The sequence below is a fragment of the Hyperolius riggenbachi genome, chromosome 7 (assembly GCF_040937935.1).
Source record: "Hyperolius riggenbachi isolate aHypRig1 chromosome 7, aHypRig1.pri, whole genome shotgun sequence".
Taxonomy (NCBI): Eukaryota; Metazoa; Chordata; class Amphibia; order Anura; family Hyperoliidae; genus Hyperolius; species Hyperolius riggenbachi.
This window is the reverse complement of record NC_090652.1, coordinates 81,624,704-81,696,792: the sequence shown is the minus strand read 5'-3', so window position 1 is coordinate 81,696,792 and position 72,089 is coordinate 81,624,704. Positions and strand designations below refer to the sequence as shown.

At 40.2% G+C, this 72,089-nt stretch overlaps 1 protein-coding gene across 1 annotated transcript; it reads right to left on the bottom strand.

Annotated features, from left to right (window-relative positions):
* Nucleotides 1-24,967: 24,967 nt before the first annotated feature.
* Nucleotides 24,968-71,336, bottom strand: LOC137526077 (uncharacterized). Its single transcript, XM_068247292.1, has 24 exons — nucleotides 71,273-71,336; nucleotides 70,564-70,676; nucleotides 68,716-68,886; nucleotides 66,951-67,198; nucleotides 63,018-63,121; nucleotides 60,932-61,050; nucleotides 60,688-60,843; nucleotides 56,436-56,644; nucleotides 54,688-54,794; nucleotides 54,493-54,605; nucleotides 50,374-50,544; nucleotides 48,182-48,429; nucleotides 47,101-47,204; nucleotides 46,896-47,014; nucleotides 45,224-45,382; nucleotides 44,377-44,585; nucleotides 40,850-40,956; nucleotides 37,073-37,185; nucleotides 35,990-36,160; nucleotides 35,256-35,503; nucleotides 34,825-34,928; nucleotides 34,045-34,163; nucleotides 33,793-33,951; nucleotides 24,968-25,078 (listed from the first exon to the last, which is right to left on the bottom strand). The coding sequence occupies exons 1-24, from the start codon at nucleotides 71,334-71,336 to the stop codon at nucleotides 24,968-24,970; spliced, it is 3,546 nt and encodes a 1,181-aa protein (XP_068103393.1).
* Nucleotides 71,337-72,089: the final 753 nt, after the last annotated feature.

Below are 72,089 nucleotides of genomic sequence, written 5' to 3'. Positions count from 1 at the left end.
GTAGGGAAGTGGTTTAAACCATTAGAATTTAATTTGCTGTTGCCAATGTTTTCAAAAGCACTTACCAAAGTAAGGTTTTTATTGAATGAATATAAATCTGTTATTGTCACATGGCTGAAAAACTCTCCAAAGTTGATTTGGCGCCATATCTGGTAGTTCTCAGCATTGCAAGCAACTGCATAGAAGGGAAAAAAACGTATACCAATTCAAATTTCAAAAGATGAAACATCAAAGACAACAGTCACTCTTTATTTAGATTGGCTCAAAGTGCAGAATGATATTTCATCTAAATCCTACCTCCATAACAAGGGGAGTGTTCCATCAAAAATGGTTTAATAAAGGACTGGTATATCATTTTCTGGTTTTCTGGCTTCATGGATGAAAACTGAAGGCTAAATCCTTTTACTCTGTTTTACAAGAGACAAAACATACTTGAGAAATAGCTTTTATGCAGAATGCTGGTTTGTTTCTACATGATTTTTTAATGTGGTTTTATGTTTTTCATGCAGGTCAGAGTAATAAAAAAAATAGGGTTAATTGAATTTGACATTTTTGTGTCCTTGGGGGTGTTTTTTCATGTACTATAGATCACAAAACCTCTATTGTAATTGAAACCTATAATGTAGTTGCTAATTGTTCAATCTAGCTGGCTGAAGAATGCGTTATTTTTTAACTTCTGAGTAGAATTTTAAAGAACACTTGAACTGAGAGATATATGGTTGCTTCACTGTTTATTACCATTTAAACAAATACCAGTTGTCTGGCAGTTCTGCACATTATCATGGCATCAGCAGTGCCTGAATCGCACACCTGAAACAAGCATGTAGCTAATCCAGTCAGACTTCAGTCAGAAACACCTGTTCCACATACTTCTTCAGGGTCTATGGCTAAAAGCATTGGTCAGGCAATGTGCATTGTTTAAAAGGAAATAAAAAGATCCTCTATAGCCCTCTCAGTTTAGGGGTACTTTAAAAAGGAACTGTCGCGAAAATTTTAAAATGTAAAACATTTACAAATAAGAAGTACATTTCTCCCAGAGTAAAATGAGCCATAAATTTATTTTCTCCTATGTTGCTGTCACTTACACTAAGTAGTAGAAATCTGACATTACCAACAGATTTTGGACTAACCCAATTTCTCATAGGGGGGTTCTCAAGGTTATTTTTATTTTTAAAAGCACTTAGTGAATGGCAGTTGCTCCGTCCAACTGCCAAAATAGTGTGCAGTGACAGGGAGGCTGGCCAGCATCTTTGTATTACCGTATTTTTTGGACCATAAGATGCACCTGACCATAAGATGCATCTAGTCGAGGACAAAAACTAGGGGAAAAAATATTTTCAATCTAGTGTGTCCATGGTGCAGGGGCATCTTCTAAGGAGCACATTTTCAATACATTCATGGTCAATCAAATTAAAATCAACAATAAACATTAAAAACCATAATAACCACATAACCAGATAAAGTAGTTATGGCTGCCTTTTTTTTACTTATCCTTAACTGTGGATCGGGGAATCTGGTGCAGGCAGTGGAGGTTAGCAGAAGTGTATGCAAAAGACATGTATACATTTATACACTATTAATATCAGTATAACAATAAATTACCGGTAGTGTAGCAGCTAAAGATATAGCCAAACATGTAAACTGGTCCTGGGTGCCTCTTTCCCTGCTTGTTGAGAAAACTCTGTCCCTTCATCACTCCCCTGAGTCTCATGCTCTGCCCAGAACCAGAAAACCATCCATGGAATGCACAACCAACCAAAGGAAGAGTGTTGCTATTGGTTGGCTACTAATGTTTGCTGAATTCCTACTAGATCCGATTCAGGTAGCCAACGCTGTACTGTCCTGGTCCAGTCCTAGCTGGCAAATGCGACCAAGGATCCCTGTTCCTGCCACTGCTCCACCCTCGATACTGCATTGTTCCCATGGCCGCACAGTCCTAGTCTGATTACCACCGCACATCGATGTCCCTACCTCTGCACAGTCCTGCTCCGATAGCCTCTAATCATAGATGTCCCCAGTGCCACTCAGCCCTGATGCAATCCAGCTGTCCCCGCCGCTCAACCATGGTTTTCAGGTCGCTATCGTTGTTCCAGCTGCTGCTCAACCTCCTCGATCATATCAACAGAACCTGCTGCATGAAGTTGTCCGGCTTCTGTGTTCTGTGGCAACAGTGACACTGTGGAGGACACTGTGAGGTAAAGTGGCGGCGGGAACAGCGATGCTTGGTGGCGACCTGAACAACGTGGTTGAGCGGCGGGGATAGTGTGTGCATTTTCCAGCTGGATTGCTTCAGGGTTGAGCGGCGGTGGGGACATCTATGATTAGCGGCTATTGGACCAGGACTGTGTGGCGGCGGGGACATGATGTGTGGCGGTACAGTAGAAAGTGAGTTCCGCACAATGTCAGTAGAATCAATTCGGCTTTATTGTATCAAACACATGAAAAAGCTAAAATCCATCGCCACATGCTGAACACCGTGATTGGAAAAGGGCTACACAACAGCGGGGAGTGCAAGTGATTGGGGTGCAGTGCCATGGTGGGGGAGGAACTTACACATTAGCAGCACCTGCTGCTTCAATAGATGCAACTGGGAAGGGACACAAGGCTAAGCCTTCGCCAGCACTATACATTTGCCATTGTGAGAAGGACACATTCGGACCATAAGACGCACTGACTTTTTCACCCCACTTTTGGGGGAGAAAAAGTGTGTCTTATGGTCCGAAAAGTACGGTAACCTTTTTCAGGGAATATCTTTATAAAGAATAAAGGCCATGCTGAGAATCCCCCATGAAGAGATGGACTAGCCCAAAACCTGTCGGTAAGGTCAGATGTCTACTACTTACTGTAAGTGACAGCAACATAGGAGAAAAGTAATGTATTTTACTCTGGGAGAAATGTACTTCGTATTTGTATATGTTTTGAATTTTAAGATTTTTGCGATAGTTCCTCCTTAAATTAGCATTATATGTTATGGTAAATTGTGTTAAAATCCCCAACCTTGTTTATACATTTTTCAGTTTGATATAACACACTACATATACTGCTTTTAATATCTTAAGTCTTTCATAGCTTTCTTGTCTTCACCCATGTGCAATACCTGGACCTTTTGCCTTCCTCAGCTTTGATGACACCGTTTTAATTACTTCCAGGAGACATAACATGTTCTTGTTAAATGAGAATTTTTGTAGATACACTACTATGCTACGTGCTACTGCTGTGCATCTTAGAATATCTGTGGATCTGTGGGAACTTCTCTTGCCTACCATAACTTGAAAACACACACACACACACACACACACACACACACACACACACACACACACACACAGGTACACACACACACACACACACACACACACACACACACACACACACACACACACACACACACACACACACACACACACACACACACACACACACACACACACACACAGATTTATGAGAGCTGCACCTGCAGAACTGACTGGGTAACCTTTGCACTTTTTAAGACTCCAGCAAAGATAAGGTTACAAAGATACTGCATACTAACTCATCAAGTCTACAGATTCTCCATTGTTAAAGCTAGAGACTTGTTCACTCAACCTGTTCCTCTGCTCATTAAAGGAATACTATCGATCTATGCATTTATTTTTAAATGCTGTATGTTGTAGCACACATTAGGACAAGTACTAGAAGCAATTTGATTCCTCACACAGCTGTTCCTCTCAGTTGTAAAATCCTCCATCAATTTTAGATACAAAACGCATCTAATACTGACGGCTCCCAGAGGGCTAGACCATGTCTCTGCACAGGGGAGTTGCTATCAACTCCTCAGTTTATAGTTAAATTATCACCTTGCTGATAGAATCTTATTGATATGGTGGTAAGGGGTTAAAGATTCTAGCAATGTGTGTTTATTATCTTTGCTTCTCTTGACTGATAAAGATACTAATAATGCTAATTGTAAACAGTGGTCTGCCCCTCTCAGCAGCTTGTAAAGTGGATGCAGCCTGGAGTGAATCATCACAAGCAGGCAGCCAGGCAACCAGTCTGAGTGTAAACACAGACTAGTGTTATAGCTAGTTATATTCCAGCAATATTACAGCTCATTTAGTTACCTGTTACCACCTCAGATCAGCCTATTTCTCCTCATGTCTCCTGCATGCTGTGAGTGACACAGTGATATATATTTGTGAGCTGTGTGAGAAATGAATTTTTAAGCAGGGATAGAGACCTGGGTGAATAAATAAAGTGCCCCTAGCACTAGTGGTAATGTGTACACTAATATAGAGAATTAAAAAAAAAGTTGTTTCAATCGATAGTATTCCTTTAAGTGGTGGTTTGAGAGGAATAGAAAAAAACTTGACTTGTTTATTTTTTCTTACATTTCCAATTACAAAAATACAAAATATATTTTAATGCTAAACACACAATATAAATAAATGAACATTATGTGTTAATGTATCACTAAAATCTCTTTAGATGGTAGAGCCTACAGTAACTGGCTACAGCGTGTTTCTTACATTGCTTGATAGGATGAGCAGGAGATATTGGTTGGTAAAAGTAGGATTAATGTTTGGTTGAAATTTTGAAGTAAAGAAACAAAATAGCTCTGGAACAAGATTGTCCACTGTTCTGTGTCGTAAGTAGGAAAGCTGGGTCTGAGTTTATCCATCTGTACAGTTAACACTGTATCCTTCACTGTTCTCAGTTGCTCATCTGATAATCCATCCTAACAAAACAAAAAACAAAATAATTAAAAAACAATGTCAGTTTTACTGCTTATTGTAAATGCAAAACCTAAAGCTATATAAAATCACTCCTAGGCAAAACACAGATTGGCTGTTTGGGAGAGATTAGCTAAAATGTAAAAATAAATACACCTTCTACCTACTGTGTAAGAACAAAAGAACAGGCAGACAGAATGACTGATACAAGAAAAACCAAGCTCCAGCTTGGATCATCTTTTTTCCTCTGTAACTAAGCATGGGATTATTTAAAAACAACTGAGAGTCAAAGCAGGGGCGCCGCGAGGCATAAAGCGAACCAAGCGGTCGCTTGGGGCCTCAAGATCGTAGGGGCCTCGGCGGCTCAGTGACGTCGTGACGTCACTGTTTCCCTGCAGCCCCGCGGGGCTGGCAGAGCAGAGCAGGGCAGGGCTACGGGAAGATGGCCGCCGCCGAAGCCCTGCTCTGGAGACTATTTATATGCCTCCAGTACAGGGCTTCGGGTGGCCATCTTCCCGTAGCCCTGATTCAATCAGCGCGGGAGATTGGAGGAGGGAGGGAGCTCTGTGGGAACTGCGCGCCTGAGGAGCCGGCCGGGAGACGGGGAGAGGAGACGGGGAGAGAAGACTTCTGCCAGTGCCACTGCCAGGTGAGTAAATTCTTTTCTTTTTGCAGCTCTGAAAATGTGGCCCTAATTGTGTTTGATTTCTGCTGAACTGTTCCCTAATTGTGTTTGATTTCTGCTGAGAATGTGCCCTAATTGTGTTTGATATCTGCTCTCTGCTGAACTGTTCCCTAATTGTGTTTGATTTCTGCTGAACTGTTCCCTAATTGCGTTCGATTTCTGCTGAACTGTGCCCTAATTGTGTTTGATTTCTGCTGAAAATGTGCCCTAATTGTGTTTGATTTCTCCTGAACTGTTCCCTAATTGTGTTTGATTTCTGCTGAACTGTTCCCTAATTGCGTTCGATTTCTGCTGAACTGTGCCCTAATTGTGCTTGATTTCTGCTGAAAATGTGGCCCTAATTGTGTTTGATTTCTCCAGAACTGTTCCCTAATTGTGTTTGATTTCTGCTGAACTGTTCCCTAATTGCGTTCGATTTCTGCTGAACTGTGCCCTAATTGTGCTTGATTTCTGCTGAAAATGTGCCCTAATTGTGTTTGATTTCTGCTGAACTGTTCCCTAATTGTGTTTGATTTCTGCTGAAAATGTGCCCTAATTGCGTTTGATTTCTGCTGAAAATGTGCCCAAATTGCGTTTGATTTCTGCTGAAAATGTGCCCTAATTGCGTTTGATTTCTGCTGAAAATGTGCCCAAATTGCGTTTGATTTCTGCTGAAATGTGCCCAAATTGCGTTTGATTTCTGCTGAAAATGTGCCCAAATTGCGTTTGATTTCTGCTGAAATGTGCCCAAATTGCATTTGATTTCTGCTGAAAATGTGCCCTAATTGTGTTTGATTTCTGCTGAAATGTGCCCAAATTGTGTTTGACTTCTGCTGAAATGTGGCCCTAATTGCGTATGATTTCTGCTGAAATGTGGCCCAAATTCTGTTTGTTTTCTGTTGAAATGTTGCACAAATTGCGTTTTTTTTTCTGGTGTCTGGGGTAACTGTTGCTGCATTTATTATTTAATGGTCATAGTTGGCTATATTTGCTGTGCTACGGTTAAGCTCCGCCCATACAATGTCATGGCCAAATCCATCTGCGCGCGCCACAATCACCCCCACATCCATTTTCCCCGGAAACAGCTCCGCCCCAATCCGCCCCCAGCTCCACCCACATGTCATGGCCACGCCCACTTATGCGGGATAGCCACACCCATTTTTCGCTGCGGTTCAGGGCCACTTCCTACAGTCCGCTTGGGGCCACAACAACCTTAGCTACACCCCTGAGTCAAAGTAGTCAACTGCATTGCAGGAAAGGAAAACCACAACCACCTACAGATTTTAAAAACACATAATTTATTGTTTAAAAAGTGATGCCTATATTTTTTTAAATGATTTTGCATTACATTTTACTATGTAAACTGAAAAGGGTTTTATTGTAGAATTTATCGGTATTCGTAGGAGTTTAAGGTTCTTCATAGTTCTTAAAATATGACACAAAATAAAGTATGAAAACAGTCCTCCAGATCTCTGAATCATTACCCAATAATGTATTTGTCCAAACCCTTATTTAATACACTGTTTAAAGAATGAATGGTAGCTTTTACAAATTTTACTGTTAATTCTGAAGCATGTAGGTAATGAGGATGATAAATGGAGGCAGTTTTTACCTGGAACTGGACTTAAAAATACTTTTGGTAAATAAAGCAAAATAAATAAATAAATTAATAAAATAATACATTTCTTTTTATCAACCCCCAGTCCTCTGATACAGTCTTCAGATGTGTTCTGAAGCATTCCCGTCTTAAAGAGTTTGAAGAACTTGCAACCTAAGCTGAAATGGTAGGCCACATCACATGGGCAGTTCAAAAGGCAGTTGCCTGCCTAAATGCTGTTACATTTTCAATACTGGTCTTCTCCACCAGCAAGTAAAGTATCTGCAGTATTTTAGCTATTGAATGAGCAAAAAAATAACTCCACTGAAAGGAATGTTAGGGCTTTGTCATTGTTACTGTAGCTGTTCCTTATTTCAGGCTGGAATCCTCTACATCACGTTTCCTACACTGACCATCATAAAGTTGTGGCCGAAATTGTTGGCACCCCAGAATTTTTTCCAGAAAATCAAGTATTTTTCACAGAGAAGTATTGTAGTAACACATGCTTTGCTATACACATGTTTATTCCATTTGTGTGTATTCGTACAAAATAAAAAAGCAAATTGGACACATTTATTGGCACCCTTTGTTGACAAATAAGATTGTTTCAAGCATGTGATGCTGCATTAAACTCATCTAGGGCAAGTAACAGGTGTAGTAATGGCTCGAATCTCCGATTTTTGGTTTGCGAATCTCGAACGCGAACTTCTGCAAAGGTTCGGGTTCATGTGAACATGCGAACCGCTAATAGACTTCAATGGGGAGGCAAACTTTGAAAACTAGAAACATTTATGATGGCCACAAGTGATGGAAAAGGTGTTTCAAGGGATCCAACACCTGGAGAGGGGCATGGCGGAGCGGGATACATGCCAAAAGTCCTGGGGAAAAATACGGATTTGACACACAGCAGCGTTTTAAGGGCAGAAATCACATTGCATACTAAATTGGAGGCCTAAAGGGCTTTAAAATATCTTGCGTGTGTATACATCAATCAGGTAGTGTAATTAGTGTACTGCTTCACACTGACAGACCAAACTCACTGTGTAACGCACCGCAAAAATCTGTTTGTGTAGTGACGGCCATGCCGGACTGGTGCGCACCATGGAGAGAGTGCAGGTGATAGCAGTTTTCAAGCCCATATGGTCGCCGGGCTGAGGTAGCTCAATGACAGATAAACAGTGACTGCCCAGCTGATTGAATTTGGTCTGTCCACAATGAAGCAACGACCTTATTATCTTGCCTTTTCCTCCCCCTCCGGAGACACTCATATAGCCGGCGGTCATTGCTTTATTGTGATACGCGAGCCCCTTCCCTGAGGCAAGGTAATGATCACGAAGGGGAATTGACACATGTACATGCCTTTTGTTTTGTTGTTGCAGCCGTAGTGCAGCCAGAAAAATTAGGCAGGCATGAACACGCACCAGAAAACACTATTATTGCGGCCGATGCTAGCAGCGGCCTTAAAAATTCAGGAGTTCGTCTGGAGTCCTGGACCCTGTTGGTGGTGGCAGAGAAGGCATTCAAGCGGCCTGCAGGCAGAGATGCTTTGTAGGGACCGACTTAGTCTTGGGTCAGGCAGTCACACGGCGTGCAGGCAGAGATGCTGTGTGTCGGGACTGACTTAGTCTTCTGGCAGGCCTGACCGTGCTTTGCAAACCACGGGACCCTTGACCCAACTCTGTGTGCCAGAGATGACACCACTTGTCTTTCAACATCATGGTATAGTTTGGGTATCACCTTTTTTGAGAAATAAAGGCGGCCTGGTATCTTCCACTGCGGTGTGTGACTTTGCTTTTGTGTGCTGCTTTTCCTCAGGTGGTCATCCCATTGCAGTTTGTGCTTTGTCATCATGTGCCTTCCTAAGGAAGTTGTCTTGGTCTTTCCACGGCTCAATTTTTGGTGGCAGAGAGTACAGATGGCATTGCTCTCATCTGAGGCAGAAGCACAAAAAAATGTCCACCCCGCTGAGCCCTGGGATGAGGGCACTTTGGTGGTGGCAGCTGACTGACTGTTAAGTGGGGTGCCAGAATCAGAGCAGGAGGAGGAAGATATGTCATGGTTCCATGCGGAAGCTGAGGAAGATGAGGTGTTCTGTGTTAAATAGTCAACTACGTCCTGACAATCTTAGGGGTTGATGGCACGTGCCTTCTAAACATTGTACTTTGGTCCAGGGCTGCAAGAAATCATAACAGCAAGACCTCAAACAGACCTGCCGGGTGGCCTGCCTCTGGCTCTGCCTCTGCCTCTTTTGCCCATATTGGGGGGAATGAAGTGAAAGGTATGCACTGACTTGACTAATATAATGTGCAGTCATGTAGGTGCACTGAACAGGTATGCAGTGACTGGTATCAATACAATGTGCAGCTGTCACACACACAGGTACCGTGAACAGGTATGCAATGACTGCTATTACAAATGTGCAGCTGTCAAACACACAGGTGCCGTGAACAGGTACAGTGACTGGTATATAACACTGCGTGCTGCTGTCACGCAGGTGTAGTAAACATGAACAGGTATGCAGTGATTGGTATTACAAATGTGCAGCTGTCACACACACAGGTATCGTGAACAGGTGCAGTGACTGGTATATAACACTGCATGCTTCTGTCACGCAGGTGCAGTACACATGAACAGGTATGCAGTGATTGGTATTACAAATATACAGCTGTCACACATACAGGTACCATGAACAGGTGCAGTGACTGGTATATAACACTGCATGCTTCTGTCACGCAGGTGCAGTAAACATGAACAGGTATGCAGTGATTGGTATTAGAAATGTGCAGCTGTCACACACACACAGGTACCGTGAACAGGTGCAGTGACTGGTATAAAACACTGTGTGCTTCTGTCACGCAGGTGCAGTAAACATGAACAGGTATGCAGTGATTGGTATTACAAATGTGCAGCTGTCACACACGTGCAGTGAACAGGTAGGCACTGAATGTGCTGGGCCTGGCAGTGGCACAGTAGGAATCACCAAGGGCCAGCTGCAACTGACTGACAGGGCTGTATATGCAAGTGTCAGTGGGCCACACAAAAAAATAGATCACAAGAACAACATTAGCTCTCAAAAGAGCTGTTGAGGGGTGCTTTTTAGCAATACGTATCAGCAAGGAGCAAGCTAACAAGCCTGACAAGAACCTAACTCAGCTTTCCCTATGTCTCTGCAGCAAGCTCTCCCTTCTCTAATTACTGTAGCCACACGACGAGTGAGGGAAATGGCCGATGCTGCCTGCCTTTTATAAGGGGGGGGGAGCCTCCAGGAGGAAGTGTAGCCTGACTGGCTACCCTGTGTCTGCTGATCGTGATGTAGAGGGTCAAAGTTGAGCCTAATGATGTAGTATGGGGGGCGGGTCGAACTTGCATATAGTTCGCGGTTCACCCCGAACGTGAACCACCAATGTTCGAGCGAATCTGTTCGCATTTTTGAACCGTTCGGGCCATCTCTAAACAGGTGTAGGCAATTTAAAAATCACACCTGAAAGCAGATAAAAAGGAAGAAGTTCGCTGAGTCTTTGCATTGTGTGTCTGTGTGTGCCACACTAAGCAGGGGTGTGCAACCAAATATTAAGGGTGCCAATAATTTTGTCCAGACCATTTTTGGAGTTGTGTGTGACATTATGTCCAATTTGCTTTTTTTCCACCCTTTTTTGTTTTGTTCCAATACACACAAAGGGAATACAGATATGTTACTGCAAAACTTTTCTGTGAAAAATACTTGATTTCCTGGAAACATTTCTAGGGTGCCAACAATTTCGGCCATGACTGTACGCTACAGAGGAAGGACATGAAAGAAGAGCTCTAGTTTAGTAAGGTCACTAAATTATAAACTACCAAGCAAACTACTTGGTTAATGAAAAAAACAAAGTTTCTCTGCTGCATTTAACCTCCAGTGGTATGCCCTGGCCTACACAGTGTCGGGCATACCGCCCCGCTTTGGAAAGTTACAGGAAAAAGGGTTGTGACAATTAATTGGATCACTTTTTGCACAGAAATCCTGCAGAAACTGAATGCCAGGGATGTTAAACTAGCATTGTCTCATTTGTTTTAAGGATTTTGCCGACTTTACTGCATCAAAAGTCAAAAACAATTGTCTAGCTTCAATTTACGGCTAATTTAAGTTTTCTGCCAGTGGCCGATGGGACCAGCCACATCAGCTACGTCAAACCACATCAGATTCTGCATGAGTGTATAAATAGAGATGTGGGCTGGCAGCAAGAAGTGAGTTGAGTAAAAGATCTGGCTCTTTAAGCAAGCTGACAAGATGGCAATCAACATCACAAAATCTTGCATTCAACTGAACAGAGTCAAGACCAGGGTAACTTCTAGACTTTTGCTGCCTGAGGCAAACTTGTGAGGATGCCCCCCCCCCTCCCATTTGATATGATCGCACAGCACCCGACAATTTACTCTGCTTCATTTAATGTTCTCACATGACATGCTGCAGCTCAATAAAATAACACACTGGTTAGCTGTCTGCGAGTGTGTGACAAATAAACTGCTCACCCTCAGCCAATTGGCCATTCTCCATTCCTCCTCAGTCAGGACAGCAGTGCCACCTCCTCCCTTCAGCTGTGCAAGTCAAATGAAAAACTGCTTCTCTCCTGCCTCTCCCCTCCCCATTCACTGCCAGACTCCTCACAGAGCACAACAAGCTGCTTTTCCCCAAAGATTACCTCTTCACCTCGCTCTACTCTTGCTTCTCCTCCTACTCTGTCTGCATGCTGCTAGTGTAAACACAGTACAAACATGCTGCCCCTGTAATTTATGCGCCTGATGCAAATGTTTCACCTTGCTTCATGAGAGAACTGGCCCTAGTCCAGACTGAAAAAAACAAAGGACCAGGAACATGGTTTTTTTGCCAACTTGTTTATCCAGTCAGGCCAGACTACAGATATTGAAGATGGAATCAATCAGTGGGATGGCATGAATTAAATGCTTGTAGAAAGAAGGAAAAATAACTGGTCTCACATGAGTTAATTTGTTACAATCTGGCCTTTCTATTCCATCCATGTCATTATAACTGTGGCTTTAATCTGGTTGCTAATTTAAAAATGTACTGCTAGGCTAATTAGTTTACCCACATAAACAAGACACTTGTATTATTTGTGCAAGTAGATTAAAAGTCCCTTTGAGGGAGTATTATTTGTGCAAGTAGATTAAAAGCCCCTTTGAGGGACAGTAACAAATGAGGTTGGTTCAAACATCTCTATAAAGAACAGTAGAGAATATATATTTAAAATATTAAAATACCTTTGCTATTGTTTGCTCAATAATTGCCAAATATTCAGTGATGTTACTTGGTTCCATCAAGCTGGCAACATGTTTCAGCAATGTGATATTCGAAAGTATTTCTGACTTCGTTATAAGCAGCGGTACATCGCTGGGTGTTATGATTTCCAATATAAGACCCTGTTTGGAGATAAATATTGTTAAACAAAATTAAAAAAAAATCTAATGGCTAAAAAATGTTTTGTTTATTAAAATGTTTTTTTTTAATATTGTATTATTAAATGTATACACTGCTTACTATTATCTTCTTTTACAGCAACAATACATAGAAGGGTTTATTTACTAAAGCTGGAGAATGCCTCTGGTGAATAAGGAAGAAGTTTTCTGATATTACATAGGACAAAGCTGTAGCCCTTGCCTGGGTTATATTCCATTGTATTAGGGCTGCCGAAATGCTGTAGAATTAGCATATGTGTGTCATGGCATTCAAGTGTGTGCACTTATGAAAATCAATTTATTGATATTTGAGTAATCCTCCATGGTACCTCTCGGCCCCAGACCTCAACTCCCTCCTCACACATGATCCTGATTACTTGCCTGATATTCCTTCTTTCATGGTCCCTCGCTTTCTAAAGCTTATTATGAGTAAAGCAGAATTAATCATTTTTCCACCATCTCCATCCACTTCTCTGCCTGATATCACAATAAATGTAAATAACATTCCTATAACTTCATTTGCCAAAGCACGGTGCTTAGGGGTATTATTTGAGCTCTCTCTCTCCTGCAATTATACCTTACATTCACTCCGTAAACAGTTCCTGTCATCTCCAGTTTAAATACGTATCTTGCATCTGACCTTTTCTCACTCAGGACACTACTAAAATGTTAGTACATGTTCTCCTCATGTCCCCTTTGCTGCTCCTCTCTATCAAGCTCTTCATTGACTGTCGGTTAACCAGAGGATCCATTTCAACCCCTAACCTACAAAGCTTTCCACATATTTTTTCTCTGTATATTTTCTCACTAGTTTCCAAATACCACCCCAACCGCAATCTCAGATCTGCATACAGCCTTCTCCTGTCCTACTCTATAATCAACTCATTGCATTAACATTCTGGAATCTCTTTCCAAAAGATACTTGTAACTCTCCACCTTTTAAATCTTTAAGCACTCCCTCAGAGCTCAAATTTTCTAATAAGCATGCATTTTAAAGGGGCACTATGGCAAAAAAAATTGTAAAATTTAAAATATGTGCAAACATAGACAAATAAGACATATGTTTTTTTCCACAGTCAAATGAGACATAAATTATTTTTTTCCTATGTTACTGTCACTTACAGTAGATAGTAAAAATCTGACAAAAGCGACAGGTTTTGGACTAGTCCATCTCTTCATGGGTAATTCTCAGGGATTTATTTATTTTCAAAAGCATTTAGTAAATGGCAGTCGCTCTGTCCAACTGCCAAAAACTGTGTAGTGAGCAGGGAAGCTGGCCAGCATCATTGTTTAAATCCTTTTTAGGGAATATCTTTATAAAGAATAAAAGCCTTGCTGAGAATCCCCTATAAAGAGATGGACTAGTCCAAAACCTGTCTCTTCTGTCAGATTTATACTACCTACTGTAAGTGACAGCAACATAAAAAAGTAATGTATGGCTCATTTTACTTTGGAAAAAGCATACTTCTTATTTGTCTATGTTTGCACATATTTTACATTTTACAATTTTTCGCCATAGTGCCCCTTTAACTCAGACCATTCGTCTTTGACCTCGGTTTATGTTGTACTCCTTACTAAATATAACCTAAAACACACTGCCTCTAGGTATACATATTGTTTACTACCCACCTCCCCATTTCCTCCTTATTCCTTTAGATTTAAATCTTACAAGGGCAGGGCTCTATCACCATTTTATGTCTTGGAATTTCGTTTATCATGTTACATTTGTCACTGTAATAACTATGTCTACCAATTCTGCTTTATGTACTACTGCCCATATTTCATGTATACCATTGTCTGTATTATTATGTGCCCCGTATTTGTTTCTTACTCTACAATGCCACAGAATATGTTGGCATTTTATAAATCAAAAATAATAATCCATTTAGATGCTATGGCTAAGGTAGGTATCTTTTGTCACCTAAAGGCAACCACTTAAAAAAAAAATCTATTTAAAGCGGATCCGAGATGAAAAACTAACTATAACAAGTAACTTGTCTATATATCTTATCTAAAGTTTAGATAGTTTACACAACAAATCTAGCTGCAAAAAGCTTTAATAGAAAATGATTATTTCTTCCTGTGATACAATGACAGCAGCCATGTTGTTTGTAAACATTACACAGAGGCAGGCTTATCTGCATCTTGAGCAAAAAAACCTAATCCCCTCTCCTCCTCCCCTCTGCCTCTGAAATCTCTGGCTAGTAATATCTCCCCTCTCCTCCTGCCCAGACTGAGCTGCCATGAGCCCTTGCTACTGTCTGAAAGTGCCTTGGCTCTCTGAAAACCTGTGGGCGTGGCTTGTAGGAAAGGAACCCAATTATGCAATGAGTAAAAGTTCATCTCGGGTCCACTTTAACCACTTCAGCCTACAGGGTTGAGATTTTTTTTACATCTGAGCAACTTTCACCTCCCATTCATTTGCCAATAACTGTATCACTATTCATCACAATGAATTGATCTATATCTTGTTTTTTCCGTCACCAATTAGGCTTTCTGTGGGTGATACATTTTGCTGAGAATTAATTTATTCTAAATCCATTTTAACAGGAATATTAAGAAAGAAATGGAAAAAAATCATTATTGCTCAACTTTTGGCAATTATAGTTTGAAATTAATACATGCTACCATAATTAAAACCTATGTACTTTATTTACCAATTTGTCCCGCTTATTACACCATTTTAATTATGTCCCTATCACAATGTATGGCGCCGATATTTAATTTGGAAAGAAAGGTGCATTTTTTCAATTTGCGTCCATCACTATTTAGAAGCCCATAAGTTAATAAATCATATTGATATACTCCTTTGACATGAATATTTAAAAAGTTCAGACCCTTAGGTAACTATTTATGTCTTTTTTTATTATTGTAATTTTTTATTTTATTTTTTTATTAAAACTTGTATGTGGGTATTTTTTGGTGTGGGAGGTAAACAGGGGATTTTAAATGTTTAAAAATGTATTTATTCAATACAAAGTGTTTTTTAGTGTAGTTTGCTATTTGGCCACAGTCAAAAAGTCCTGGGAGCGATCGATCTCACTCCCAGGAAGAAGTATGAAGACGGGGAACTTTTTGATCTCAGAAAAGCCGCAGCGTCTAAAGACACGCTGTCGGCTTTTCTCCAGGGGGGTCAGATCAGTGAAAGATATTTATAATCCCTTTCATTGATCGCTGGGCTAACGGGCACAGCGGGAGCGCACACGGGCGGGGGGATTCGGGCGCGGGAGCACGCACGACCCGCGGGAGTGTGCACAGCCTAACTGGACGAAAAATTTCGTCCAGTTAGGGTGAAGTGGTTAAGGTTTGCTGGCTCACCCTAAGTCTTACTAAATCAATAGTTTAGTGTTTGCATACTCACATTCATACATGGGGCTTGATTCACTAAACCGCGATAACTCAAATATCACACCTTATCAAAGATTTCACACCTTATCAAAGTTAGCATGCCTTATCAGAGTAGCACAGCGAGCGCTACGTACTTATGCCTGATAATTGGCAATGGCACTTGTCCTGCCCTGAGCCCCTGTGTGTTCGTAGCACTCACGATGCTACTCTGATTTCTCATAGAAGTGAATAGAAATCGATCACAAAACCGTTCGGAAAATTGATCAGAAAACAATCAATCAGAAAAATCAGACATTAAATCTGCTAAAAAATCTCATTGTGTATTCCCGGCATTAGGGTTAGAAAAAGTGGGCAGAGCCAACACCAGCCGAATACTTATACGGGCGATGTCAGACCATCATTTAGTAGTTTATAAGTGTTACAAATAAAGATCATAGGACTTGTATTCCCGGCATTAGGGTTAGAAAAATTGGGCAGAGCCAACACCAGCCGAATACTTATACGGGCAATGTCAGACCATCATTTAGTAGTTTATAAGTGTTACAAATAAAGATCATAGGAATGTAATAACATCCAGAGGGAATTTTTCCATTCTGTGACGCACAGATAACCTGAATGTATGGTGTAACTTACCAGGTCCAGATCAGCATTTAGGCTTAGCAAATCAGATACAGTGAAACGAGTGTAAAATAGTCCAAAGTTTTTACTAATCCATTCTTTAGTGTTGACGTCTGAGGTGCACGCAGAGCCTAAAAAATTAAACAAATGTTTGGCACAGTTTTATACTCCATAGGCAAATTATTACATAGTATTGAAGACACTGGCCAGCAGTGGAGTGTTCATGAGCATAGGTGAATCCTTTGGAGCATCTAGAGGCTTCCCTCTACTGACATAAGTATGAAACTTTTTTTCAGGCTTCAAGTTTACTTTAAAGGATACCCAAGGTGACATGTGACATGATGAGATAGACATGGGTATGTACAGTGCCTAGCACACAAGTAACTATGCTGTGTTCCTTTTTTATTTCTCTGCCTGAAAGAGTTGAATATCAGGTATGTAAGTGGCTAACTCAGTCCTGACTTAGACAGGCAGTGACTACAGTGTGACCCTCAATGGTAAGAAATTCCAACCATAAAACACTTTCCTAGCAAAAAATGGCTTCTGAGAGCAGGAAAGAGATAAAAAGGGTAAATAGTTCATTGATTGTAGCTCAAGCATACTTCAATTAATGTGTCATTGAGCAAAAACAATAAAACAGTTAAAACTTAAAAAATAGATTTAAACATACAATAAAACTGTGGAATATCTTAAAAAGTCATTTTTAGGAGAAGGAAGATAGATACAATTGTTTATTTCATTAGTTTATTTTTGCCTCGGGTGTCCTTTAATGAAGAATCATTATGGGAGAACTGTATAGGCAACTGAATTTTGTTGCAAATAGTTAAAGGCTTAAATATTAAGTAAGATGGTATACTAAGAGTTTTACATGTTCAAATTAAAAAGATTAAAAACAGCACAATATGCCACATCAACCATTATGTTTGAATTACACAAGATAACATGAGTAAAACAGGATGGAGAAAGCTGGTATATGGAGAGTCAAAACAACAACATTTCTAAAGTTGTTGCCTCTCATATAACTCCAGTGCTGTGTTGCATTTAAAAAGGATCTGTAAGAAAAATACCTTCTCCCCCAAGGAGGGGGGGGGGTACTTACCTCAGGAGGAGGAAGACTCTGGATCTAAATGAGGCTTCCCCTATCTTCCCAAGCCTCAGGGATCCAGCATTGGCTCCCCCCAAAACCACAGCCGACGGTGGCGTAGTAGCGCCTGCAATATTAATCTGCCCTGGCTCCCACGCAGGCGCAATAGTGGTTTTCCTATCTTGCTCAGGCGGAAATTGCCAGGTCCACAGTTCTGTGCAGGTGCAAGTTGCCTGACCTGATCGGGCTTAGCTATTTCTGCCAGAAAGCTGCTACGGGACCGGCGCTAGGTCGCGGTAGGTAAATATTTACCGCTCCAACTGTCTTGTGTGCTGATCACCCCTCACAGTTGCTAGGCAACATGAATAACAACATAGGAAATCCCATCATGCTTTGCACAGCATTAGGGAAAAAAAGCCCGGGCAGTTTTCTTTAATGGGGCGGAGCTTAAGCTTTTGTGCAGCTAAAAATAAGGCTTATGTAACAAAAACAAAGGTCTGATGCTGTGAAACTGTTAAAGAGACACCAAGCCTTTTCAGTGCTGCTGAGTAGATTTTTAGTCTGGAGGTTCACTTTAAGCATGCATTTCACTTGCTAGAACTGAAGTCAGTTGCAGACAGTAGAGGCCTGGCAGAGCATCGCCAGGGATGAAACCCAGCATCTGGTGATGTCTATGCATTCCAGACTTAAGGCTGTAATTGACTGCAAAGGACTTTCAACCAAGTATTAAAAAGTGAAAGTTTGATTTATGATTATTATTCTGTCCCATTACTTTTGGTCCCTAACAAGTTGGAGGCAAATATGCAAACTGTTGTAATTCCTACACAGTTCACCTGATTTTGATGTAAATACCCTCACATTAAAGCTGGCAGTATGCAGTTGAAGCACATCATGTTCATTTTATTTCAAATCCATTGTGGTTGTGTATAGAGCCAAAAATGTTAGAATTCTGTCAATGTCCCAATATTTATGGACCTGACTGCAAATACATTTAACATCAAAAGGAGATGCATAGTGTTGAAAACATAAATACATGTCATTCAGATGCCTTAATTACAACAGAACATCCAAAGCGGGTCTTGAAGGGCTGTTTTTGCTAATTTATGACAGATAGACAAGATAGTTACAATACTCGTCTGCTATCTCAAAATATGGTGTTCTTATTTTTTTGAGAGCATGAGAAAACATTCCCAGAGTGAAAACTTAGAAGACAAGTTGGATTAGGGCCATAAAGCTCTACACGGGTTCTCTGAGATCTGTTTTATGTTATGGTTTATAGTGCTGCGTGAACAACATTTTCAAGTTTGGTCTCACACCGAATCATCCCAATCTTGCTTAGCAAGATTTTTGCAAAATCAACAGTCAAGTTTGCAATGTGGCCATTGCAGTAAAAAAATGAGAATTGTCCATGTAAATGACTATAAATTATACCGTATTGGCATTAGCACAAACTTCTGATAGATTTTGGCCCTTAATATCAATTGAAAGGCATGTTTTTTTGATTAATAGATACAGTCTGTTGCGCTAGTGCTTCCATCAGCTGAATTATAAAATTATTTCTGAAAACATATTTTTTGCTTCACTTGTGAATAAGCTTTAATTTTACATCTTTACCTGAAGATTCTTTTTGATGAGTAAGATATGACTTAGAGTAGCTATACACTGATTCTCTTCCCATGTTGGTCAATTTGTAGAAGATACTGCTTAAATATTCCATTCTGGTGGTCACCCAAAAGAAAAATATGAAGATATGCATAAGTAACAGTAATATGTTTTCCAACAAAACTAAATAAAAATATGTAACTAATGTTTTATCTCTCTTGTCACTCACATAATTTCATACTCTTGACAGGATACATCCTGGGGTAGATCAAAAATCACGGACTTATTTGGGGCTGCTGAGATGGTACTGACAACAAGGGTGAAAGCTTGTAGCCATGCTGAGGTATTGAGACAAATGTTGTCTTTGTTTAATAGAATAAATATGTTGGTAATAATACTTTCCTGAGTCTGTACAGTAAGGTTAGCCATAACTGGTTGATCCAGACATGTTGATGTGTTCCTTGTATCTGTGGTCTACAAAAGATATTAAATAGGAAATTAATAAGACCATGTGAACCTAGAGCTGCACTCACCTAGCTCCATATCTAAGACCAAGAGGAGTTTAGGAAACTACCAGTGTTGACCCAACTCTAAAAATTGTACCTACCCAGATTAGTATGGTTTTCCTATAGTTTAAATAATTTCACTAACATGGCACAAGTAGGCAGAGCATATTTTTTACTTCATGTGTAGTGTTGAAACGTATAACATTCACGTGTGCAGCTATGACAGTATAGAATGTGCATTCATGGACAGATAGGCCTGGACACAGGTACATACTGATTGTACTCTGCGTAATTTGGACACAAGCTCTGGGTGATAATCATAGCATCAGTATACTGTGAGTTCCCATATTATATCATCGGCTTTAAAATGTTATTTTTACCCAAGTTGTCTTTGCTTTACCCATTGATTGGCTATTGCCAAGTTTATCTCACTGGTGTGCATCATGCTACACCGGCACCCGAACAAGCATGTGAGCAAGTGCCATATGATGCAAAATGGCTGTGGTGCACCTACCATCTTCCCCTCTGCATCCACCTCCTTCGAACTGTCACATCCTGGGTCCACAAAACGTTATGTGCATATGCCATAATTTTACTAAATAAAGCAGCTATTTGGATGGTGCCAGTATCTTGTCTTTTCTACAATGTTATATAATGAAGAGCAATGGAAGATGTTACAAAGACTACCCAGAAGAAGAATCACATCTGATACTGGAAGAAATTGGCTGGGACCAAGTGTTCCAGGGCTGGACAGAGCAGGTGTCTGCATGGTTGTAAGAATGAAGGTAGATAAGGGAGACAGATCCCTATCTTCCTATCTAAGCTTATTTTCATCCCTTTCATTTTTATAGTGCTTTCCCTTCGCTAGCACTTATTTAATGTGCCATTTTTCCTTTTGCACCTAATCATGTGTTAAAAAAAAACCAACCCTTTATCTAAAAATCCATTTGCCCTTAAGCTACATTCACAGTGGGACATTGAGGAGCTGCGTTATAAAGTCTTATAACGCAGCTTACCGCACTGCAATGCTTATCCTATGGGACGTTCACGGTGCAATGTTAGCATCGCATTGTAATGTGTAGCATTATGGTAACGCACTGCTGGCAGTGCATTACCTCTAAATGCACACGTTACCAGGTACAGGAAAACATACTTTTCATTGCCTGTATGCTTTACTGTACCTACTGTATGCAACGGTAATGCAGTATTAATGTGCGTTACCACCTTTTCTTGCATTGCCATGTAATGCTGCGTTGTGACTTTAACATTGCATTACAACACAGCATTACAGCTGTGAATAAGCCCTTAATGAATAATTAAGTATCCTAAGATAAAGCATATTCTTCATTTTGCACACTTGATCTAGTTCAATGAAGATGTTTTCCTTAAGAGGAATATATGCTTTTATTTTTATTTATTGTGTTTATCTCTGTATATCGTAATGTTCAAAGTATTTTTTTTACTAAAATACACTGCTAGGAGGCCATGGAAAGCATGTCTTGCACTTGCTGTACCTCTTTGGAAAAAATATAATGGTCAAACTGCAATAAAATAGACTTTATTAGAACTATGTTACGGATTGTGTATGTGTAGATTGAAAGGCAATTCTACGCCTTTCACTGTACTGACAAAGATAAAGGTCTCCTCCACCAAACCCAGGCATTGATGTTTTCCAAGACGAACCTACTTTCTTTTGATCTCCCTTTCTGAGGCGACTACATTTAATCTATGTTTACTCACCTGGGGCTTCTTCCAGTCCCTGGCAGCCATCTAAATCCCTTGTGTGCAGGTGCAGTACATGCCAGATGATGTGAATGTGCAGGCGCAGAAGGGCTGATGACAGGTGACCGATCATTATGGGCGGGCAGCAGGACACAGAGGAGGACAAGGGCAGTGGCAAGTACCTGAAATGGCTGCTAGGGGCTGGAAGAACCCCAGGTGAGTAATCAAACATTAAATGTAGTCACCTTGGAAGTCCTTTAATTACATTTTGAGGAATTTTCTATTATTACCTGATGGAAACCCTGTGTTTTAGAAGTAAATGGCAAGTTTAAATAGTTTGACTCTGTTGTCTGTCCTTGTTTCCTGTCTACAATACTGCTTGGGTTTTTGAGAATTCTTGTAGTCTTTAAAACAAAAAGTGAGGAAAAGCAATAAAAACTTTATGCCGTTTCTAAGAGGTCCCCACTCAAAAGATTCAAAATATACTTACTTGACATATAGTGCTCTGAACCCTGAGAAGATATTCCAACAAAGATTCACAATTGCTCAGCTGAGTCATCTGACTGACAAGAGATGTAACTAAAGATATGTTTTGGAAATAGTCAGCCACGAAAGTGAAGTCTACAATTTCAGATACTGTAAGCAGGCTTGGATTGGCCACCTACATGGTAAATTGAGAGAAAACTTAAGAAATGGACCACACACAACATTTAAAAAAAATTAATCATTATTTTGTAATGTTATTCTCATATTGTCTTCAGTACAATTACTAACCTTCTCAAAATCAATGTTAAAGTTCATAAGATCTAAGAAAGTGGATTGTTGTAGGAATAAACCCACATTGACTTCGATCCATGTTCTGATATCAATGGCTCTACAGGCCACCCCTACAGATGAAAAAACTTGTTATATTATTTTCTCACACTAATTAAAAACATGACCTAAATTTAATAAGAACATTTGGTTGACCTGTAATAGAAAAAAAGGTCACTAACAAAACTAATTTACATACCAGTTGCCTTTGATTGAACATCTAAGTACTTCTTTATAAAAATGTCATAGATGGCTCCTCTAGTCTCATATGTTAGCGTGTCATAGATTATGCTGAATGCTTTCAGTCTGAAAAAAGAAAACCGAGAACCATTGTGAAGTCAAGTAGAGTACAGGGTCCCATCTGTATACTTAAATGAGTTATCAGGGAAAATGTAATAAAATAAATGCTACTTACCAGGGGCTTCCTCCAGTCCCACGCTCCCAGCATGTCCCTTGCTGCAGCTCTCCCCGCAGCCATTCACCACAGCTCCGTCCCGGTCCGCAACGATGACGACAGGCCGACCTCCAGGTGAATGGCTGTGGGGAGAGCTGCGGCGAGGGGCATGCTGGGAGCTTGGGGCTGGAGGAAGCCCCCGGTAAGTAGCACTTATTTTATTAAATTTTCCCCTGATAACTCCTTTAAGAGACCACTATTGCGAAAATCGTAAACATTTAAAATATCGTAAACACACACAAAGTACTTTTCTTCCAGAGTAAAATAAGTTATGAATAACTTTTCTCCTATGTTGCTGTCACTTACAGAAGGTAGTAGAAATCTTACAGAAATGACAGGTTTTGGACTAGCCCAGCTCATTATGGGGAATTCTCAGAGTTTTTTTTATTTTCAAAAGTGCTTAGTGAATGACAATTGCTCTGCCCAACTGCCAAAAAAGTGTGCAAACAGGTGGGGGGAGTGGTCTGCATCTTTATATAAATCCTTTTCCGGGATTGTCTCTAGAAATAATAAAGGTCATGCGGAGCATCCCCCATGAAGAGATGGACTAGTCCAAAACCTGTCAGTTCTGTCAGATTTCTACTGCTTACTGTAAGTGACAGCAAAATAAGAGAAAAGTAATTTATGGCTCATTTTACTCTGCAAGAAACATACTTCTTATTTGTATGTGTTTACATGTATTTTAAATTTTACAATTTTTGCGATAGTGGTCCTTTAAAGCACAAGTTTACAGAACATTATTTTACATTAATTATGCATATTTTTGTTTTGCGAAGCACAGTTCGCAAAACAAAAAAGCAAACACCTATTTATAGACCCTCTTTTCCTCCTTAATAACCTTCAGCTGTTTTCTTACTCCACCCAAGCCATCCTGAAGCCATATTTCTCTTGTAGAGGCTGAAAGCTTTGATAGGAACTTAGTCAGAAGACAGAAGACTCTAGAATGAGACAAGATAGCTATACCATTGTTCCCATTCAACACCCCTGCAACAACTAGCAGTTGGGGGTCAGGTGCCAGAATATAAAACAGAATTCAAAACACAATAACATTTTGAGGGCAACATTTGGCTTATATATGAGAATATTCCATAATTTTATTTTAAAAATGTGCCTGAACAGGTGGTCTAAGATAAAATGCATGATATACTTACATCTCCCTGTAAGAGGAGCAGTCGATGTTAGTTGGCAGTAGCTCTAGTATGAAAGGGGTAATGACTGGCAGAAGAAGAATCAAGTCAGTCTGGAACAACATCTTCCAGTTTTCAACTGTGTACTCAGAAAAGCTGTTATTCAGTTTAACAAGAGTGGTCTCCAAGAAAATCTGTTCTATGTTGGTTATTTGGAATTCTGAAAGATTGGCCTAAATTAAAATAAATAAATAAATAACTACATGAAAATACAATAAATGGGTGGCTTAAAAAATTAGCCAATTAAAAATAAAACCACAGTTTTAATTTGGGATTTTTTTTTACAAAAGTAAAGAGAATCTTCCAAGGTATCTGAACATGTATTTATTTAACCACTTGAGGACCCACCCTTTACCCCCCCTTAAGGACCAGCGCTGTTTTAGCTGATCTGTGCTGGGTGGGCTCTGCAGCCCCCAGCACAGATCAGCGTGCAGGCAGAGAGATCAGATTGCCCCCCTTTTTTCCCCCCTATGGGGATGATGTGCTGGGGGGGTCTGATCTCTCCTGCCTGCTGTGGGTGGCGGGGGGGGGGCACCTCAAAGCCCCCCTCCGTGGCGAAATTCCCCCCCCCCTCTCCTACCTGCTGCCCCCGGGAGATCTGGGCTGCACAGGACGCTATCCGTCCTGTGCAGCCTGTGACAGGACGTCCCCTGTCACATGGCGGCGATCCCCGGCCACTGATTGGCCGGGGATCGCCGATCTGCCTTACGGCGCTGCTGCGCAGCAGCGCCGTACAAATGTAAACAAAGCGGATTATTTCCGCTTGTGTTTACATCTAGCCTGCGAGCCGCCATCGGCGGCCCGCAGGCTATTCACGGAGCCCCCCGCCGTGATTTGACAAGAAGCAGCCGCTCGCGCGAGCGGCTGCTTCTTGATTAATTAAGCTGCAGCTGGCGACGCAGTACTGCGTCGCTGGTCCTGCAGCTGCCACTTTGCCGACGCACGTTATGAGTGTGCGGTCGGCAAGTGGTTAAAGTACACCTGAAGTGTACTTTAAATAAATATGGCAGCTGCCATATTTATTTCCTTTTAAACAAAACCAGTTGCCTGTTATCCTACTGATCTTTGGCTGCAGAAGTATCTGGACCACACACCTGAAACAAACATCCAGCAAATATAGTCAAACTTCAATCCAGGGCCTACAGCAAAAAGTATTAGAGGCATAGAATACGCAAACAAAAAAGTTTTGAGGGTAGCTCCGATATATTTATCTCAGGAACCAGCAGGACTGAGAGGCTGCAATTTTCCAATGTGTCTGATCACATCTTTGGAGTGATCAGACACAAAACACCCAGGATCAGACACTACTTCTAGCATAGCAGCCTAATAGAGAGCAGAGGAATAGCAGAAATAGCAGAAAATAGCAAAGGGTGAAAACCAGCCTGTTTCACACTGAAAACTGTGGCAATTGCATTCTGGATTCTAATTTAGAGAACAAGAATTGCAAATGGAATCATGGCTTTATGGTGATTGTTCAGCAATTTTCAATGTGAAACAGGGCCCTAAGCAATCTAGATAAACTTGGGTATCTATATAAGAAAAAAAGGGGCATGTCTTCAACCAGGGGAATAAAAACACATCTAGCTCTGGGTGCCAGTAGTAAAAACGATTAATCCCATGCTGCACAAGGCATTTTTTCTACACCTCAATGACAGGGTAAGATAAATATTTTCTCTCTTTTGCTTAACTCTTCTTCTCCTTCTCCTAATACACTATTTTTTCCTTTGTTTTGTAAAACATTTCCTCTTCTTACAGTTCCTCTTTAAAAAGAAATAAAAATGTCAGCCCCCATATCCCCGTCACTCCAGGTGTGCTTTAACCTCCCTGCCGTTCTAATTATTTGCTGCGCACGGCAGGGAGGGTGTTTTTTTTTTAGCATGTAGCTAGCCTAGCGCTAGCTACATGCTTCCCCCCTCCCTGCGGCGTCCCCCCGTATGTGCCGATCGCCGCCGGCGCATATGCCCATCCGGAAATCCCGTTCTGAACGGGATTTCCATGAGGGCTTCCCCCGTCTCCATGGCGACGGGCGCGATGACGTCACCGACGTTGTGACGTCAGAGGGAGTCCCGATCCACCCCTCAGCGCTGCCTGGCACTGATTGGCCAGGCAGCGCACGGGACTCGGGGGGGCACCCTCTGATGCGGCGGGTAGCAGCAGATCGGCGCGGAGGCGATCGTAAGTGACACGCAGCTAGCAAAGTGCTAGCTGCGTGTATAAAAAAAAATTATGCAAATCGGCCCAGCAGGGCATGAGGAATCCTCCTTGGCAGGTTACCCCGAGCTGAGCTCGGGATAACTGGCAAGGAGGTTAATGCTACAATGGATTCATGCTATATCACATAACTGTAAAGCAATACAATAATGTAAATGATCAGTAAGGCAGGGAACACACTTGTCTTTCAGTTTTCTGCCGCGCGTTTTCCTGCATACTTTTTCTGCACACCAAGTGTGTCTCTATGCAGGAAAATGTGCGCGTTTTTTCATAGCAGCTGATGTAATTGATACAAAAAACTGACAAAATGTGCAGAGTCATGATGCAGAATGTCAGTTTTTTTTCTGCGCGCAAACAAAATATTAAGTGTGTACTAGCCCATTGATTAACATGAGTTCTCAGTTTTTCTGTGCAGAAAACGCGCACGAAAACAGACAAGTGTGTTCCCTGCCTAACTGTATTATGTCTACACACTGTATACACCAGCTTATATAAGAAATTTAGCCCAAATTGGCCATATACACCCATAACTAGAGATGTCGCGAACGGTTCGCCTGCGAACGGCTCCAGGCGAACTTTGGGGGTTCGCGTTCGCCTACATCAGGCGAACTTTTGCGAAAGTTCGATTCGCCCCATAATGCTCTATTGAGCAAAACTTTGACCCTCCATATCACTGTCAGCAGACATGTTATTGCTAAACACACTGCTGGAGGACCTGCCCACCCTCCCTCCTCCAAGCTAGGTCCTTATACCTTTTGACTCAGTTGTCTGCCTACACTAATTAGTTATGGGACAGTTGCTACACACTCTGCTAGGGAGATTTTAATTAGCCTCTTGTGGGCTCCCTCCTCCTTTCCTCCCCCCTACCGGAGGGAGAAGGGTCTCTTCTGCCAGGGAATTATACTATTTTAAAAACCAGTATACATCATACCATAGCTGGGAATTGAACCCAGATCTCACTGTGTGGTGGGCAAGTCACCCTAACCACTGTACCACTACGGTAGTAAGTGAAGCTGGCCTAAAATTTACCATTTATGCTCAATGCAATAGAAACATTAGGTTGCTTAAAGGAGAACTGTAGTGAGAGGTATATGGAGGCTGCCATATTGATTTCCTTTTAAGCTATACCAGTTGCCTGGCAGCCCTGCTGATCTATTTGGCTGCAGTAATGTGAATCACACCAGAAACAAGCATGCAGCTAATCTTGTCAGATCTTACAAAAATGTCAAACACCAGATCTGCTGCATGCTTGTTCAGGGTCTAGGGCTAAAAGTATTGGAGGCAGAGGATATGCAGGATAGCCAGGTAACTGGTATTGCTTAAAAGGAAATCAATATGGTAGCCTCCATATACCTTTCACTACAGTTCTCCTTTAAAGGGAACCTTAACTGAGAGTGATATGGATGTTTCCTGTAAACAATACCAGTTGCCTGGCAGTCCAGCTGGTCTTTGTGACTGCAATAGTGGCTGAATCACACCCTGAAACAAGCATACTGCTAATCCAGTCTGACTTCAGTCAGAGCACCTGATCTGCATGCTTGTTCAGGGGCTGTGGCTAAAAGTATTAGAGACACAGGATCAGCAGGGGATTCAGGCAACTGGTATTATTTTAAAAGGAAAAATCCATATCCTTCTCCGTTTAGGTTCCCTTTAAGGATTTGTAGCATAAAAGCCAACTCACATTGGCTGGGATTTGAACCTGGGTCTCACTGTGTGGTGGGCAAGCACACTAACCACTGTACCAACTGAAGTTGGCCTAAAATTTACCTTTTATGCTCTAATACTTTTAGCCACAGCCCCTGAACAAGCATGCAGATCAGGTGCTCTGACTGAAGTCAGACTGGATTAGCTGCATGCTTGTTTCAGGGTGTGATTCAGCCACTATTGCAGTCACAAAGATCAGCTGGACTGCCAGGCAACTGGTATCGTTTACAGGAAACATCCATATCACTCTCATTTAAGGTTCCCTTTAAAGGAGAACTGTAGTGAAAGATATATGGAGGCTACCATATTGATTTCCTTTTAAGCAATACCAGTTACCTGGCTATCCTGCATATCCTCTGCCTCCAATACTTTTAGCCCTAGACCCTGAACAAGCATGCAGCAGATCTGGTGTTTGACATTTTTGTAAGATCTGACAAGATTAGCTGCATGCTTGTTTCTGGTGTGATTCACACTACTGCAGCCAAATAGATCAGCAGGGCTGCCAGGCAACTGGTATAGCTTAAAAGGAAATCAATATGGCAGCCTCCATATACCTCTCACTACAGTTCTCCTTTAAACAACCTAATGTTTCTATTGCATTGAGCATAAATGGTAAATTTCAGGCCAGCTTCACTTACTACTGTAGTGGTACAGTGGTTAGGGTGACTTGCCCACCACACAGTGAGATCTGGGTTTGATTCACAGCTATGGTATGATGTATACTGGTTTTTAAAATAGTATAATTCCTTGGCAGAAGAGACCCTCCTCCCTCCAGTAGGAGGGAGGAGGGAATAGGTAGAAAGGGAGGAGGGAGCCCACAAGAGGCTAATTAAAATCTCCCTAGCAGAGTGTGTAGCAGCTGTCCCATAACTAATTAGTGTAGGCAGACAACTGAGTCAAATGGTATAAGGACCTAGCTTGGGGGAGGGAGGGAGGGTGGGTCCTCCAGCAGCAGTGATGTGTATTTCACTCAATCAGGTGTGCCTCCAGGTATTAGAGCTGTTGAAACATTTTTTCTAGCTGGTAGAATTTTTTCAAATTTTCAAAGTTCGCCTCCCCATTGAAGTCTATTGTGGTTCGCGAACTTTTTCGCGAACCGAACCTTTCGCAGAGGTTCGCGAACAGGGTTCACGAACCGAAAATCGGAGGTTCGCGACATCTCTACCCATAACATCTCAGTCAAATCAATCATTCTTTATTACACGATCAAAGTTGCAGATATACACCTTTTTCCGGATCAGATCACAGACAAGATTAAAATCTATTTCTGCGCAGAAAATAGTACATTAAAACCGAGGAACCATCCCGCATACCCCATAGGTCATTACTCTAGGCTTGTGTGCATGGAGTCTGTCAAAAAGACTCTGGTGCTCCATGCACGCAAGCCCAGTCTGCCCACCTGTCACACAGCACCTCACACCATACACACAGCAGCTGCCTCCCCCTAATGGGGATAAGTCCTTAGTGTTAGAAAGGTTACAGAAATCAAGCATTAGTAGGTTAGAGGGGACGCAATCCAATATGCTTAAAGACTGTGAAATGAAGCAATGTCATTCAGACATCATTCTCCCATTAGATCACTATATACTCGCATCCGCATGCAGGACAACCCAACTGTGCAAAGCTCATACTCCGCCTGGTTTTGGCCTGGAGTGGCTAATGTACGTGACATCCGCGTCCGCATACTGGACACCCTAGAGTTTTGTAACAAAATCACTTCGCCTGCACTTAGCAAGAGGCGGCTAGCGAACGCTAGCTAGCTGTTTCAGCGTGGGCAGTGGGGATGCTGGATACACGTGGTGCGGCGGCTGGCCCCTCCTACTGATGCATTTCACGTCACATGACGCTTCTTCAGGGCTTTGCACAGTTGGGTTGTCCTGCATGCGGATGCGAATATCCAGGACTCACCCTCACCATACACAGTTTATGGATGTGATTAAGACTGATATAGACCCCATTGGAGGGATGTAGGAGCTGGACACTTGCTGCTGTAGTGTATCCGATTGCAAGCACTCGGAGGGGAGAAGATACGCCAAGCTGGACTGGGATGTCCCACACTGCGGGGTTACTGCAAGTATATCCTCATTGATGCATGCAAACCGTGATATAATGGGAGAATGATGTCTGAATGACATTGCTTCATTTCACAGTCTTTAAGCATATTGGATTGCGTCCCCTCTAACCTACTAATGCTTGATTGCTGTAACCTTTCTAACACTAAGGACTTATCCCTATTAGGGGGAGGCAGCTGCTGTGTGTATGGTGTGAGGTGCTGTGTGACAGGTGGGCAGACTGGGCTTGAGTGCATGGAGCACCAGAGTCTTTTTGACAGACTCTATGCACACAAGCCTAGAGTAATGACCTATGGGGTATGCGGGATGGTTCCTCGGTTTTAATGTACTATTTTCCGGTGCAGAAATAGATTTCAATCTTGTCTGTGATTTGATCCGGAAAAAAGGTGTATATCTGCAACTTTGATCGTGTAATAAAGAATTATTGATTTGACTGAGATGTTATGGGTGTATATGGCCAATTTGGGCTAAATTTCTTATATACAGTAACTACTGGCCACACCTATTCCGCATATATATATATATATATATATATAGAGAGAGAGAGAGAGAGAGAGAGAGAGAGAGAGAGAGGTATAAGTAAATGCACGATTTAGCTGCAGCCACATGGCAAACCCCAAATGTTGCATACACCAGCTTACACTGGGTTTGATGGGTCAGCTACTTTACAGGTATGAAAAGTTGTAAACCATGTCAGCAACAGTAAGAATTTTTATATTAAAATTGCTTTAGTTTAGCAATTCCAGCTAAGTTTTTTTTTTTTTTTTTTTTTAGCAAAAATGGTTTTTACTTCTGTCCACCGCACCAAGGATTAGTGAGTAAACAGGAAGTGTAGTTTTGCCTGAGGCTATGACTAAACCTGAGGCAAAACGCAACCTGACAGCTGTTGCATGTGGTCCGCAGCAAGAGGGCTTAACACACCAATGTTGCCACCTCTGGTCCCTGTGCTTCATGCCACACTCCAAATCCCCGAGACTTTCTGCCTCACTGAGGAACTTCTTCGTGAGAAACAAGAAGTCTACCGAGGGTGGAGCACACCATGAAGTGCAGCAGAGGTGATGACATAGGTAAATGAACCCCTATTGCTGCACATCATATATCATCAGTCAGGTTCGGTTTTGGCTGAAACTGCATTTCATGTTTACCTGCTCATCCTTACAACACAGTATTTTTAAATTAAAATAATAATTGTTGTCATCATCATTGTTGTTATCATAATTATCTTACTTTAAAATGATTGAAAACGTTGTAAGAATACACAAGAATTAGGCAGTCTCATGTGAACTCAGAAGAGTTACTTTGGCCGGATTACACTTACCTGCAGTCCACACAGTTAGTGTAACGATTGTGGAATCGTCTCCGTGGTCAGCGCACCAGACGTGCGCTGACACGGCGGATTTCCTCCACAAGGGTATATTGCGGACACCCAGGCTAGGTGCTATGCACCTGCAGAGGGCAATTCCCACCGGCAGATGGCGCTGTGGAGTGCAGGCGAACACAGCCGCTGCACAGCCACAGATGCCAAATGGGAATTGTACAGATCCGGGACAAGGTACAATCAGGCAGGGCTGGATAGCCCACAGGGAACAGAGCAAAGGGATAGAACCAATGTGTGCCCACCAAATTAGTCGCCACCCAGCGACGGCGAACACACAACGGCAGGAAACGAAGAAGGAAACGCAATGGCAAGAATGGCGATTGCCAATAGCGACACAAGACTGAGCAGGACAGAGCACAAGGGTAGCAAAGGCACAGCAAATCATACAAAGAGAAAGATAAAGAAAATAATAAACGCTAGCTGAACGCGAACACCGCACTCATTCGCAACAGTGCACGCGTTCGTGCGCGGTCTCCGCGTGTTACGCACAACAGAGACAAGCACGCCTAACTAACCAAAGACAGACAAACACGAAACAGAGAACGCGAGCGCTTGCTTAACGGTTACCTCACCGAGCCTACAGCAAGCGTTTCGAATCAGACAAGACAGACAAACGTGAAACAGGAACTAGGCAGAAAGGATCCACCGCTCTTCCGTCAGAGCAAGTGTGATCCAAGCAGAAACACAGATCAGAAAGATCCACAGCCGCTACCGCTAGCGGTCAGTGCGATTCAGGAAGACAGAACAGAAGGATCCACAGCGCTAGCGAAAAGTGGCTAGCGCGATCCCAGGAGACAGAACAGAAGGATCCACAGCGCTAGCGAAAAGTGGCTAGCGCGATCCCAGGAGACAGAACAGAAGGATCCACAGCACTAGCGCAAAGAGACTAGTGCGATCCAGAGAAGATAATAACAGAACAGAAGGGCCTACCAGTAGCAACCGCTGCTCTGGTTAGCACCCCACAGACAGACAGAACAGGCAATACAAATAATACAATCCTAACTAGACTAGGGAATCTGCCTAGCGCAGTCCCACGAATAACTCTAAACTAATCTTCAACGAGAAGTAGCATGGCTGACACTCACTAGGAGTGTATACTACAAACCCTGAAGGAATGACCAGCAAAGGACTGTGGGTAATCCCAACCTTTATACTGCCAGTCATCACAGGAGGCAGGTAGGGGATTTGCATAACGAATGTATGCAAATTCCTCAGCAGCAAGCTGCAGAACTGACAATAGGTCTCTCTAAAAGAGACCTGCAGAATGCAGACGTGAACAGTGGTCAAAACGCTGCCTGTCTGCACAGGCAGCTGAGCAGATTCTCACAGTTAGTAACTAGATCACTTGTAGGATATGGTCTCTGTGTCTCCCTGATTCAGAGTTTCTACATGCATGCTTAGAAACAGGTTAACATTAATTTGGATCACCTGGATAAATCCATCAAAGCGGTGTTCCCCGCTATATCAATGGTCCGTAAGAAGACAATGCAGCTAGTATGGCTAGATGACACTTACTTGTCAGTTGACACCCATTTAACAGTACATTTGTCTCTTATTCTTTGGTTTGTGTAAGTATTGCTTGCACTAAAACAGTACTTGGACTTAGCTTAAACATCAGTATATAACACATATGTGAATTTAAAAGTAACAGGAAGATTCTCTTCAAGGACCACAATCTCAAAAATCAGTAAAATTTAAAATATATGTGTACACATACTGTACATATAAAATGAACGTTTTTCCAAGAGCAAACTGCACTTTAAATTACTTTTTTTTGCTATCACTTACAGTAGGTATTATTAACCTGCTGCTGAAAATCTCTTAGCTCTTTGAACTAGTACATCTTTCCATGGGGGATTCTCAAAGTTTCCTTTATTCTTTTCAAAGCACGCCCCAGCATGAACATATGTAAAGATCCTGGCCAGCCTGCCTACTCTCATGTGCACTATTCTGGAAGCTGGACTGTGTCACTGCCATCTCAGGAGAGCTTTTAAAAAAAATAAGGAAACCCCATGAATTCCCATGAGGAGATGGACTAGTCCAAAAACGTATCAGTAAGCCGTTAAGTGGCTAAATAGTGTATTGGAGTGGCTGGATAGTGTACTGGTTAGGGAACTGCCTTTGCCGTGGGAGACCAGGGTTCAGATCCTGGCTAGGGTCAGTACCTATTCAGTAAGGAATTCAAGCAAGACTCCCAAGCACTGCAGGGTGGCCTCTTGTGCGCATCCCAGTGGCTGCAGCTCTTGAGCACTTTGAGTTTGACAGAAGAAAAGCGCTATACAAATGTTCATATTATTATTATTATGAAGACCTGTTAGATAAATGTTACCTATTGTTAGTGCCAGTTACTTAGGAAAAATAATTGTACAGTGCATTTTACTGTATACCAAATGTTCCTTTTTTTATGTATACACATGTATTTTAAATGTTTACGTTTTTTTGTTCCTTTTACAAGTTACTGGTGTGGACTAGTTACAGGGTCAACATTCTTGGACAATCTCACATCAGTAAGCTTTTACAGTATATCACTTGCAGTTGATCCTGGGGGATGACCCTTACTTTCCACAGAGAAACCCTTTTCAAATGCATTGATCATCTATATTGCTAAGCAATGTCACTGAACAAGGAGTACAACCTGACAATAAATTGCCAGTATTTAATTATTTCCATACCTGCACTGCTGCTTTGGTTATTGCAGTTGTATAGTTGGTAATATTTTCTGGTTGAATAAGCCCAAGGATAATTGTCAAAAGGTTACTGTTTGATAGGACATCAGGCTTAGTTAAGAGCAGAGCTGCATCATCAGGGCTTAAGATTTTCAGAAGAACACTCTGGTGAGCAACAAAAAGATAAAACATTATTTTTTTTAAATTGAGAACAGTATGCACAGCTTTAATAGGAAGTAAAAACTAGTGAGAACTCACCACATCTAAGTTTGGATATAATTTGGTGAGCTGTGAGTAGGTGGCATGGTTAACGAAAGGTCCAAGGTTCTCATCAAGCCATGTTTTTGTATCCATGAAGATGCCTTCACAGGCTGAACCTTGTGAAGAAAGTAGTATAATATAAATTAAACAGCTTTGCCAAATAATATTGTACCAAAGAAAGAAATAACAATGTAGTTAATTAATCAGATACTAAAGTTGAAGAACATTGGCTCACACTGGAAAACATAACTGATCCAGTAAACTGGAGAAATTATTTATTTTTTTAATGTTGCTTTTAGGTTCAATCTTGTTAGTGGAATTTCCCTATGAGGTTTTCTGCTGGGTCCCATAAACTAGATTAGTACTGACTATTCAAAAAAAAAATCAGTCTAGGTTTACTGGGCTACTTATATCTGACATATATATGTCAGGTGATTACTGGTCAGAGCAGACATCTCTTTCTCTTGTGTAACATGCTACTTAGACCATCTAATGTTCTCCGGTGTTCTCTAGACCAAGGTTTTGACTCATTAAAGTAAACGCAAAGTGAGAGTATAATTGAGCTGTCATTTTTCTGCAGTTTTTTTTTAAAAAGTGCAATTGTTGGACTTCAATAGCATACATTTGAAACAAACATGCAGTTAGTGGAGTTAGACTAAAAAGAAGTACACATGATTTGTATAGTCATACTGGATCTGTAATTTGTAAGAAATGATGTACAAAGTATCAGTAGTTAGGCAGGTTGTTTTTTTAAAAATCAAATTACTTTGTACGTACCTGCAGATTGTTGCTGACCACTCAAGTAGGATATGCAGTAAGTATAGATTGAGCTGATTTCAGCTTCATCAAGTTTGTAATAGACAGAACTCAGTTCATTCACACTGAAAAATAATTGTAAAAGAAAAACTTGTATTTGTAATAACTTTGTAAAAACTTTGCTGATCGAAAATGAATGTCAGATTGTCTTGTAATTAAGTAATTGCTGAGCAAATAAAGCAGAGAAGTCAGTCCTATTAATTAGCTTCTGAGTGATGTGGAATCTTGAGTATTTAACCCTTCAAGTAACTTAAAGATATTTATATCCGTTTTGTTATCAGTTTAATGCTGTTTTCAATGCGTTAGACCAAAAATTAAATGTTTCATCTCATTTTAATGCTTTAGTTATACACTATAATAAATGTCTAGCAAGTAAAATTAATGTAGCTTACATGGTTTGGTATTCTCCACAGGGTATAAAAAGTGGGAGTTGTGAAAAGTGGGTTTCCTTGAGAGCACTGAAAAAGTCTACAATGATGACGTGGAAGACCTCTAGCCACTGGTGCATGTTTTCTAGACTCCAGCTTTCATTGAGAACTATGAAGGTATTTGTCACAATTTTCTGTTCAGTGTTGAAACTCAGCTGAGACATTGGTTGTAGAACACCACAAGATGATATATTCGAACTGGCATCTGTAAGCTAAACAGTAATTGAGAAAGGAAGTTAATGTATTCTAATTATGCACATAAACTTGTATTTTTCGCTATATTATATTGTATTGTACTGCATCCTAAATAGTGTTGTAGTTTGAGTTCAGGTCTAAATAGATTTTCTCCCAGATAACACTGCTTCTTGAATAAAAGTTCTGAACTGTTGTATTTTCCTACTTTTTCATTAAGAATATTCCCGATGGTTAAATTTGTGAATACTGAATATGCAGATACTTAATATGTACATATTTAATAAGAAAGGATGCAAAAATACAGAAGAGGGCAAAAAACCTGCATACAGGAATATGGCCTTTTTTCCTGAGCTACAGAAATAAATTGATAAATGTCTAATTTTAGGAACAAAAAAATTCACCAAAATAAATGTAAGCTTTCACTATTTTCACTTTGGTTGAACCAGATTAATAAAGTCCTTGGTTTGAATACTGATGCAAAAAAAAGTACTGAGAACACTTACCTGACATGTCATACTTTGTATTGTTAAGAAGTATTTCAGAAGTGTTTCATAACTTTTGAATTCTCGGATTACATTTACGAGAGTTGTGGTTAAAGTCCAGTTTTGTAAGGATTCAGCAATGAAAGTGAAATCCACCAGCTCATATACAGAAAGGCTTTCAGGGTTCTCAATCTGCATAGGAAAAAAAGAAAGACTGTTTTAGATGTGACAAGACAAAAAGACAAAAAGCTCACTTTGCTGGTACTGTCAACTATGCATAAGTGCAATCAATAAAATCCCCTCCACCAGTATTTCCAGTTACAGTTTGCCAATATTCCACAGAATTTCTGCTGAATGCCTAAATAAGGAAGGCCTCCAAACATCCTTTTGGTTAATTGGCTTTACCTCAAACTGGTTTTAGACCTTGTTTGAGGCATTAGGTTGTAAGATAGCCTTTAGGTGGTAATAAAGGAGCTTTTATATGCTTATTCTATCCTCCGGAACTCCCTCCCACAATCTGTTCTGCACTCACACACCCTTGCTATCTTCAAATACAAGCTAAGAAATAAGAAGGGTGCTGAGCTTGTATACATCTTATAGTCTCTCCTTATCATATTACCATGATATATATATGAGAGAGAGAGAGAGAGAGAGAGAGAGAGAGAGAGGTAGATTGATAGTTATAGTCTGGGGGTTGGTGTAGGTGCTGGATTGGGAGATGTGGAGAAACATGGGAGTGGGTTACCTAGTGAGATTGGTGAGTAAATCTCATGAACTGGTAAAGTTTTACATACAATATCAGTAACAGGTAACAGCGAAAGACACAATCATAATATTTGCCCCAAGTGCCTTAGCAAGAAATATAAATGCTACTGTATACATTTATTTTGAAAGGTTTACAAAGAGTTGTGTAGAGCTTCCTTCAATGCAAATCCGACAACATACACTTTATTTAATAATTGCAAGACATGTACAGGTATAGCTGCTCATTGTTCTTTCCGTACATCATTTAAATTGCAGGTGTCTAAAATAAAGCAGATTGCACATATCTTTCTTCTGGGCCTTTTGTAAATCTCACATTTTATGACATTCTCAATTTCTCACCTTTGAAAAGTTTTGATTGAACTTCGTGAGATCTTGAATTGTCGACTGTGCAATGAAATCTCCAAAGTTTACATCAATCCAGCTAGTCAGCTTGTTTGTGTCACAGGCAATACCTGTTGGAGAAAATATAATGTAAGATTCTCGGAATCCCCCCAAAATAAACATAAAGTAAATGTAAATCTTTTTCTGGTTTATGTGGTCATCAATATTTAAATCTATACATTAAATCTGTACATATTTCAAATAATTGACCGGTGAGGTTATTATTAATATTATTATTTATTTCTATGACTGGAAAATATTCTGCAGCACTGTGTGGGGCTCACAATCCAACATCCTTACCATGGTGTAGGGTGAATTTAAAGAGAAACTACAGTTTGATCGCAGTTCTATAAATATTGTAGGTGACTTTCAAGAATGTACAGCTAATTAGAATGTTTAATTGGCTTCCCCCTAAATTAGCGCTTGACTATGATGGACATATGCTAGGGATAAGATTGTGAGCCCCTATGAGGGGCATGGCCAGATACTGCGTAAAGTGTTGCAGAAGATGTTGGTGCTATATGAATACTAAATAATAATAATAATAATAGTCTTGCAAGGATTAATGGCAAGCATTATTTCAGGTTAGATAAATGGTGAAATATAGCATATTCCACACAAGTGGGGGGCATGCTACAGGATTTCTAGCAAAAAATAAAAATCTATCCTTATTAACTACCTTTGTGGATTTCCACAAATCTAGCAATATATATATCCATGCGTGCGGATTAAAAACGGATTAAAACGCATCTTATAGTCTGAACAGCAATGTTTTCTGAGCAGCATCAACCCCTCACACAGAGCTTGAAACTAATTATATATATATCAGAAGTTTTGTATTAGAATGATGCCCTTTATTGACTAACTTAAAAGAATAAGAGCAAGTTTTCAGCTGCGCAGCTTTCGTCAGACTCAATCTTGTTTGCTTACAAGCTGTTGGAACAGACAGCTGTATACATGCAACATCAAAAGGGGAAATGTCGTTAAGATGCTTTAAATGACATGTATTTATGCTTCAAAATAAATCTATGTATCTATCATTGCTTAAAAGGCATGTTATTGATAAGGTGTGCAAATATTACCTCAGAGAAAGCTGAGGAGAAAAAGTGAATTGAATAAAGGCCACAGGCCCATATACAATTAACTTTTTCTCCTGAGTTTTCTTCTAGGTGATATTTTCACACCCTGTCATAACTTTCCCTTGTAACCAGCAGCAAACAAGAAATTACTCAAAATAATTTTGATAGTACTTTTTCCCGAATTTTTGGGCCACTAAACCTGTTGAGTACTGTAAAAACCTGTCAGTCATGACAGTGCTGCTGATAATATCTCACAAGTGGGTCACTTAGAGATAAGAGAACTTGAGAGTAAGTATGCAATCATTAAATATATAAGATTAGGACACATTTTACAATGGGAACAAATTATATACAGTGGAGGAAATAATTATTTGACCCCTCACTGATTTTGTAAGTTTGTCCAATGACAAAGAAATGAAAAGTCTCAGAACAGTATCATTTCAATGGTAGGTTTATTTTAACAGTGGCAGATAGCACATCAAAAGGAAAATCGAAAAAATAACCTTAAATAAAAGATAGCAACTGATTTGCATTTCATTGAGTGAAATAAGTTTTTGAACCCCTACCAACCATTAAGAGTTCTGGCTCCCACAGAGTGGTTAGACACTTCTACTCAATTAGTCACCCTCATTAAAGACACCTGTCTTAACTAGTCACCTGTATAAAAGACACCTGTCCACAGAATCAATCAATCAAGCAGACTCCAAACTCTCCAACATGGGAAAGACCAAAGAGCTGTCCAAGGCTGTCAGAGACAAAATTGTAGACCTGCACAAGGCTGGAATGGGCTACAAAACCATTTGCAAGAAGCTGGGAGAGAAGGTGACAACTGTTGGTGCGATTGTTCGAAAATGGAAGGAGCACAAAATGACCATCAATCGATTTCGCTCTGGAGCTCCACGCAAGATCTCACCTCGTGGGGTGTCAATGGTTCTGAGAAAGGTGAAAAAGCATCCTAGAACTACACGGGAGGAGTTAGTGAATGACCTCAAATTAGCAGGGACCACAGTCACCAAGAAAACCATTGGAAACACATTACACCGCAATGGATTAAAATCCTGCAGGGCTCGCAAGGTCCCCCTGCTCAAGAAGGCACATGTGCAGGCCCGTCTGAAGTTTGCCAATGAACACCTGAATGATTCTGTGAGTGACTGGGAGAAGGTGATGTGGTCTGATCAGACCAAAATAGAGCTCTTTGGCATTAACTCAAGTCGCTGTGTTTGGAGGAAGAAAAATGCTGCCTATGACCCCCAAAACACCGTCCCCACCGTCAAGCATGGGGGTGGAAACATTTTGCTTTGGGGGTGTTTTTCTGCTAAGGGCACAGGACAACTTAATCGCATTAACGGGAAAATGGACGGAGCCATGTATTGTGAAATCCTGAACGACAACCTCCTTCCCTCTGCCAGGAAACTGAAAATGGGTCGTGGATGGGTGTTCCAGCACGACAATGACCCAAAACATACAGCAAAGGCAACAAAGGAGTGGCTCAAGAAGAAGCACATTAAGGTCATGGAGTGGCCTAGTCAGTCTCCGGACCTTAATCCAATAGAAAACCTATGGAGGGAGCTCAAGCTCAGAGTTGCACAGAGACAGCCTCGAAACATTAGGGATTTAGAGATGATCTGCAAAGAGGAGTGGACCAACATTCCTCCTAAAATGTGTGCAAACTTGGTCATCAATTACAAGAAACGTTTGACCCCTGTGCTTGCAAACAAGGGTTTTTCCACTAAGTATTAAGTCTTTTATTGTTAGAGGGTTCAAAAACTTATTTCACTCAATGAAATGCAAATCAGTTGCTATCTTTTATTTAAGGTTATTTTTTCGATTTTCCTTTTGATGTGCTATCTGCCACTGTTAAAATAAACCTACCATTGAAATTATACTGTTCTGAGACTTTTCATTTCTTTGTCATTGGACAAACTTACAAAATCAGTGAGGGGTCAAATAATTATTTCCTCCACTGTATATACAGTGTATATATATATACATATATATATATATACATATATATATATATATATATATATATATATATAGTTACATAGCTACATAGTTATTTTGGTTGAAAAAAGACATACGTCCATCAAATTCAACCAGTACAAAGTACAACTCCAGCCTGCTCCCTCACATATCCCTGTTGATCCAGAGGAAGGCGAAAAAACCCTTACAAGGCATGGTCCAATTAGCTCCAAAAGGGAAAAATTCCTTCCCGACTCCAGATGGCAATCAGATAAAATCCCTGGATCAACATCATTAGGCATTACCTAGTAATTGTAGCCATGGATGTCTTTCAGTAAAACTTTATTGCTTTATCTTAATACGTTTCTGTAAGTCACTATTGTTTCTAAGTCAAGATAAGGTAGATAGCACAGGCATTTGTCTGTGTGCAGTGAAAATGAACAGTATTTATTGCATAAGTAGCTGCCTACTTATGTAGGACGGCAATTAGTTTTTAAAATTATTTCCCTGCAAAAAATACATTGTGGTTTTCTCAAGTGAGTGGCAGGATGACTGAGACATTACAATTCTGTAAACTTTACAAAAAAAGTGATGTTGCCACCACCTTGCAAAAAGTACTTGAAGGGCTATAAATCACATAAAATATGTATTGTATTAATCAGATGATTCTTTTAATAAGTTTAATGTGTCTTACCTTTATAAATGGACTGTCCTGTCAAGTATCTCTTTATGAAATACTTGTATATATCTTTTTGCTCAATGGGATCCATTGATACATAAAAATGATTAAAAATCTTCACTCTGTTCAAAACAGAATAAAAATCATAAGTAATATTAAACAGATTTCATTCATATATATTCATATATAGATGCATACAAAGAGAGAAGAATATAGACTTTTTATGTTCTCAGTAGAATAACATTTAACATTTAAATTAATGCATCTGGTAGATTGTTCCAAAGGATTTTATGTTTATGCTTAATAAAATTGACACATTGCAGATCAAGGATTTCTAGAAAGATCTAGAAACAGTTACTGAAAGAGGAAGGAAAACTAACTATGGGACACATTTTTCAAAATGAGTGTTTAGAAAACTGGAGCAAAAATGTAGCAGGTGTCCAGGGCAGCCATTCAGTGTTCAGCAAATAAATGAAACATGGGTGCATATTGGTGGCTCTTGCCAGTTATTCAATTTTTTCTTCGGTATTCTTTGTATTGTTCTTGATAATTCTGTCTAATCGAGGTAACATATCTTCTGAATGCAATTTGCAGTTCAAAACTGACTTTACAGTCCCACCAGCAAGAGATGAACTTATAAGTCACTCATGACTGATATACTGATTTACTGCTGATTTCTGCAAACAGGTGATTTCCAAAGCTTTTAGTAATAAGTATCATAATTTCTTTGTTTGTCATATTTATAAAAGTGCTTAAAAAATCACAATTGTTACACCTTTTCATCTTTTTTGCCAATTTTGTAAATATTTCACAAAGGAACTGGAGGGATATTTTTTTTACTACTATTGGTCACTCTAGCACAGGGATGTTGAACTCCAGCCCTCAAGGGCCGACATCGTCACACATTTTTGGCACAGCTCATATTAATTGATGGGACTGGAATGGTTTAGGAAAGGTGTTTTTCATCAAGTATAACATGTTTCTCCATTTCTCAGTCCACCTTAACTACTTGCTGACCACTCCATTGGCGTGGACACGGTGGCAGCCCCAGGACCGCTCCCCGCCGATTGGCGTGAGCGGCCTTCTATGGGGCTAGAAGGAGAGCACGCGCAGGTTGTGCACACATCTCCTGCTTGGAAGGGGGAGCTCTGCTCAGCCTTCAGTCTCCCATCAGCGATCGCCACTCAGAGACTGTCAGACGGAGCCTTCTAATAACTGTGTACAGCGCTGCGATCTGCAGCGGTGCTGTACTGGGGACAGCCGTGTCACATGGCTGTCCCCTCCATAGGCTGGGGAGTGATCTGCTGTCATAGGCTGAAGCCTATGACAGCTGATCATGCTGATTGGCTGGCAGGGGAGGGAGGGGGGAATACCAAAATAAATAAAAAAAATAGCAAAATTTAATAAAAAAAAAATAAAGTAAATATTTATAAAAAAGAAATAAACAACTGGGGGGCAATCAGACCCCACCAACAGAGAGCTCAGTTGGTGGTGAGAAAAGGGGGGATCACTTGTGTGCTGTGTTGTGCGACCCTGCAGCTTAGCCTTAAAGCTGTAGTGGCCCAATTAACTAGGGGGGGTTAACACTGCGGTGCTCAAGAGGTTAAACACTGGCATAGATATGGCCCTTGAAGATGAGAGATCAACACTTGTGCTCTAGTGGAAATCAGTGGGGCTTTTGTTCAACATTTTGAAACTACCTGTTCGCTATTTTAATTATCCTCAATGTGTTTCAATGACTTAAGGGGGAGGGGGGTCCATAGTACTTTTTTCCTCCATTTTCCAGTTTAGCTAACAGGTTAAAAATGTCTGCTCTGTTTTACAGATGTGATAAAAAGATTTTTAAAAGATTTCAAAAAGTGCAGGTAAAACATAATGTGAAGTTTCCTCACATTTATAAACAAGTCTTTTAGAACATAGCCTTCCTGTTATTCTTTGTCTACTTGTCCACCAGGAAGAACAGCATAAATATCTATAGTTCAGATACCGTTAGTGATAACATAAGAACTTAAAAAGACACTGAAGCGAAAAAAAAAATATGATATTATGATTTGTATGTGTAGTACAGCTAAGAAATAAAACATTAAGATCAGATACATCAGTCTAATTGTTTCCAGTACAGGAAGAGTTAAGAAACTCCAGTTGGTATCTCTATGCAAACAAGCCATTAACTCTCCGACTAAGTCTTAGTCGCTGAGAGGGCTGTTATCTGACTTTTATTATCTTAACTGTAAGTGAACTGTTTACTTTTTCTCTGATAGAGGAGAGGTCATTACTTCACAGACTGCTCTGAAAGACTCATTTTGAATGCTGAGTGTTGTGTAATCTGCACATATTATAGAATGATGCAATGTTAGAAAAAACACTATATACCTGAAAATAAAAGTATGAGAATATTTTCTTTGCTGCTAATCTTCTAGTAAGTATTAATAGTACACAACCAATTCACTATATCATATTTTTTTTTCGCTTCAGTGTCTCTTTAAGTCATGTGTAGGATTACCACCTGTAGATTTAGTAAATTATATTTTCGGGAGGAAATGGGATATTATATGGGGAAAGTACAAAAGCATATCAAAAATGCTAGCAGCTACCATCACATATTGAAAATTGCATATGAGGATTCAGTTGTGCCCTTGGTCCTTAGCTTCTGTAAGCCTCATTGTAATAAGTTAAAGCCTCAGATTTTGTATAACAAAATACTCAAAAGAGGGGAGAAAAAAAAGGCACATAAGTTCTTTATAGCAGGAATAAAGAGGGGAGCAGACATACAAATTTAGTAGTCATAAACTAAATTTAAATCCCAACGTGTGTTGAGACCCCTTGGGGTACGAGTACCCATCCTATGGATCCAAAATGCTTCTCGTCTTAAAAGTAGTTTATGAGTATCGCCACCCCTCTTAGGAATTACTATACGTTCCACCCCCTGGAAACTAAAGGAGGAAAGACTACTCTCTTTTGAGTATTTTGTTATACAAAATCTGAGGCTTTAATGTTCCTTCCAGTGGTGACTTTTTACATTACTTTTTAGCTTCTTGAAAACTGTTATTAACTATAATATTCTCTTGTATATTTATACATTGTATATGTTTGTAATGTTCCCTTTAAGGTGATGGCTGGTTGAGGTATAGGGCGGAGCTTGTTCTTCTCCCACCTACATAAAGCCCTCCCCTTGCAGGTTCCCTTTTAACTATGATTAAGGGCAGATTGTAAGCCCAACACGCATTGCACTTGCCTTGTGGAATACCCAAATAAAGAATACCAGTGTTTTCCAACTACTGCTTGGTTTGCGGATCCTTCTTTGCATACTTGTGGACTGACCTGGCTTTATAGATCCTGCACCCACTAGTTTGGAATTTAGGGGGTTGAGCGTTTTGAACTTTGTATTTGCTATTGTAACAAGTTACATGGAGAAGGAGTTAAACCTGCGATTCATTACTTTTTGGTGTTGAAAGGATGCACCTTCTGCAATTACACTTTGGTTGATAAGTTTTGAAAAGTCTCATTTCTAAACCCACTATCCTGAAAATGTGAGTACATACATTGCCTGGTAGGAAGAGCAGGACATATTAATTGGCAGGAGTTGGAGATCCATTTTACTAAAGTATAAAATCAAATCAGGTAGGCTTTCTTGGAATAAGACCGTCCAGTCTTGATCATCATAGGTGGAGAAGCTGAACTGCAGGTTTTGAAACACGACGGTGAGTACGGTTTCCTTTATAGACATCAGTCGGGAGTCAGAGATATTTTCCTGGTATGGAAAAGAATAAGCAGCAATTCATTATTGATTATATATATATATATATATATATATATATATATATATATATATATATATATATATATATATATATATATTAGATCCTTTAGATCCTTTAGTCCTTTAGATTGTAAGCTTGCAAGGGCAGGGCTCTCTCCCCCTTTTGTGTCATGGCAATCATTATACATTTTATTCATCATGTTACTTTTATCACTGTCATTACCACTTCTGTATTTTGTATTCTGCATGCTGTATCATTTTTTGTATTTTGTCACTAAGTATGTATCTTGTATATTAGTGTACACCATTGTCTGTATTATGTACCCCATGTTTGTTTCTTACTTTGTACAGCGCCACGGAATATGTTGGCGCTTTATAAATCAAATATATATATATATATATATATATATATATATATATATATATATATTTATATATATATATACATATATATATATATATATATATTTATACTATTAATTATATATTAGTTTAAATGGGACTGACTCATTTATATTGGCGCAAATGTGAGTGTGTTGATAATGGATGAATGGTTTCTCCTGAAAAGAGATGTAGGGTTCATTGACAACTTTTTTACAAAAGGCCCGAGAATTTCCATGTTGCAATACCTTTTTCGCTGTGGTCTCAATTATCCCTAGACATTCAGTGATGTTGTCCTTTCCAATCAAGCTTATAGCTTTTTCCAGTAACACATCTCTCAACAGGACATCAGGTTTAGTCAGAAGCACAGTAACATCATCCCGTGTGATCAGTTCAAGCAAAAATGCCTAAAAAAGGTAAAAGGGAATTTTTTAAAAGTATAAAGTTTGAAGCACTTACAACAAGTATTGGGTTTAGAGTTTGTTTCCCAGCATTTCGTTACAACTGCTGACTGCTCTTCATATATCCCCTTCTTCCTTCTTTTTTTAGACAGACACAGTTGACATCATGATAGGGTAAGGAGTGAAAGCCAAGTGGCTTAGGAGGTGTGACTGCAAGAGCAATCACTGCCTGACAAAAAAAAAACTCTGAAGGTTTTAAAAACTTGCAAAAAATAAGTAAATACTGTATATTCTGGCGTATAAGACTACTTTTTAACTCTTGAAAATCATCTGAAAAGTCAGGGGTTGTCTTATACGCCGGGTGTCATTGATGCCGGGTGATATGCCCTATCCTGTTACCGCCTCTCAGATCTCTCAAGCGGTGCAGGCGCACTTGTGCGAGATCTGAGAAGCTGAGAAGGAGGCAAATAGGAAACAAGGGTGGGTGAGAAGGGTGAAAGACGCGTGTTTTATGGGCACAGAGTGATCTATTCTTCCATAACGCTCTGATAAACAGGTAGACAAGGAGAGCTGACCAATCCACTTAGGGAGAGGGACAGCTGACCAATCCAACCAGTCTATCATCTATATTCTGTTATACACTGGGTACCACATACAGTACAGCACCAGTATCTGTTCATACATAGCACCAGTATATACTTTTTTTTCATTTTTTATTTGGTGTGCCTTGGAAGAGGGGTAGTCTTATACGGCAAATATATCCCAAACTCTATATTTTAACTGGAGAAGTTGGGGGGTCGTCTTATACACCCTGTCGTCTTATACACCGGAATATATGGTACTCTGTCTGCAGTTAATAATTAATACGACTTTTGTTAATTTTGTTATTTTGCCAAAAAAAAGCATATTTTTAGGAGCAGCAACAATGTGTGGGAAAAGAGAGCAAATAATATTATTTGAATATGCTGGAGACTTTTTTTTCATTGACCATGTATATTTGAATGTCATTGTTTGGTGTGCTTTAATAAATGTGTACTCACTTAAACACAATTGGGGGAAGAGACACCCAGGAAAGATAAAATACCTCAAGGATGACATGGATAAGAGATAAACAGAAAATGTATTTTCACTAGGGCAACGCGTTTTGCAAGGATTCACAACTGGCTTCATCAGGCCAAATATCAGTGCTGGGATCCAAAAAAAGCTGGGCATTGAGAGTGGGCTCCTCTTGCTGTTCACAGCTGACAGGTCTCAGTCTGTGTGTTTTTTAAGAGAATGACCAAAGTATAGTGATGCACCCTGTTCCCAAAGGGAGACAGTTATCCTCCCAAAGGCTTTATTGGTTGGTTTCCCTTGCCGCAACTTTATTTTGTGAGTATACCCCTTTACTATAGCTATCCTCCCCCTGACAGAAAATACTACACCATCCTGGCTCCCATTGTCTCTGTGTTTAATTTTTAAGGTTTGTTCCTATCTCTCAAGTCTCACTCATGTTAAAGATGTTTACAAGTTAACTTACAATGTCCAGATTTTGATAAAGTTCCAGCAGTTTTGTCACACTACCAAAAACATAAAACGAACCAAGGTTAAGTGTAATCCATTCTTCAGTGCTGATGACATTGCTGGAACATGCAGAACCTAGGAAAGTCATAAATTAAATAAATTCATGCCACATTGTACTGTATATACTGTATGCAACGATATTCTGATGCCTTGTGTATTACCTTGATCTTTTTGCTGCTGGGTTAGGTATGATATACAATAGTCATAAAATGACTGTCTGGTTGAGTTATCCAGTCTGTTGTATACATTGTTCAGCATTTTCACTCTGCAGAATACAAGGAGAAAGTGTAAAAACATGCATTCATTGCCAGATAGCCCAACACACCCTATTATGTCACTTCTGTGTTGAGAATCCACATATTAAAAAATCTCCTCTTGCTCCCAATCTTTGACATGTAAGAGGGCAAGAGAAAAGCTTGGTACAAGTCATACAAGTCAAGTCATACAGGGCAGCACGGTGGCGTAGTGGATATCTCTCTCGCCTTGCAGTGCTGGGTCCCTGGTTCGAATTCCAGCCAGGGTACTATCTGCAAAGAGTTTGTATGTTCTCTCCGTGTCTGCGTGGGTTTCATCCGGGCACTCCAGTTTCCTCCCACATTCCAAAAACATACGGATAAGTTAATTGGATCCCCCTAAAAGTCCTCCTGGTCTGGTCCTTCCTCCCAGTCAACCCCTGCTAGTTCTCTCGTTTAGTCTTTCCTACCAGTCCTCTCATCCCACATTGAAGGGTTCAGCCTCCTCTTCTTCCTGGGGGTTGTGACCTGGTGGCTACTAGGCCTCCAAGTAGTCAACCAACCACTGGGAGCGCTAGCCCATCAGCCCTTGCAGGGTGCTCTGGTTAAGGCTTAGACTCTACACACTGGGAGCATCCATGCTGATCACTGGCGCTGAGGTCAACAGGGTCCTGGATTTCATGCAGCAAGGTTGGAGTTCCTGATTAACTTTTACTCCAAACACAGTGCTATTGCCACAGTTGCAAATAAAATTAATTTGCACTTACTGTTTGTGTTTGAAAATCTTAGCAAGCTGCAATTTGCAGTAAAGGAATAATTTTTAATAACATTAAAATACTTAAAAACACCCGCAGCACTGACTTAGGCTCACGGCAATTTCATAGCAAGAGTGAAATTATTCTTTAAATTTAGGAATACAATTTAAAATATAAAGGCGTGACAGGGTAACAAATTCAATTTTTTTTTACAAACTCTTCTAAGTAGATACAAGTGCTGCCTTGACACTCACATGACTTGGAACTCCTGGCAAGACAAGTCTGTTGGTAGTTGAGACAGCTGTGCACCACTGGGTGTAACGTCAAAACTGTTCAGTACGGTGATGAGCACTTGGAACCAGGCTGACAGATCTGAGCACCCTTCATGTTTGCTGAATAGTACGAAGGTCTCATTAATGATTCTTTCTTGAGTCTGATTACGACGTTCATACAGCTCATCAGATACAATGCAGGAAGGATTGGAAATGTTGAAGTACATGTCCTACAAATGAAATATCAATAATCACTGATGATAAAAATTCACTAATCACTATTTGAATTCAATATGGGAATCAAAATAAAACATAAAATTATTATAACTTAACCACTTCACAACTGAGGGGTTTTACCCCTGGAGCACCAGAGCAATTTTCACCTTTCAGCGCTCCTTCCATAACATTCGTCTATAACTTTATCATTACTTATCGCAATGAAATGAACTATATCTTGTTTTTTTCGCCACCAATTAGGCTTTCTTTAGGTGGGACATTATGCCAAGAATTATTTTATTCTAAATGTGTTTTAATGGGAAAATAGGAAAAAGTGTGGGGAAAAAAATCATTATTTTCAGTTTACGGCCATTATAGTTTTTAAATAATGCATGCTACTGTAATTAAAATCCATGAAATGTATTTACACAGTTTAAATGATGTCCCTATCACAATGTTTAGTGCCAATATTTTATTTGGAAATAAAGGTGCATTTTTTTCAGTTTTGCGTCGATCCCTAATTAGAAGCCCATAGTGTTATACCCTCTTGATATAAATATTTATAAAGAGTTCAGTCCCTTAGGTAACTATTTATGTATATTTTTTTTATTGTAATTTTTTTCTTCTTTTTATTACAAAAAAAAGGGGGGGGTGGGAGGTAATGAGTTAATTTATAATTTAAAACTATATATTTATATATGAAAAATATTTTTGGGTGTAGTTTTACTATTTGGCCACAAGATGGCCACAGTAATTTTTTGTGCATGCGTCCTGTAAGCATAGGAAGTACGCTTACAGGAAGTGCAATGAGGCTGGGAAACTTTTTTTTTCACAATGATCGCGCTGCTTCTTATAGAAGCAGATGATCATTGCTGGGGGGCTTAGATCAATGAACGGGAACGGTTTTTCCCATTCATTGATCTCTGGGCAAGCGGGCAGCGGCATGCACGAGTGCAGGAGTGCGCGCACAAGCGATCAGGAGCGCGTACAGCGGCGGTAGCGGCGGGGGTGCGTGTATCTACACTCCTGGTGGGGAAAGGATGTTAAAAGGAGCGTAGATACACGCTACTGCGGTGGTAAAGTGGTTAAAGCACTACTTATTTTTGTAATCATGTTGATTGTTTTGTTGACATTTGATGATTTTTATCAAAATAATGGTTGAAAATCTGGGCCCAACCCTGGTTACAAGAAAGAGGGGGGAAAGTGTGTGTGTGTGTTGGGTACAAAAAAAAAATGCGGAGCCCGATCTGGCATAGTACATTTTTTGTAAAATGTAAAAAAGTAAAATGATATGTGGTTATACTCACAAATGTGGGTTGCTATTTAAGACAACCACTTTTAATGGCATGTAGGGAAGGCCCTTGGATAAGAAGGCCTTTGGATAGGCCTTTGGATAAGAGATGGTTATACCTCCAAAAAGAGAACCTTTTGTGCACAGCATAAAATTCAACCCCCCCCCCACACACACACACACACGCACACACACATACACACACACACACACACACACAGGGAAAACTTAGTAATGGAAAGATAACTTGAGCTTAAAGACTACTGCAAGTCCAGCCCTTGTTCTTGACCTGATGAGGTGGTTATAAGCCGTGAATGTGTTGTTGTTGTTAAAGTACAATATTTGATTTAAAAAGTCTAAAATTCCAGATCAGTGAATTATTGAAAGGTAAGTCCTCACTTATCTACCCTTTTACCCAATGTATAAATATTGTGTCATTCCTTGGGCACCTCCTGTCATTTTTTAGTTTCTGTATGTTTGTGTTAATGCGGGTGTGCGGAGGAGGGGGATTATGTCATGAATGTGGGTGGGGGGGCATTCAGAGATTTGCTATGAGGTTTCATGACTTGCAGTTATGGCTGTCAGGGAGTAATCCTGGTTATAATCAGTATGGCAAAAATGTGTGTTAATCAGTAATGAAAAGAACAGCTCAAACTTCTAGTCTTACCAGACACATCAATTTCTGAAATCTGTTGAAATAGTCCAAGAGTGACCCACAATCACTTAATTCTGTCATCCTTCTTAGAAGAACTGTGGTCAAGGAGTCATTCTGGAAATAATCTGCTAAAAATGTGAAGTCAGCCAGTTCCGATCCACTGAGAGATGCTGGATCATTTATCTGCAGACAAACAGAAAAACAGGACAAGTTTACAAGGTGGTGGAACACTTAGGGCTGGTGCACACCAAGAGCACTTCTAAATGCTTGGCTAATGTATTTGAATAAGATGGACCACACCAGAGCGATGTGATTTTCTCCCAAATGCAAACGCAGGTCCTGCAGCATTTCTGCCGATTTCTGAGGCAATTCAGCCTCAATGTTAAGTATAGAAAAGTGGAAAATCACACTGAAAAGCGCTAGATCAGAGAGATTTTCCAAGCATTTATGTTACAGAAGCTGTTCAGTTACAGGTCTACTGTTACAAAAAAATAAAAAACTCTCCAAAAATCTCTAGGCATGATTAGAAAATCGCTAGGCACATGCCTAGAATCGCCTAGAAAAATCACTTCAAAAAGTGCAAAGCGTTTGCGATTTACACTGGCGCTTTTTGGTGTGCACTGGCCCTAAACAAACAAAGCATTTAACTTTGGCACCAGCTTTCTCTGGTAATGACAAGAGAACATATTTTTTTTCTTCATGCAAAAAACAGATGTTGCAACATTATGTTCATTTAATCAAATAAAGAAACATTTTGATGTATTTTATTTTATGCACACTGTATCTTTTGATTATTTCTCCACATAAGCACCTTCTTTTTTTAAGCATTTATCATACTGTATCTTTTTCCAAGGTTTTCAATCACTTTTGTTTTAGTAGCATTACACTCTTCACCTATGAGTAGCGATGAGCACAAGTTTCGTATAGTCGTAAATTTGCATCGAAATTCACAAATACGATGCAAAATTATAATGTGAAATTTCAGTTAAAAATAGTAATTAATTTCGTCTGTACTTGTAATCATACGTAATTTGGCATAATTTTCACATAATTTCGTGCCAAATTTAGCGTTTAATAGCAAAGCCCCCATACATGGTATTGTCACTAAAATTGCTACATATGTTAAAGAGAGCCTGTACTAAAAAAAACCCTCTGGGGGATACTTACCATGGGAGGGGGAAGCCTCAGGGTCCCAATGAGCCTTCCCTGCCCCTGTAGCTGCGGGAAACCAGCGCTGGCTCCCCCGAAACCTCCCCCGACAAGCTTGACAAGCAATGATATATTTACCTCTCTGTGATCCTGCGCAGGCTCTTCGTTCGAGACTTGCGCCTGCGCAGTAGAGCGTATCCGATCGTGTTTGGCTATTTCCACCTTAACCCGAATGGAGAGCCACTAGTGCGCCTTCGCAGGATCGATGTAGGTAAATATTTACCTCACCGTGGTTCAGGGGGCTGCAGTGCTGGACACCAGAGGACGGGGGAAGCCTCGTTAGGATCCAGAGGCTTCCTCCTCCTGAGGTAAGTATCCCCCAGGGCTTTTTTTTTACATTACAGATTTTCTTTAAGGAGAATAGTGGGTTTTAAATTTTTTAAAAAAAAAAATAAGACCTTGTAGTTTATGAGAAAATCCATTGAAAAATAAAAAGTAAAAATTGTTTTTAAACTCAGAAAAATAACTGTTTAAAAACCATTTTTCATTTGCATTTTTATAATGGATTTTCTCAAAAACTACACTGTCCTTTTGAATATATAGCAATTTTGGTGACAATACCATGTATGGGGGCTTTGGTATTAAAGGGAAGGTTCAAGCAAAATAAAAAAATTTGTTTCACTTACCTGGGGCTTCTACCAGCCCCATGCAGCCATCCTGTGCCCTTGTAGTCACTCACTGCTGCTCCAGTCCCCCGCTGGCAGCTTGCCGACCTCGGAGGTCGGCGGGCCGCATTGCGTACATTTTTACGCATTCCCGCTAGTGCAGGAACATTAACACATACATTTTTACGCATTACTGGTTCAATGCGTAAAAATGTACGCATTGAACCAGTAACGCGTAAAAATGTATGTGTTAATGTTCCTGCACTAGTGGGAATGCGTAAAAATGTACGCAATGCGGCCCGCCGACCTCCGAGGTCGGCAAGCTGCCAGCGGGGGACTGGAGCAGCAGTGAGTGACTACGAGGGCACAGGATGGTTGCATGGGGCTGGTAGAAGCCCCAGGTAAGTGAAACTCATTTTTTTATTTTGCTTGGACATTCCCTTTAAGCGCTAAATTGGCATGAAAGTATGTGAAAAGTTTGCCAAATTCCGCATGATTACAATTACAAAATTAATTACGATTTTTTTCCTGAACTTTCACATTGTGATTTTGCATTGTAATTGAGAATTTTGATGTGAAATTATGATTACACAAAATCACAAATGACTGCATGAAATCGATTGAATTTACAAATCGTAATTACGTATGGGCATAGAATTAACATCAAATTTCACGTAATCATAATTAGCTGATTTCAATCATCACTGCCTATGTGGGAGGGATTTTGGATGGGGCGAGATTCATTTTAATGCTGCTGAAAAAACTGTTGTGGTGTTCTGCAGTCACGTGACAAGCAGTATTTTTAGTACTGGCGCTGCAATCCAAATAAATTATATACACACACATTACCATCAAATAGCAATGAGATGGCATTTTAGAGATAATTGATGTTTTTTGCCATCCTATAATTTTTATGAAAACATATGTTTTGGTATTAGTCTAAAGATACATCTTGTTGAAAAGGGTGCTCACTAAAATAGTCGGCGGCCCTTTAGCAGTCACCTTTTTTAATGGGACATCAGGAGTTAAAGTTAGTTGCTCGCGGGGGGGAGGGGGGGTTAAGATTAGTTGCCCACCTGAAGGGTAAAGATTAGGCATGGGTATTAAAGAGACTCTGAAGCCTTAAAAAATATCTATTTGTACTTACAATTCCTGTTGAGAAGTATGGCACTAGCTGAAATGCCGCAATCCCGCAGCTGAATGATGCCTCTTTCCCCCCAAATCCTCGGAGCAAAAATCCACAACTTTCTTGGTCGTGGATTTTGCTTCCCAGGGAGGCAGAGCTTTGAGCTGTAGCTCTGCCTCAGGCACGTCAATCTGCGCACGGATCTCCGCCTCCTCCTACCCCTCTCTGTGAAGGAAGACTGAGAGGGGCGGGGAGAGGCGGCAATCAGAGCAGATTGACACAGCAGAGGCAGAGCTACAGCGGAAAGCTCTGCCTCTAACAGGAAGCGATCCCTGGATTTTGCCCCAGGGATTTGGGGGGAAAAGAGGCATCATTCAGCTGCGGGATAGCAGCGTTTCAGCTAGTGTCATACTCCTCTAGAGGAATTGTAAGTACAAATAGATATTTTTAAAGGCTTTGGCAGGGGGGTGTTAAAGGTTAGTTGCCCACTGGGGGGGGTTAATGTTATGCACCACTGGGGGGGAGGGGTTATGTGAGAGTAGGGAGAGGTTAGGTCATAATAAAATCTTGGTATTACCAATATTTTACTATATGAATGAAGTAGTAGAATTTCTGTAAATTTCCTGATATTCTATTCCAGCTATTTCCTGAACCCTTTTCAATGGGCGCCTTTATCAAATGTACGCATCTAAAGACCCTTCAGGGATCTGTGAAAACTACCCTGAATGATTCTGAGTTCCAGGACAGTAGTAACCAGAACAGGATTATCCAGCACAGACTAGCCATGACTATTACAATCTGCACTAAAAAAAAAACCCCATTGATTGGCATATAGCTTTGGCCACACCATCAGAAACTAGTGAATTCCTACTACCAGCAAAGATTTAATGTAGATAAAATAAAAAGCTAAGGAGACCTTGGGTATGGCACACTGGTCTAGTGAGTTTGTATGAGCTCTGGTTCAGAGTTTCAGCAACATAAATATCTGCTGCTAAATATCTTAGCTATGCAATTCCAAAATTGCACAGAACCAAAAATCATTTTTTGTAAAACTGATAACAAGCATGAGAACATGAGCAAAAAAAAAAATTCCCTTTCTTTGATTCATGTGAATCTTGCTATCTCATTTTTAATTTGAATTTCAGATGTTTCATTTTTAATTTGAATTTCAGATGTTGTATATTGTCTCACCTTTCCAAATGCTGAATTCATTTGAATGAGATCTGTTAGTGATGAGTGTTTGAGAAAGATGCCCAGGTTGACTTGAATCCAAGCTCTGATGTCAGCAGCTTCACACGCAACTCCTACAGATAAAATATTACTTTACTGCTGTGTTTCTTTCATATTCCACATACTTCACAAATCTTTTGGTCATACTTAACATACCTGTTAATTTAGACTGGCTATCTAAGTATTTCTTGATGAAATTCTGGTAAACAAATTCTAGAGTCTCATAGGTGAAAGACCCATAGGACATGACAAATGCTTGTAATCTGGAACAATAAGATTGAGTCATGTTTATCTCCACTACCCACAAATCATATCCACAAGGAAAAACTCCATCAGACAATAAGACATAACACAACCCTCTGCATAAGACAATAAGACACAAGACAACCCTCTGCAATGGTAAAATTAGAGTGAACCTGAAATATAATCTAATACATTTATTTAAATACATTCCAGAGAGCTTATTAAAGATTCAAAATGCCTTACTTTTACAATAATAAATGTTTTTTTTTGGACATCCCTTAAAAACTCCGACATGGAGGCAACATGACTATCTAACAGGAAGTTTGGCTTTGCCCCAGAAGCTGAACCCTATCTCTCCCATCTATGCGCACCTGTTACCATAGTTCCTCTTCAATCTTCCTATACTTACTCTGGGGAGCATATATGGGAGTGGTAGAGTTTGTCTTTTGGGGCAAAGCCAAACTTCCTTTCTGAAAGTTGACCCAGCTCGGTATTTTTGCAGTGGGTTCCTGGCAAAAAGGTAATACTTATTGCTATAAAGGAAAGGTGGTTTCGTAAAGCTGTTAAAAAGCTTTCCATGACATGATTAATTTAATATATTAAATCACACTTTTATGCAATGTATATCAATCCCGCTGACCATTTTCTTGAGCTTCATGCTCACTTGAGCCAGTGACAAAACCTCACAGAGCCACCACTCTGTAGTATACTATGGATATTCCAATAAAGATGCAGCACATTGCAGACTTCGAAACTTTGTGTTTTATATACACAACGGTGTATCTTTAGGGGTGCAGGCATGGCTTGTGCCATGGGTGCCACAGGCACCATGCCTGCCCCCATTCTGTCACCACCGCTGCCTCCCAGTGTGCCGCCAACCACTGCTGCAACCGAAGCGAGGAAAGGCTGCAGCATACTTTTTTCTTGTTCCTATTCAACTTATGAAGTGGATGAGACTCACCAAACGCATCCTTGTTTAAGCTCTACACATTAATATATTACTGACATGTAGAAACAATAGTAAACATCGCATACCCAAATTTGTCAATAAGAGCAAATCCAACAAATGGGTTTGATAGAGAATTGTTGTAGAATATACACAGGACATTATTCAACCTTATAATGTCAAAATTAAGTCAGATATATCAATTAATGTTCACAATTTTTTCTCCAGTTGCCTATCAGGTCATTGCCTTCATTGGTCATTTGTGTATTTAAAGTATGCTGATTTGTTGTACTTGACAGTTGTACTTGGTACATATAGTATAAAGAATATCTGCATGCCAACAATGTATTGGTTCTGAGAGCTTGAAGAAGGGCATGTTTCACTACCAAGCATTCCTATTTTAATGCAGATCAGCTTTGTAAAGTTCACAGTTCTTAAATAAAGGAACAATTTTATTATCAGGGCAGTTCGGGGAGCCTTATACTTGAACACAGAAGTTTGTGGAAAAACGTTTACAAACTAATTTAGGAATCCATGGCCTACCAAAATGCGAAATCCACGGCCTACCAAAATGCAAAATGTTAACACAACATATTAGTAAGGACCACAAAATTTCACACAGCAAAGTAGTCTAAGCTTGGCTAGATCCCATCTGAGTAACAGTCTCTAGTTGCTTTAGTTGGACCGCCTTTAACCAAAATCACGTGACACTTACATGGCCTGGTAGGAAGAGCAGCTGATGTTTGCAGGTATCATCTGGAGAATGGATGGTGTGACAGCAGGAAGAAGCAAAATGAGAGAATCTTGGAACAATAACTGCCAGTTAATTGTTTCATAGGTGGCGAAGGTGGAACTATGTTCAGTGAAGACTGTTTCCAGGAAAATTTGTTTAATTTTGACAAGCTGAGACTCAGACAGATTACTCTGCAAAAAAAGTATAGTTAAAAACACATAACTATGAGTCCATGGTCCCTATTAATTTATCTGTTCTATTTTCATATCCAGTACCAAACCTTTTAGGATCCCAGGAATCAATACATTTTTAAAATAAGTTTGATAATAGTTCCGTACCTACTTTTTAATACCTCAGCTTAGTTTGTAGGTTCTGAAAAGTTATTTTAAAGGTAAGATGAAAAATTAACCTTTTAAGAGAAAAGTTATAGGATACGATAGATGAATGAATATGCTCATGTTTTGTGTGATATTTTTTAAGAAGTTTTGATTCAGGATAATACCATTTATCAACTAATTTAAAAGAATAAGAGTACGGTAAGCTTTCGTCTACTCAGCCTTCCTCAGACTTGAATTCTGAATAGCTTCATAGCCAAAAGCATACTGTTATTCTTTTAAGTTAGCCAATAAATGGTATCACCCTGATTCGAAACTTCTTGCTTTTAAAGACTAACATGGTACAATACTCTACTGCTACTACTGTGATATCTTCAGTAATATGTGCAATAAAGACGAGAATCCTTTAAAAAGTCAGCAGTTGTATATTTTATCATAAATACTGAACTTGAAATTTCCTTTCTTGTCAAGCTGGAGAAAGTTTTTACTGGCTTAATTCCCTAGACTACTTCTGTTGTGCAATCCCTAGAGGTACAGTATGTAGCTGTTTAGTTTCAGAAACCTTAGATAATAAATAATATGTATAGCGCTCTTCTCCTGTCAGACTCAAAGTGCTTGCAAGGCAGCCACCAGAGCGTACTCAGTAGGCAGTAGCAGTGTTAGGGAGTCTCGCCCAAGAATTCCTTACTGAATAGGTGTTGGCTTAGTGAATAGAAAGGGCTGAGCTTTAAACCCAGGGCCCCTATGTCAGAGGCAAAGCCCTTAACCATTACATTATCTAGCCACAATATAGATATTATAAGAGTACCGTATTTTCCATAACGATCATTTGCCTAAGTGCTTCTAATATTCTCCCTGCAGATTGGCTTCATCATAGGGTATACTGAAAATCACATCCCGAAGTTACTGCTGACCTTGTCACAGCCTATGCTGCATTATCAAAGATAATGCTTTAGCAGACTAACACAGAAGGCTTCTGAGCAAAGTTCATGAAAAATCCCACCATCTGGCTACAGAGTAGAGAAGGTGCATTGTTTAAGCTGTACCTGCTTTTACTATCTATATCAATGAAATGTAGCTGCGTGACTGGATCATGTAACATTACAGCCAAGGCCAGATTTATACTTTCTCCGCCTCTAGGCCAAGTGTGTTTTGACTCCCTGTCCTTGTACAGCTCTTATTCCATAGGCAGCCACTCCTTTCATGTGTAACATTGATCTACTGCCGGTCCTCTGTTTAATAAACAGCTCCCTCGGACATAAGTTTCCCACTTCCCCTTTTTATCTGTTGCTCCCCATTTGCAGCCTTGCTGCAGCTGCCCAAGGCTCAGGCCTTAGTGGCCTTTCTGTAAATCCAGCCCTTCTTACAGCAAGTTTTATTTGTACTTAGCAAACTTTAAAATGCAACAGTCTGGACGATGTTCTTCTTTGAAACAGATGACTTTACAGATTCTGGTCAAGAACCTAGCTTCTGGGAGTTCTGTCAATGATGGAAGTGCCTATGCTAAGCTTCCCTAAGGGCAGGTGTACACTGTAGATTTGGTGCAACAGTCAATCTACCAGAGCGTAGGTAGGTACAGTCTAGATAAGTTGCCAATGACCAGCAATCATAGAAAAGTTATAAAAATGCTTTTCACTTCACGAGGTGACCAAAAGATTACAAAACTGTAGTATTGTGCCATATCTTTAACAGATCATTAGGCAAAATCCATCAGGGTACACCCATCCACTTGCAAAGGTTTGGTCATGACAAAAATTTGCCGTGCCACAGTTGGTAGCACCACAAAATAAGGCAAAATGTATCATATCCCTATACAAGATATAGTACAATTGGCAACAGATACTGGCCTAGCACCGTTTCAGGTAAAATCACATTTGTTCTCAATCCAGAAGTGCACTTCTTTTCTATGAGACCTGGTCATAAGTTTTTATTTTGTACTCAGTGTGTGCTAAATGGTGACAAGATCTAAACAGGGGTGAAAATTAGTGCAGACATAAGGGAAGAGAAAGCAAGAAGCAGTGGGAAGATGTTTATCTAAACTACCTTATCACCAACAGAAGCCCAAAGTAATAGCTCAAACAGTACATAATGAAAGTGAAATGTAAGTATTGTAAAACAGAACTAAAATCTGTAATGAAAGAAGAGTACATTATTAACATTTAAATGACACTCAAGTATAAACACTTTAATAAGCAATAACGCCTTCTCCCCATGGATATGAGTACAGCACATGCAGTGCAGTGCTAAGCTGGATCCTTCCATTCAGATACACATACATGCTGTTTTAAATATGCTGTTACAAATACAAGTGACCAATGATGTCACTTCCTGCCAGGAAGTAATTCTATTATATCCAGTGGGTAAAGATGAAGTTAAATACTGAATACAGCTTCCGTAGAGTTTGTGCATCTGTGAATACCCACTGGCCTCCCAAATCCCTAAACTGCATTCATCCTACCTCCTCACCACTCAGCCCAACTGCTTTAGTTAAGAACCAGCTCCTGGGGGGAGGGGGGGTCAAAGGTCTACAAGGATGCTTGTAGACATTGGTGCTCGGATAATTTATAGCCATGATTCACTTGCATTTTTTACTATTCAACTGCCGAATCTGAATTCATGATCGATTCTGGATCACAGAAACTGGCAACGGAAATTCTGTGATTGCAAGTATTTGGAATTCGGTTACGGCCGTAATCGTGGTGGAAATCCGAGATTAGGTCGTGATTGGCGGAAATGGGCAGAATTGACATCCATTGGGACAATCAGAGGCCCCCAGCTAGGCCCTAGCAACCAATCCCTGTTTAAAACCACTTACGACCAATTAATAGCCACATTTAAAGTGTTGATTTAACTTTAAAATCCATTTTCTCAAAAACTAAAAGTTCTTTTTGGAATTTTGTTTGTTATAGCCCCTTATCACCTTTATAATCCATGCAATTTGGGGGATTCTTAGCATGTATGGGGGCTTTAATAATAGCCTAAACGCTTTTCCGTGATCACGGCCGTGAATTTCCGTGATTGCCTCATTCACGGATAAAATACGAGTCGAATTTGTACGTCCGTTTCAAATCTGGAAATTAATCACGGAATTTCCAGATTTTTTTTAAGTCATGGCCGAATAGTCGAATCCGTGATTGGGGGGTATCCGAGCAACACTACTTGTAGATACTCACTTTCAATTCTGGCATTTTGTGGTTATCCATGTTGAAAATTGACATGTACATTGTGTTATGCACTATACCTGACCTTGTGTTACACAAATACTGTGATGTCAGATACTCAATGTCATTGTGTGATGGGTAAGGGAGGCATAATGTTTACATATTGTATTTTCTGTACAAAAATCAATTTAAAAAAAAAACAAAAAAAACTGACGGTTTGTTTTGTCGTTCTCCCCTCAGCTTACCCTTTGATTATAGGTCGCTCCTAACAAAAAGGATATATACAGACAAACTACTTCTCTATTATGGTGAAAGAAGTAACACTATATACCACACACACTGTGTGTGTGTGTGTGTGTGTGTGTGTGTGTGTGTGTGTGTGTGTGTGTGTGTGTGTGTGTGTGTGTGTGTGTGTGTGTGTGTGTGTGTGTGTGTGTGTGTGTGTGTGTGTGTGTGTGTGTGTGTGTGTGTGTGTGTGTGTGGTGTGTGTGTGTGTGTGTGTGTGTGTGTGTGGTGGACTGGTGGTTGTGGGGGGTTCATGATCTGTATACAGTTCTCAGGGAATCAGCTAAAGGAAGACTGAAGACACAGAATGGGAGGATTACCAAATCAGGGGTCAGTATCAGTTCAGTTATTTTCGGCAAGAATCAAGGAGAATTCAGCAATATAACTGCAGTTCTAAATGTAGAACTATTTTTACAGGCTAATAACACCAAGAAATATGCTTTAGGACAGTACCATTTCTGCCGAAGAAATGAAAGCTTGGGCGTATTGTGTTTTTTGTGACCAAAGAAGACTCAGGATTTCCCTCAGTAATGTGGCATTAGAGAGGACATCTGGCTTAGTTATGAGAAGGGCGGCATCCATAGGTGATAACATAAACAGAAGAGCCTCCTGTGAGGAACAAACAAAAAGAAGAATGACTGAACATAACTGTGTTTCAGGCTACAATATAAACACAAATATAGCAAAATCTACATACCAAGTCAAGCTCAGGGTACAACTCCAGGAGTTCGCCAATAGTGGCACTAGTGACAAAGGCTCCCAGATTCTTCTGGATCCATTCCACAGTATCGTTAAATGTAGTAGTACAAGGAGCCCCTATATGACAAGATGTTGGAAACCATTTTAAAACAAAATATCCCTATTTTTATTCAGGATTGTGACATTCTACAGAAGATATGTTTTTCCGCATTGTTTTTTTTTCCCTATGTGTTCTGAAAACCATTTAATCAAGAGTATTTTTCACTTGTCTCTCTCATCACCAGTAATCAAGGGCCCAGACATTTTCTGGATTTGCTTTTACCTATCAGGATGTTCATTCACTGTTTCCTAGTCTACTCCAATACTAACACCTCTCTATGCCCAATGTCTGTTGTAGTACAACAAGGCTATGTTCATGGACCTCTTCTCTTCTTCATCTACTCTTATGACCTGAGCCATTTAATATACTTTTTTCAGTTTTCAGCATCTACTATACATTGATGAAACACAAATCTATCTCAACTTCATTCCTCTGTACACTATTATTTCTAGTTCCTGACTGTCTGTCTGCTGTTTCTACATTCATGTCATCTCTTTTCCTTAAACTTAATAAGAGTAAAATGGAAACTGTGATATTTCCACCATCTCTCTCTGCTGCCCCACCTGTATTTACCATAAATGAAAAAAACACTCAAATTAACTACAATTCCTAATGTCCAACTTCCAGGAAGATAATATTTCACTCTTAATTCTTATTTAAGCCACATAATAACCAGGATAGCTCGGATAGCCCTGATCACGAATACGAGTGAGCATGAGCATGACTCTGCCCCATTCTGAATTGACTCGTGATCATGATCACGAGTAGAAAGGGCTATCCAACTCAAGTGCGGTTTTAAGTTGAATAACTGCATGTAATCACGAATCACGAGTCGGTATTCATGATTAAAAACCCGACGACTTTAGTGGTTAATAGCAAAGCCCCCTTACATGCTAGAAACACCAAATTTGTGATTTATGTTAAGAACAACAGTGAGAACAAGGGGAACATTTTTCAAAAAGACCTTATAGTTTTTGAGAAAATTGATTTTAAAGTTTCAAAAGAAAAAAATATACATTTAAATGTGGTAAATGACAGTTAATGTAGCAAACCTAACACTAGCGTAAATTCACATATATCAAAAGAAAGCACATTTCATTTCCTGACGGGGTTTCCAGGGGTTCTGTATGCAGTGCGTGCAGACCTCCTGGAAACCCCTCTGGAGCTGCAACGCTTTGGCCAGGGATCACTATACAACCGCAATATCGCTGTATAAAGATCCCTGGCATATTTTCCTATTTTTAAAAACTTTTTTTTTACGTTCAGAGGGTGGGAAATTTGACGTGGGGTCTGCTAATAGGCCAATGGGGAGCCTTGAAACCAAATTCAAAGATACTTTAGCTCTGCTATACTAAGTATAGTAGAGCTGCGTCTCTGTCAGCCACGGCACCTGGCTCTGCTCTCCTCCCCACCCAGCCACCACACCTATAGCGTCCACCTATGTTGTCACCCTGGAGCACCGATAGTACATCAGGGTGCTATGGATGCTTTCTTATATGAAAGGTCATGACACTTGTTATCTCAGTAACATGGTAACATCTCTGCAGTAAGACTCCTTCCGAACTTTTAACAGTCTGTTTGGGTGCGATTCTTCTGCAACCGTACCACAACGGTCCCAAATGGTCGCACCGCATACAGTGAGGCATAAAGTACAGTGACTGCATGTCTCACTTACATTGTAAACACACACCTTGTACTGTTAATACATTGCGTGCATTGAGTTACTACATTGGGACCTGACCACTGCGCTGCAGTGCGATCAATGTGATTGCCCCATAGGGCTATCACTGCTTCTACGACAAGAGGCAGCATTTTTGTGAGACATGACAGGCCACGGGAACTGTAAAAGGGCCTAAATGTTTACATGTACAACAAAGTTTCCCAAAATTAATATAAAACATCTGTATCTAAACTTTTAAACATTCAAAAAATATGTAAACATGGTGAAACAGCATAGTTTCCCAATCCCTTCCTCAATGTTTACCTGTGGTATTGATCTGTTGAGTCAGGTAGCTCTTGCAGTATGTGTAAACTGTGTTAATTTCAGTCTTGTTAAGCTTGTTGTAGATAGGGCTCAATTCTCCAATTCTACATAGAAGATATATACAGTAAGAAAATATTTCCTTACACCCCCAAAAAAAGTGGTTCTGGTCAGTTGGTCTTGTCTCCTGTGCATATGACTGGTATATATTAGCATAAATATTGTCATAAAGTTATCATTATATTTGCATCAACTCAAAACTTTTAACATCTTGTTGACATCCCTAAAGGTGGCCAGAAATGATACAATAAAATGATCTGATTTCACAAAAATTCTATAAAAATGAACATTTCTACAAGAAAAATCAAAGTGAAAATTCCACTCAGATTTCCCTTTTTTATTTTTTGTGTTTGGGAGTAGCGGAAATTTCTGATCAATTTTTTTGCAAGATCATAGGGTGTCTGCTGTCTGGTAGATTTACAATTTTGTAACGTAGAGACCCAAACAATTTTTTCATAATTGGGTAAAAATGTGTGACATGTTGGTCAGATTTTTCAAATGTTACAATCTGCATTGCATATATTACAGCGTAGAACAACCTAGTTGATCAAGGAATAATAACAAAAATAAGTAAAAATAAGCAGCCTACAACCAAATGAATATTGAAGTACGTCTTGGAGTATGTCTTCTAGACATTGGGATTATGGCTAAACCTTCTCAGTGACTTCAGCTTAGAACTTCAATAAAAACATATATTAATTTAGACATTAACCTTTTCCGGACCGACGCAGTTGAAATCTACGTCCTGCATGTGGCAGTGCGGATCTGACAGGACATAGACTTTAACGTGCTACCGCCGCTCCAGCTGATATCATCGCTCTGTCCCCACCACAGATCACTCGCCCTGCCGTCTATTTGATGGCAGAGCTGTGTGAGCCGGTCAGGAGTCAATTTTATTGGCTCCTGACCCTGTCATCACTGTAAGCCAATCCCATTGGCTTACATTGATTGACAGCGTCAGGAGCCAATGAAAGCAGCTCCTGACTTGCTGCACAACTCTGCCATCATAGCGATGGCAGAGAGAGGGACCTGCAGTGGGGACAGAGCGGCATGACTGGCAGGAGTGGCAGATCTTTGCGGTGATCCATCGATAAGCAACGTTACTGTACTAGCACCCTCTGGTCCTTAAGGGTGCAGAGACTGCTGGTACAGAAGTAGTTAAAGAACACCTGTGTATACAAGTAGATTATCTAATGCTAAAAAGTGCACAACCACTGAACACCTTGTAAAATGTCTAACCAAATTCCAATTCCAAGGTTACCCCAAGACATTCATGGAAAACATTAAGCTGACCCTGAAATGGTATGTAGCATGGTGAGATAAACATACACATTCAATTCTAATCCTACAAAGAACTTGTCTGGTGTATGCGGTTATTATTTCGGTAATAGGGCTTAAAAACTTGGCGTTATTTAATTCCGCTGTCTTTTCAATCTACTTCATTCTGCTCATTGTTTCTCCTCTCGCTGATATCCGGTAACCAGTCATAAAACTTCCTTGTGCCCATAAAAAGCATTTCAGATAGCGGAGAAGAAGAAAAAAACCATTAGGTCATTACCCACATTTGAGGATTCAATAAACATAGGGGCTGGTGCACACCAAGAGCTCTTCTGAGCACTTTTTTAAAAGCTAGCGCTTTGAAAAGTGCTTGGCTAATGGGATGGATCACACCAGAGCAATGTGATTTTTTAAAGTTGCGTGTGGTCCAGTATAAGTCATGGAGAGAATCCGAAGACATAACAAAAGTTGTTTAGGTGATACCTTTAATGACTAACTGTACAAGATTTATATGCAAGCTTTCAAAAATTTAAGTTTCTTCTTCAAGCTTGGTTTTGATCCGGTTCTGAAACATGCCTGAAGAAGAAACTTAATGTTTCAAAAGCCTGCATAGATATCTTGTACAGTTAGTCATTAAAGGTATCACCTAAACAACCTTTGTTGTTATGTCTTCGTGATTTTTTCCCAAACGCAAAAGTGTGTCCTACAGCACTTTGGAATCCTTTCAGCCTCAATGTTAATTATAGGAAACGTGCTCTAAAAATGCTAGAACAGAGGATTTTCCAAGCTTTTTTTTTAAAAGCTCTTCAATTCCAGCTCAAACTGTAAAAAATAAAAATAAAAAATTGCTACACCAAAACGCACCAAAAATTGCTAGGCATACCTAGAAAATCGCTCAGCACATGCCTGAAATCACTCTTAAAATTCACCTAAAAAATGCTTAGCATTTGCGATTACGTTAGCCAATTTTTGGTGTGCACTAGCCCATAATGAGCTGGAGTGGAAGCCAGTGAAAGTGTAATCTGCTATTTTAACTCTTAATACCATATATCAGGAAAGTCCTAACTTCCTAAAAAGTCCTAAGTAGGATTTGTACTCAAGTTACATGTTTATCACATTGCCTTGTGTTTAATTTGAGGGTCACTTTAAAGGTACATACTGTCACATTATTGTTATTATTATTAGTAGTATTAATAACATCAATGAAATGCACTTAAAAAGGAAAAAAAAATATTAAAACATAAAATAATAACATTTTGAAAAACAAGATAGTAGATGTTATTTTCAATTTGATCTGGAAAAACTTGCAGCATGTAGGCTGTAGATGAGAAGTTACAGATAAAGGCTACCATTCACTGTCTGATAGCCTTCAGATTCAGTAGATGTTTGATAACTGACTGCGGAGCAGGAAATTCGGATGCTAGTGGCTACCTGGTAAAATATGCACTGCATAGACTGCAGTGTTAATTGTGGCTATGCTGGCAACCAGAGGGTAATTTGGACGTCAGTGGCATGTATATCAAATATTTGCTTGGGGTACTGATCCACTGCTTCTAGCACCTTTGGATTTTCTGATACAGGATGAGTATGCAGATCAAGTGTTCTTACCCCACACACTGCATGTTTGTTCCAGGTGTATGCCTTAAGGAGGCCCTGAGCAGTGCAAAAACAAAAAGGAAATATGGACTTACCCGGAGCTTAGCCTCCCGTAGCCCACAAGGGACATCTTCTTGGTGTCTTCCTTGGTCCCACTGGCGGCTCTGGTAATCCGGCAAGTCGCACATGTGTGCCCCCAATTCACACTGGGTGCATCATCACACTGGTTGCAACAAATGTCCTTTGTATACGCTGTTCAGTTTTTAGAGAACCATGCATGCGCAGGACACTTATGTGGACTGGCGTGATGGTGCGAACACATGACTTAAGCCAAGGTGGCAGGATTACTTGAGCCGCCTGTGCGATCATGGAAGGGACCAAGAGGATGCCAAGGACCTTGCAGGCTGGAGGAAGCCCCAGGTAATTCCATATTTCCTTTTTTTTTCACTGCTCAGGGTCACTTTAAGCCAAATACACACTGTAGAGTTATGGAATGGCTACTGGTAAAGCCATACTGTATAGCTCCTGGCAGAGTAGCGTGTACTGGTCTATGGAGGGGAGGGGCAGACAAGAGACCCCCAGCATGCCAAATACACACTGTAGAGTTATGGAATGGCTACTGGTAAAGCCATACTGTATAGCTCCTGGCAGAGTAGCGTGTACTGGTCTATGGAGGGGAGGGGCAGACAAGAGACCCCCAGCATGCCAAGGGAGCTTCCTCAGAAGTCCCTGCAAAAAAAAAAAAAGATCTAGGTAAAGCAATCCATTCTGCTTAATTGCAGAAGAGGATGCAGTGATGGACACCTGAACACATTGTACATTTTAAGTAATTGTTTTGCACAAACAAAATCTAAGTATGTATGTAGCATAAGACACTTTTGGAGCCAAAAGATTAGCAAGACAATCACACAATTGTTTTTTTTAAAAGGGGAAAGAATAGCTTCTTCCGTTTTCACTTTATTCCATGTTTCTGCTAAAGTACCTGACAAAAATGATACTCACATGGCCTGATAGTCTCCACATGAGATGTTTAGGGGAAGCGTAGCTAGGTATGTTGCACTGAGACCATCAGGAAAGCTGTTGATTACAATGTTAAATATATTGAGCCATTCTGGCATGACTTGAAGCAACCAGCTGTTGCCAAGAACCATGAAGATATTATCAAGAAGATCCCGCTGAGCAGAGAGACTCAGGTGTGTCATTGGCTGCTGATGGTCACATGAAGTTGTGTTCCCCAATGTATTTGTGTCCTGTGAGGAACAAAAGCAAGATTATGATTAACAGGAATTAATCTGCCAAATGAGTTGGGGTTGAATTGAATTGGATTTGTCAGGTAGGAAAATGTTGTATGGTCATTTTTGTTTTGGCCCTATGAAACCTAATAAACCCATGCAAGTCATTTGGGACTGGCTCCTCTACCCCCTCATAGCACGACCAGTAGTGCTTTCACCAATCTGAACATTCTTGAGTGTGATAGAGTAGGAAGGGTATTTGAATCATGCCCTGTCTATAGTTGAAAATATTTTTACGTTAGTTTGGGATTTTGTGGACATTTGTGGACAGCAATAAAACACATTGAGGATTGTTAGTCTTTCTACGCTATAATTTTAGTTGTTGCTGGTTTTTTTTTTCACAAACTTTCTTTTCAGATAGATAATGATCAAAATTCTCACGGAGGGAGGACAGCAGACAGCAACAGAAAACAAAAAGGAGGTTTTTATCCTCATCCAAGACCACAATATTTTTCACTGAAACTTGGCTTTGAACACTTGTATGGCATTTGTATCTTTGTACTCTGGTAGTTAATGTAACTGACTCACCCCTCGACCATATCTATCGTATTTATTTATGTTGCTGGACAGGGATCAGGGATGGGCAAAATTGCAGGGCCGAGACTATACAGACATTTTGGTGGTATACAGCCTAACTTTGTGTTCTGTTGCTATGTGGGGGTGAAGAACCAATGGACTGGCGCAGTAGAGATGTCATGCAGCAAAGGGGGGGGGGGGGGGGTGTCAGCAGTGAGAACAATGCTCTCAACCGGTGCCTGGCTGAAACCATCCTCGAGGCTGATCGCAGACTGAGGCATTGGGGAGCATCGGGGTTGCAATACATAGACTAGATTCTCAGCAGAGAAGGTTGTTATTGACCTCCTCAGCTGACTTTCATCTAGCCAGTGTACCAGGCTTAGTCTGCTCTACTGAATGACCCACAAACTACATATATGCTGAGTTTTCCTTTAGGGGCTGAGATCTGATTGGTGGTGCAGAAATCCACAACACTTCACGAGACCCTTTTCTCATTTTTCATGGAATCTGCATTCTATCATTCAGCAATCTTAAAGTCCATCTGCAGGCACAGATCTAAAAATATAATCTATTTGCTTAGCTCCCAAAAGTTGCCCGTTTTGTGTAAAACAAGGCTTTTTGCTAATGCCTTAAAATACTGATTACAAAACCAGAAGCAGCTGAATTGAAGGAATTGATATCAGGCTGTGTGCATAGTGCTAAAGCTTACATTACATCATCCTCCTATCCAGACACATTACATCATCCTCCTATCCAGACTGCAAGGAGGCAATAACAGACTGAATCTCTTTAACAATACTGCAATGGGGGACCAGAGGATGGAGGATCCTCTTCTTAGGTAAGTATGTCTTTTTTACCCTGAGATTCACCTCAGGTACACTTTAAAAACCTCCCTTGTGTATGAGGGTCTGACATTCTAATGAGTTTCTTTAGAGCAATCTAAGAGCAGAAAGCCTTACCTGGCATATAGTACTCTCAATGTCTGTTAGATATTCCAGTAGTGTAGGATAATTCATAAGTCTTGTGACCTGACTATAAATAAGAGCAGATAATGTAGAATTCTGCAGAGCATTAGCCAGGAATGTGAAGTCAACAAGATCTGCCACAGAGAGTTCGGCCAGATGTTCCACCTGTCAGACAGGATAGATCACAGAATTAGAGACATTTCGGTATTAGCCCCTATCTTTTGAATCAATAGAAAATTGTACAGCAGTATGAGAAAAAAAAATTGAAGACATTATAGATAGCAATCATTTATTCTCCTTATTGTCTGTTCCATTTAGTTTATAAAGACTCTAAAATATAGCCATGCTTTCACCTTTTTTTTCTATAAATAGTCCATACACGTATTGAGTGCTACCTGACTAGGCAAAACAATCAATCCCTCTCTGATCAGAATTGGATCAGAGAGGAATCGAGTCTTAACACACACATATGTGTGTTAGATGCTGGTTCTGGGGCCCCGGGCAGTGAGAGTTCCCGGGGCCCCAGGCTGGCTCATGCACCATTGTTTTTAATTATTGTAGTATCCCATGCAGTTTAGTTAGGAGGGGGGCAGATGAGAGGGAATATCCTGCACGCTGGTGCCCCCTGCTGGTCATATAGCCATTGTCTATATGCAACTGAAGCCCTCTCCTACTAATTGGCTGACTTGCTCAGCTTTTGCTTGATTATCACTGCAAGCTAGGTGTATTATGTGTGCACTTTTCATTGGCTTATAAGCAGCCTGCAGGCTTTATAAAGCAGCAGAGAACTGTTTGGGAGTGAGGTTCTCCAATTGTGTGTTTGGTAAGTTTCACAACACATCACTATTCAATAGATTCAATAATTCAACACATTCAAATCTTTGCACGATTTGGGCCCTGGATACCTGAAGGATTTGTTGCAACTATGTCATCCCCTGCCCAAACTTAGATCAAAGAGGAAGGATCTAATAACTTGGTTACCCCCAAAGCTCACCTCAAAACCTTTGGAAACAGAGCCTTCTGTCATGCTGCCCCTACATTTTGGAACTCCCTGTCACACCCAATCAGGACATCTCCATCCCTGGAAACATTTAAGTCCAAACTGAAAAGCCAATTGTTCAGTCTGGCATTTACGAACACCCGAACATTTTCTCTGTAACACAGTCCAGCCGGCAACAATGTTCTGATCTGAGACATATCTATGCGCTTTGAGTTCTATGGGAGAAAAGCGCTTTACAAATGTTATTGTATTACTTATTGTAATAGAGTTCAGTGGGGAATCTCCTAAAAATTGATTGAACCACAGTGTTGCACTGTTCTATGCAGTGCAACGCTTTAGTCTGTCGATTGACCGGCCCTCATGTCCAGCGCCCCCTGATCGATGCACATCTTCCACCTTGTGTGATCTATAAAATCAATTGATTTCAGGTAAGAATCGATTGAACATCAAACGGAAAGATTGATAATTTCATGGCTGTAAGCAGAGGGGAGTGAATGTTCCTCATTAAGCAGCTTTTCTAATGAGCTTCACTATATATACCAGCCACGAAATTAGAGCTTCTAGCAATGCTGTTCTAAGCAATGGGGGGGTGGGGGACTTTTTTACACAGATGACATTACTTTGGGAAACAAAAAAGTAGGCTAATTGCATGTTCAATAAAGAGCAGGGAAACTATTTTGTTATTGAATGTTATGCCAGGCAGTAATACTAATTTTGTAGATAAATGCATTGACATGCTTATAAACATTTTTTTTTAAGACATAAACATATAAAATACACTGTTAATAAGTACTGTCACCAATAAGAGCCATGCACTTGGATTTTAATGAAACTTGTTTTACCTTTGTAAGGTTGCTATTAAAGAGGGAGAGATCAGCAAAGTTGGACTGCTGGATGAAGTAACCAAAATTTAGTTCTATCCAGTTTCTGAAGTCACCGGTGTCACACACAATACCTGTAAATTACAGAAAAGTAGTAGTTAGAAAAATAATTAGTATCCAGTTAGGGTTATAATCTCCACCCATACTGTATTGTCTGATAATGCGTTTTTCATAGGTTACTGCCTGTAATTTAATATAATATAATTTTAATGATAACAGAATGTCAATAGCAACTTGATTTGGCGTTATACCTCTTTAAGCCTTGGATAAAATGGATTTGTAGTTGGTATGAACGTTTTACATTTATTCTCATTATTAATACATAATTAGGATAGCAGCGGCTGTTAGTACACTAACTACCAATAAAAAAGGTTGAGTACTAAATGTGCTACTTAATTTTTTTGCCCTAACAAAAACTGATATAGAATTAGCTTTCAGGGGTCCCTCCCTTTATCACTTTTGATGACCTAACAAATGCACTCCCTCCGAAAAGCTAATACTATAAAAATGTATGGTACTATGTACTCTGTACCTGTAGAAGTGGGGTGATGCACGAAACACAGTGTGCATAGTTTTATGTACACCATAGGTGTAACAACAGTACACTTGATAAGTACATTAACACTAAAAGTAAACATGATATGAAAACGACATAAGAATTTACACTTACTTGGGTCTTTTTCCAGCCCCCGGTAGTCCGTGAGCTCTTTTGGTGTCCATCCAATCCCATCCATTCTCCCACTGTCAGCTCCGGTTGTCAGGGACTACTGCACCTGTGGTCTCCTTGGTCGCACTCCCATGGCTGGGAGAGTTCTACTCCTGTGCAGTTAGTTAAGGCCTGTAACAGTGCAGGCACAGAATGCTCCTGGCCGCAGGAGTGTGACCAAGGAGGTGCAAGTCCAATGCCACGCATGTGCAGTAGTCCCTGACTGGCTCAGTGGAGGACTTAACTGGGTCTGCCAGTGGTGCAACAGAAGGAACCAGACGGACATCGAGTAAGCCCATGGACTAGAGGGGGCTGGAGGAAGTTTTAATCTCAGGTACACTTCAAAAGGAAATATGGTTAAACAGCATGCTAAAACCTTTTGCAAAGTCTTACCTCCAGAGGATGATTGCTTCAACATGTATCTTTTAATGAAAGTGTTGTAGATAGCATTTCTTACATCGCTTGTCAGACTTGGATAGACATTGGGTGATAAAAGGCCTTTCAGTCTGTTACAAAGGAAAAATTGTTTTTGTTACCATAAGTTATCTTTTTTTTTTTTTTTTTTTTTTTTGCTCCTGAGAAAATGTAAAGCCATAGTTCACACTCCTCCTAAATATGTCATTGTTAGTAAAAGTGAATAATAGACAATGGATGAATTAATCCCAAAATGTTCATATTTGATGATGCTGTTGCAAAAGTCAGTCACATCACCCTAAGATCTGTGTGTAAAGTATTGAGCTGCCAGCAGAGTGCCAGTCCAGCAAAGCAAATTCAATATCTA

What these genes read in the sequence shown, in the direction of transcription:
- LOC137526077 (XM_068247292.1), bottom strand. Translation starts at nt 71,336, where the DNA reads ATGGATGGGATTGGATGGACACCAAAAGAGCTCACGGACTACCGGGGG. An exon ending in TACAAAGTATGACATGTCAG is followed by an intron (nt 35,504 to 35,989) that starts GTAAGTGTTCTC and finishes ATTACTGTTTAG; the next exon opens with CTTACAGATGCCAGTTCGAA. An exon ending in TGGTCAGCAACAATCTGCAG is followed by an intron (nt 34,164 to 34,824) that starts GTACGTACAAAG and finishes TTTCTTCACAAG; the next exon opens with GTTCAGCCTGTGAAGGCATC.